The sequence below is a fragment of the Mustela nigripes genome, chromosome 9, assembly GCF_022355385.1.
Source record: "Mustela nigripes isolate SB6536 chromosome 9, MUSNIG.SB6536, whole genome shotgun sequence".
In the NCBI taxonomy this organism is placed as follows: Eukaryota; Metazoa; Chordata; class Mammalia; order Carnivora; family Mustelidae; genus Mustela; species Mustela nigripes.
Genome location: NC_081565.1, coordinates 62936072 through 63008160, shown reverse-complemented (window position 1 = coordinate 63008160; position 72089 = coordinate 62936072). Strand labels below are relative to the sequence as shown.

The 72089-nt window shown below is 40.6% G+C and overlaps 2 protein-coding genes across 6 annotated transcripts in view; both read right to left on the bottom strand.

Annotated features, from left to right (window-relative positions):
- CDC14B (cell division cycle 14B) overlaps window positions 1-12224 on the bottom strand; it is a 101046-nt gene extending 88822 nt beyond the window's left edge. For all 5 annotated transcript variants that reach the window (XM_059411705.1, XM_059411703.1, XM_059411709.1 and 2 more), the window contains exon 1: window positions 12002-12224. In XM_059411705.1, coding sequence (XP_059267688.1) covers window positions 12002-12161 — 160 coding nt within the window. In that variant the 5' untranslated portion in view covers window positions 12162-12224. The remainder of the gene's footprint in view (window positions 1-12001) is intronic.
- Window positions 12225-32737: 20513 nt separating this feature from the next.
- PRXL2C (peroxiredoxin like 2C) lies at window positions 32738-45476 on the bottom strand. Its single transcript, XM_059411702.1, has 6 exons — window positions 45143-45476; window positions 44642-44710; window positions 43489-43542; window positions 43212-43317; window positions 39638-39769; window positions 32738-37360 (listed from the first exon to the last, which is right to left on the bottom strand). Exons 1-6 carry the CDS (start codon window positions 45350-45352, stop codon window positions 37233-37235), a joined length of 699 nt encoding a protein of 232 aa, XP_059267685.1. The 5' UTR covers window positions 45353-45476; the 3' UTR covers window positions 32738-37232.
- Between the last annotated feature and the right edge of the window lie 26613 nt (window positions 45477-72089).

Below are 72089 nucleotides of genomic sequence, written 5' to 3'. Positions count from 1 at the left end.
TCTCCATGGAGATCCAGTCCTGGCATCCTACATTGGCAATGGCTCAGCTCCTCCAGCTTGTTCACATTCACTGAATTCAGGACTGTCTCTGGCTGTAATTCTTCTAGGTGCTAATCACACAGTTGTTAGTCAAACATCCAAGCTATGGTGTTTATAAAGCCTTTCGTAAAAATGACAGAACTCCCAATCATCCCTAACTGTATGCTAATCTTTACCTAGTTTCTTTACACATTTCCCTCCAATGGTCTCTATACTTAGTCCAGCTCTCCCACTGCTTCTAACAAACCCACCCTGTCCCATGCATACATTTTCTCAACATCTGCTAGGTATACCCTAACAGGACACAACAGAGTGAGAGCCATGCACTCCACTCAGGATAACAGGTGAGCACTAACTAGCTGAGAACTTACAATAGCACTAAGAGCACACACAAAAATTTAACAATAGCCTAGCTGACTCTGGAGACATACTGAAGAGCTCCACTTAGACCCTTCTCCCACCAACACTTTCCAATTGTACCAGCATCTCCTGCAGGGCTTTCTCCTGACTATAGGGCCCATTTTGGCCATCCTCACAGCACCTCAAAATTATCACTCAGCCCCCACTCTAAGTTACTGGTTAAAAAATATCCCAATCCCCTCAATCCTCGTATGTTCTATACTGCTGTCAGATTTCCCCTATGGGATCAAACTCTAATTAGTACAGAAGTATTCTTTCCCACTCATAACCCTCTCACTTCCCCACTCCCTCTGGAGAGTTTTCTGGGATCATATCCCAAAGGAATTACTGTGTTGGAATCCTTGACTCAGTCTGTGCTGGGGAAGCCAAAACAAGACATTGACCACTTTTATGCATGCCTATTTATTCTTAGTAAAATTATTTTGAAGACAATATAATCACAACAAGTAGCACTGCATAGGGTTACGTTAAATGGGGTGTGTAATGGGTACATAAAAAATTGACATTATTTAAAAATTGCTTTTTGGCATAACCAACAAAACTTATTAATCCTATTCATAAATCTCTATAATTAGAATAACATTTCTTTTCTGGCCATTTTAAAATAAAGCCCTTAATCCAAAGTTTTGATTTGAAGAAAAAAAAATGTTTATTGCTTAGCCTTCAAAAACATCTCACATACTTTTGGAAATTCCCAAAAGTATCATATTACCAAAAAAAAAAAAGACTCCTCTTCACGCATTGCTGGTAGGAATGTAAATTGGTGAAGCCACTGTGGAAAATAGTATGGAGGTTCCTGAAAAAAATTAAAAATAGAACTACTGTATGATCCAACAATTCCACTACTGGGTATTTACCCAAAGAAAATGAAAATACTAACATAGGGTGCACCCCTATATTTATTGCAACATTATTTATAATACCAAAGATATGGAAGCAACCTGAGTACCCATCATCCATAGACAAAGAAATAAGGAAGATGTGGTGTGTGTATGTGTGTGTAAAGATATATACATATATATACAATAGACTATTACACAGCCAGAAAAAAAGAGATGGGGCCCCTGCCATTTGGTAGAACATGGATGGACCCAGAGAGTAGTATGCTAAGTGAAAAAAGTCAGACTGAGAAAGGCAGAAAAATTCAAAAAGAAAAAGAAAAAAAATTATTTGCTGTTGTACCTAGAAATGGCTGTCTTCTGAATCCACACATTTAACTCCCCAAAATTTGTTTGATCAAAATAAGGCTCTAATAGATAAAGATGATTTAAGGTTTACGATCCTTTTCCTGCTCTCCTGAGTAAGAGAGATTACATTAAAGTACTTCTTCATTTTGGAGCAGAGCTGTTGTTTAATTTAGGTTAAGTACCACATTTGATGCTTGTTACTGGCAGAATGGGAGAGCACTGTGAGATAGGTCAAGGGGGTAGAAGAGGGTGTTTCCCCTCACACTGGAGTGGAGTCTATCCCCAATCCCAGCAGTCACCAACCCCTGACAACTGCCACCACAGTAGGGACAATGATGCTGTTAGCAGGAAGAAAGCAGAGTGGTGTTACAGTGATCAAGAAAAGTTCCTGCTGGTCCTGGGGGGAGGAGGTGGAGGAAGGAGGGGGGAAGTGAGCTACAGGGCATTCAAGCCTCTTTTCTCATTCATTCAGAGACATCCATCTTTGATCCTTGTGACATTCACTGATAAACCCCTCTATATGGCAGATTTAAGAGATACATCACCCCGTTCTATCTTCTCCTATCACTTCCCAGAGATCTGAGTCAAGTGTGAAATCTCTGCTATAGCCCAGAAGCAGCCACTTCTATGGTGTAGCCACCATAAAATGCACTCACACATATCCTGAGTGAATTTGCGCTTTGAGCCCTTTCAGTCACAAAAGTTTAAAATTAGAGTGTATTAATAGTGAAGTTAAAATCCTAAACTCAATTGTGTTTGCTAGTTAAATCCTAAGCTTTTATTTGACAATTTATTGTCAAAAGGAACTAAATGCATGTTAAGATGATTCAGTTTCATGTATAAGGTTCTTCCAACAAGCTACCTAATGACAGTATTACAATAAAAAAATTCAAGAGCAGACTGAGAACAGCTCCCCAAAATGTAAAACCATAACGTTAATTCTGTTATATATTCACGTCAAAGTAATTCTTCCTCAGCACCTATAAAAGAATGTGAAAATTAGAATGTTTTTCAGTTCTCAGTTCAAGTCACACAAACCAAATCTAGTTCTTAAAATATTTGGCAATCTTCGTCCTTAGTGCCTTCAATTCAAGAAGCAACACCCAGCTTAAAAGGTGCTCTGTAATTAATTCCTACCAATAAATAATGTATTTTTAAAAAACAAACAAGGTATCTCATTTTAAAATTACATTGTCTGGGATGCTCTTGAGATTCAAATTAGAGATACAGAATTAATTGGAATGGAGACCTTTTACTTAGGCTGTGTTTTAGTAGAAATAAGGTTCTTAGTAGAAATAAGGTTTTCAGTATATTAACAATATGTATATCAACAATATACATTTATATATTTACAGTATTCATAGATATAGTGCACTCACATATGGATATGACTAGTTATATACCACAACTAAGCTTTTTCCTCTTGTCTCTTTTAAGGTTTAAAACACACACGTACTCCCACATCCCCCACACTCCCAAGAGAAAAACACCTTAAGACAGATCGTTTTCACCACACACTGGAAAAAATAATTCACTTTGTGTAGGAATTATGGAGTGACATTTGCATCACAAATGTCAAACTGACACTGTGTAAATGAAGAGAGCAAAACTACATAATGACTGATTCCTTCATCACCTGTCGTCACTGAGATGCTGACTTAATAGTCTATGCCTTCTCATTCTTTCAGGCATGTTGCGATCAATCTTCACATCTCTGCCCTTCCTCAATAACACCTGGCCCAATGCCTTGCTCAAGGTAGTTGCTCAATAAATATTTGTTAAATGGATATACTAATTAATTTCATAGCACAATTCGTACAACTATAAATGAGTATAAATGAGCAAAATGCAGAGAATGATTCAGCTGCGATGGTCCTAAAATGGAGGGCTTTGCAGAATTCAGAATCTGTAATAATATTATAGCATTATGGATTGGGTATAAAAAGATCAATGTCATAAACTGCAGTGCCAAGAAAGTAATTTTACTTTCAAATTAGAACTTTAAGGAACAACAAATACCATCGACACTGGGAACAAGATGTTTTTCTTTTGTGAAAAGTACACTGGCAACCGAATTTTAATAGTACGAAAGTGAACTACCTGAGAAATGAAGTCAATATGTGATATTACACAATTAGAATAAATTTACCCAGCCTAGCTTCCTCAGCTTTTCAGACTCCAAGACAATGGGACCAAATCTTTCAACTGGTGAATAAAGCCCTCTAAGGGAACTATTCTCTAGAAGGTAAATAATACTAAGAATTAAAGGAGCTGAATAAAAGACCAAGAGAATAAAGGCAGAAATTTTTTAAAGTTAGAATTATTATAAATACGGTTCTTCTGATAACTGGCTTTATCTGAAGCACCTGAAAATGAAATGGAATCAGAATACTTTTAATTTTTTAATAGAATTATGAAAGAGCTTCCCCATTCCCAAAGTTTAAGTTGGCATTTCATGAGACTTCCCTCTTGCCAAAAACAATAAATAAGATATAAGCCTGTCCATTAAACAAAGAAATGCCTTGAAAGAACTAAGTGACCTCGCAAAAGAAAAAACAAATCAAGAATAGCTGTTTAGGGGCGCCTGGGTGGCTCAGTGGGTTGAGCCGCTGCCTTCGGCTCAGGTCATGATCTCGGGGTGCTGGGATAGAGTCCCACATCGGGCTCTCTGCTCAGCAGGGAGCCTGCTTCCCTCTCTCTCTCTCTCCGCCTGCCTCTCTGTCTACTTGTGATTTCTGTCAAATAGATAAATAAAATCTTTAAAAAAAAAAAAAAGAATAGCTGTTTAGTTATAACAACTTATTCTAAGCATCCTTTCAGCAAGTCTACAAAAGTAAGATTCAATTATAATAGAAAAAGTTCAGTATTACCAAAAATATCCACCATCAAAAACATAGCATTAATAATTAACCCAGTAAAATATCAAACTGTCAGCATTACCTATACACAGAAACCAACAAAACTTTTCATATAAAGACAAATTTCAACTTAAGTCATAAACATACGAAGGATACTCTACAGTTATAGAAAACTGAATCTGCTACCCAAGACTAAATTTAAGACAAGCAAACAGGAAGGGACGGAACCAAGAATGACAACTAACAGATTAAATCTACAATTTAAAAATCATCAGAAAGCACTGCAAAGTAGAGTCAATGATCTGAATACCTTTGTTGGAGCAGTATCCATGTAAAGCTATAGAAAAAAGAGAAAGAGAGAGAAGGGCGTAAAACTTTCATATAAACTAGAGAATCCAGATGAGACGCACACATTCCAGTTAAATATCCTTGCATTTAGGAAATTAAAATCAATTTTATTTTAGAAAATGTTTTCTAATGTAATCCCTGTCTAATATGGTAGTCAGCACTTCTAGAAATTAAGTGACTAACCTCAGAAGCTAAAAATCAAATAATATAAAGAAATGATACTTGAAGATTGGTTAGCTCCTGCCAAACAGTTTCCGTGTCTCTGGATCAATCTGACCACTTTTTTGCCCACAACCCCTGTGCCTACTTACCTCACTCATAAAGGTGCCTGTCTTAAGTGAGGAATGGCTTTGAAATGTTTGAAACCAGTCTATCCATGTTTTTTATTCAACTGACAGATAATTATATAAAAGTAATTTTAATGTGAAAGATTTAAAGGACTAAGATTAAAAATACTATGTAGCTAGTATGGAAAGGAAAATAAAATACTGGCTACTGAAATTATTTTGTTCTCAGTGTAATTAAAGGAAAAGATTTAAACAAGTAATTTCTTATTTATGTCTAACTCCCACCCTTTCCAAATACATTGGGTCTCCATGCCACAAATTAAGCATGGAAAGGCCCATTGAAAGGCAAATAAGAACCAAAAAAATGTCCTATTGCCTATAATACACACCACCAGTATCAAATCTTTTGGATCTGTGAAATACTCTTTTAAAACAATATTCTAGGGCATAGTCATGCTTTAAACTAACCACTCTGAAGAGTTTATATTCTACCAGTAAAGAATTTAATATATTTGTTTTATTTTCCATAATCTACCTGAGGCTTTCCCATGAGGCCTTTTCTTCTTTACAAAGACACACCCCCCCATAAGCTTAGCTACAATTTAATATAAGGCTATATACAAACTCTTCAGTGTAGTAAAAATACATAACAGCCTCAAAAAGGAAGAAACAGCTCATTTATTCTTCCTCTTACAGGGAATCTTTAAAGAGAAACGGCAACATTTTTCCCAAGGCAGAAAAGATTGTCAAGGCAGTGCTAAATCTCTTCCAGAGCTTTGACAAATACTGAACCAGCCTCACCGGGAGTGCTTCTGCCCTCAAGATTACTCTTAGAAGCAGAGAAAGGAACACACTTGCATTTTCACTATGCTGATTCACTGAACCTTTTGTACACATACACTTATGGGGGAAATGTTTGCTTCAGAGCTGGAAACCTTCCCAACCATGGTGACTGTCTCAGTCTGCCCGTGGTATCCTGGGCCACTGCACACACACTTTTAATACTAGAGACCATTTATGGAGCCCCGCTGTCCAAGAGGCACCAAGCCAAGCACTTCACACACATCTGCTTCAGTTCTTCCAACAACACTGTGCACTTTTAACTTTCAAACAGATGAGAGAAAAGAGGCTCCAAAAGGTTATTAATAATCCAGCCGTGTTCGCTCCCCACAAAGGCTGGCACTAGCTGTCCTTGGTATCCTCATGCCTAACCAGTAGAATTAACTCTTCAAATACCCTATGAAAAGTTTTACATCCCCAAGGATTTCAACCACGATATGGCTCAGCCCTCTCTAAGCTAGTTATTTCTCAGACCCTCCAAGTTTAATCTAGTTTACCCACAGACCTTCCAAGTTTCATTTTCTCAATCAGCACAGAAAACAAACTCCATGAGACCAGGGATTATCTCCAGCAGTGACCTATTTTTATCACTTGAAGAGGGGGGAAAAAAAAAAAAAAAAAGCCTGGCAGAGTAGGTATTCATTACAATTTGGTTGAATGAATGAACTATCTAGAAAATCTGGGCTGTGATGACAGCCAATTTGGACAACAGCATGAATGGAGGACTTGAATTATGCAGTTTGCTCATATTTCCAAATTGACTAGGTAATTATCTAAATTCAACTTTACAGATACAACTTACAGAGTATCTACTAGGATATCACCTATTAGTCTATGTAAACACGGGACTAAACAGTACATGGCCAATGAATCATTTATGTACAACTCTGCTGAGATAGCTTTATCTGTTGGAAAGAATAAAAGACAAGTAAGGACAGCTTTGCCAAAAAGAAGGTACATCAATTTGGCCAAAGTTACTTATCTCTTGTGTTAAGTTCTGAGGGAAAAGTGGATGGTTGTGGTATTTCAAGGTGATCTCTTGAAATTCTTTCAAATAACAAAATACCTGTCCTGTCAATTCAGAGATCCCCAAAGACTATCTCACAAACTTCCAGGAAATGTTACTGGTACATACGCCATCCTTCCATTCTAAAAATCCGCAGTGTGGTTCCATTCCAGCTCTCCCCCACAGGAATTGGGGAAATTCATTCCCATTATTCAAAGGCACAGAGAAATTACAGTGTGCACTGACTGGCAACTCCTAACATTAGTACCATCTTTGTCACCCAGTTACTCCACTTTCCCTTCATCTCTGTGCCCAACCATTCTGTCCATTGAAACAGTAACAACACAACTATGTTAAGTTTTTGTGTATGGTACCCCAGTGCCTAAGGATTTAGACCTAAAACAGGTAAGTAACATGACACCATCAGAAGTAAAAGATGTTGAAGAATTAAACACATAAATCAAGAAAATAAATTAGAACTAAGTCATAAGCAAGAAGGAAAATGAACACTACATACTTCGATGAGCTTCAATTATTAAAACTCTAATCTACTACGTGAAAGTCTTGAAGAAAAATGAATTTCCTCCTTGAATTAGTGGCCCAGGTAACTGTATTCCTTTTTTTATCAAGAAAAATATACTTTGATCACAGCAAACAATGAATATGCAGCACTATTCTACATAGTAAGATTCAATTAAATACTTCTTGAGTTAATGAATAAGTTTTCCCTGTCTAATAATATCTAGTGTGAATTTTTTAAATCCTAAAAAGAAAATAAGGCAGGGTAGAGGCAGTGCTCTATCTGTTTAATTTGATGAGTATCTGATATACCATTAATTGGTGTTTTTAAATGACAATCCTGACCTCAACTAGAGCTTCTCCAATAAAATTATTTACAGTTATAATAGACAGTCTTAAAGAGATAGACTTTCATGACAGACACTGCAAAAAAAATTTTTTAACCACTAAAAATCTTTTTTTTAGCCAATAGTTAATACCAATTACTTTCATTAGTCGTTAAGTTTAAAAAAACATAAAGAAGTAAAATAAATTTAAGCTCTGTACCAACTATTAAATCCATCAATTATCAAGCATAGGGATAATACAGTAATTTCATAATCTTTAATATTTTTTCCTATATTAATGAAGAGGAAAGGAGAATGTACACTGTCATTTATGGCCCTATTTAAGGAATAAGAATAAAAAGATTCGGACTTCTAACTGCAAGGAGTTTCACAGGAAAATCAAAAATCTATGTCCAACATTTTTCCTTTGGTACTTCTCCCATCTTGGGAGAGATCTAATTCCAAAGCCAATCAGAAGAGAAACCCTCTTCTTTTCCTTTCTTCCCCAGCTTCCCTGACTGATCACAACTCATTCTGAGTATACCTTTACTCAGTATCTCTTTCACATTAACGTATACAGGTTACAGTTTTATTATCTTTTTTTAACACAATACACTGGAACTGCAGCAGGAATACAGCTTATGTAAAAATCCACGTCATTGCACAGGGCAAGAGCTGAGTGAATGGCCATTGAGAGGTGGATGGGGTCCACATGGGAATAAACATCGGTCAGCTCCTAGTAAATGGCCAGTGTAGCCAGATGGTTGGCTGCACACTAAAAAAAATTGTGACCACACAGCAAAGGACTACAGAGAACAAAAATAGGCATTAAGCATCCTGTATTAAATATACACACTTGGGTGCCTGGATGGCTCAGTCAGTTAAGATACTGACTCTTGATTGCAGCTGGGGTGGAGCCCCAATGGGTTCTGTGCTTGCTGGGGAATCTGCTTGACATCTCTCTCCCTCTCCCTCTGCCCACCCTTGCAGGCACTAGAACTCTCTCTTAATCTCTCTCTCTAAAATCAATCAATCAATCTTTAAATACATGAAATACACTGCAATCTACGGGAATGGAATTTAACTTAACAGATGAAATAGTTGTAATAAAAATAATTAGGGATTAAAGTAAAAAAAAAATTAATGTATTTAAGGACAGAGTGGGCAAAAGTGATAATGTGCATTAATTTTTACAAACCAGCCCCAGTGGGAAAGAATCTTCACAATCCTGTAACAAGTTTTGGTGAGGATGTGGAATAAATTTCTGGTGGGAAGTGCTGCTGGTACAGCAGCTTTGGAAAAGTCCGGCAGGTTAAACATGGCATTACCATGCAACCCTGCAATTCTACTCCTAGGTGTATATATGCAAAGTAACCGAAAACAACTCCATGCAAAAACTGGTACATCAATGTTCACAGCAGCATTATTCATAATCACCAAAAAAGTCCACCCATGAGTGGATAAACCTATATATATTTTGACCTGGCCTCTTCACTTCTACTTTACTCTGCAGATACAATCATACATGTATGTAGATATATACAATGATGCTACTGCTGCCATTTGCAGGGACTGAAAACCCCCCACATAACCATTTATTTATTGCCATTACATAAATCACGATTCAGCCATACAATGCAATACCATATAGCCATTAAAAGGGGACTCTCCCTCCTGGTATGGCACAATTTATAGAAACTTAAGTATGCACAGAAAAAAAGAAAGCAAATATTACTGAAGAGACAAACTACATATATCTCCTTTCCTAATGCTCAACTTGAAAAATATTAAGAAGAAAAACAAGTTGGGGAGAACGGGACCAGGTTGCCACTTGCTGAGGATGAGGTTTCAAGCCTTCCCTCCAAGCCCAATAAAAAGTAATCTGTACCCTGTATCCAAAGTTACTTTATTTTTTTTTCACTCCATTACCTCGAAGTTAATTTGTCTTATTTATCACCCTGAAACAGACTGATTCAGTATCATTTTTCTAAGAAGCCAAGACTGTCACTAAGGGATACCTGGAAAAATTCCAGGCAAAGTTGATTCCCTTACTTCCCCTCTTACAATGAGACTGGACCCTTCCATTATCTGGGCTTGTAATCTAAATAACAGCATTTTTTATTTTATATAATGCACCAACTCCTTTCTCAATATTCGGCTTAGCAATATTTTCTGAAATTAAATCACTCTTGTGATTCAGGAAAGCCCTCCATGAAGGAGGAAGAAGATCTAGCCCAATGACTTGACTTTACAAAACTTCCTTTTTGATGGAGACAACCTAAATGCTTATCCATAGGGAGCTGTCTAAACAAATTATAAAACATAATGTATTTAGGGTGCTCCTGGCTGGCTCAGTCTGTAGAGCATGCGATTCTTGATCTCGGGGTTGTGAGTCCCAGCCTCAGGCTGACTATAGAAATTACTTAAAAATAAACAAATACAGTGAAATATTAGACATATTTTAAATCCACATGTACTTTATAGTTTTATTTTCTAAAACCCTATCTACTTTGGCCTAGCAGTAATTAAAACCGAATGAAGCAGTTTTGCATGTACTAACCGTTCTAAGAGATAATGCTGCGAAGAATAAACAATGTGCAAAACAACATGTAAGCTACCAGGCTTGCGTATGATACAGAATACACAAGTTTATACACATACAGTCTCTTTCTGGAAGGATTCATAGGAAACTTCAGTTGCCTCTAGGGAAGGCCACCAAGTGGCTGCGACCAACTTTTCACTATAAACTCCTGGCACCTTTGTAACGAACCGTGCGTTACTTTTCTGAAACTAAAAGCTATGAAGCAAAATGCCTTTTAAGAGGTATAAAGAACGAAGGCATAAGGAATGTGTAGTGCCATCACCCATCCCGAGCCCTCCCGAGGCTATCTCCCTGGGACTGCACAGCCTGGTGGGACCCGGTCTCGGCCTCAGAGAGCGCGCTACGAGGGACCCGGGCAGGTGCCAGCCGGCCACCCGCGTAAGGCAACCTCCTCCTCCCGCCACAGTTCCCAGGAGTCCATCCACCCCGCACCAAGAAACCTTCCCCTCCACTCGCAGCTTTATTAATATGGACCTTAAGTTTCCAACCGTCCATCAACCTAGAAAACAATTTCTACTAAATTTGTGTTTGCCTGGACACTTCCCAAATTAATATTCTGACCACTCCAGCTCACCTGGCTTATCAATGGCTAAGGGCGGGAAACTGTTTATAAAAATCCCACACGCCAAGGCTCACACATGCCGCGCCACAGAAAGCGGACTGCGAATTCCCTCCAAACCGTAGACAGCGATGCTGTTTACAAAGCGTTTCCACATACATCACCACGTTCGTGCCTTCACGGGCTTTAGTGTCAATCCTGGCAAATCCAACAGCTGCCAAATTGGATTTGTTAGTCTTCAAGAACTGTAGAGTCAGCACTAATTAATAAAACCGCTCTCAAAGGGCTTCTTTTCTACCTGCTCCGGGGGGCTGCGATTTCTCAGAAGTGACACCTCTGGGCATTCGGCACGCAGAGCGGCTCCCAAGCCACCACACCAGTGTGACACATTCCTTGTGGAAGCGAGGGAGAGGAGCTAGCCCTACTAGGTCCGGGTGTGCTCGCGCGCGCGCTGGGGAGGGGGCGAGCACGGAGCGGACTCGCGCGAGGACGTGGGAACGCCGCACGAGGCGGGACTCCATTTCCTCCACAGCGGCCGAGGTTGGGCGAACGCCCAGCCAACGGGGCAGCTGCTCCCGTGCCGGCGCGTTCCGCGCGCTCGAGAAATCCTCCGAGGTGATTCAGAGGTTCAGACTCCTGTGAGGGCCAACCGAGCTTGCAGCCCCGAGAGGCGCTATCAACCCGAACTCAGAAAAAGCCCGAGGCGCCGAGCTGACGCCAGCAATTTAGAAAGGTGACCCTCGGCCCATCTTGCCAGGGTAGGAGAGCGCAAAACGGATAAAGTTACAGCTCGCTAACACCCGCAGATGGAAAGTCGGGGTAGGGGGGCGCTCCCAGGGAGTCGGGCTGCTGAAGGGGGTGTGGCCGGTGGGGCTTTTTTGGGAGTGGGGGTGGAGGCGTGTCAGCCGGGCCCAGGGAGGCGCCTCCACTGCCTGGGAGGGTAGGCTAGGACCCCCGCGCGGGCTGCCGCGTGTCTGCAGCGCCCGCCACGCGCTCGCTCGCCGGCTCACCGGTGATGTCTAGGTACAGGTCGTCCTGGTGGTCCAGGCGGTGCAGTTCCTGCGACGTGGAGCTGCGGCTCTTCTTCACTCCTTGCGAGGACGCCGAGCAGCGCCGCGAGCAGGGGGGCGCGGCGGCCCAACTCGGCCGCCGCTCGCTCTTCCGCTTCATGGAGGCGGCCGCGGCCCGTCAGGGGGCCACGACCATGGCCCCGAGCGTCCGCTCGCCCGCCGAGGCCCCCGCCGGCCCCGCGCGCGGGCGCTCCGGGCGGCGGGCGCGGAACGGCGCTGCGGGGACGGCGGGCGCGGGTCGAGCCGGGCGGGAGGCGGCGGCGCTGGAGTCGGAGGAGGGGCCGGGCCCACCGCGCCTGCCCCGCTCCCTCCTGCGGCCGCCAAGGGACCCGCGCCGCAGCCCAGGCTACAGCGCCTCCTGCCGCCGCCGGCGCCCCCCAGCCCGCCCCCAGGTGCCCGCAGCCCGCTGGGGCGCCCGAGGCGACGGTGCTGCCGCCGGCGGCTGGGGCTGCCCGGGGTAACCGCGCGCGCCCACCGTAGCCGCGGACGCTGCTGCCGAAGCGCCGAAACACAGTCGGCCGCGGCTCCCGGGGACCCCAGGAGGGCTGTTCCGTGGAGCTTCATTCACAAAAAAGGGCCCACAACCCTCCTCGGGGCCCGCAGAATGGGGCTTTTCATTGGTCAGTGATGTGTGACGTCACGGAGACGGGGCCTTTTTACAGGCAGGTACGCGGTGACGCCATAAAGAAAAGTCTGAGTGGTTCCGCCAATCAAATATAAAAGTGTGCTCGCGACCCTCCGCCAGCCCCCAACTTTTGTTTTTTCTGTGTTCCTCTGGTGCCGAGACCCCAGGTCCCAACTTCCTTTAGTGAGTCGCCGAAGCTGTACACAGCCCCACCCTAGTAACTTGACTCCAGTTCTTTGGCATGTGTATTTTTAAAAGTATTTCAGGGTTTTCCTTGTAATCACGCCAAGTGAGAAGGATTCTTGCCCCGCTGCTGGCTTGGAAAAGAGTATGAGCTGATTAAATTGTTTTCTGCTCTGTAGACTTAAGGGAAAGGTGATACCACAACCGACCCACGATCCAAATCACCTACACTATTTACCGACCTATGGTATGCCCAGCATTCAAAAAGACTAAGCCAGGGCTGCTTAGGGGGTCGATAAACCTACGATGGAAACATGATATACCGTACGGTTTGTCTCGTATTTCCTCTTAGAATCCAGTACCCGCATTTAACTCAGTAATTTTATACACCAGTTGCTGAGTTTTTCTTATCTAAGGTGTCTACAGATCCAATTACCGAAGTATTGAAGCAAGTGACGAATTTAATTCTTGAACTTTCATCCTGCAAACTGGGGTCATATATTTTTCTTCTGGGTTAAAATAATGACTGATATTTCTGGAACTTAACCAAAACTCTCATTTTGGAGGGACTTTAAACAAATTTGCACAGTAGCATCTAAAAAGGTGAATAGACTGGAGGGCAATCTTTAGATTTCATAGCCCCGAACTTTACGTCTTGCAAGCCGTTCCTAATTTTTCACCAGCATTTTAACGTTTTATCCTGCGGTTCCGCAATCACTGCCAGCCTCTAGAAGAGAAAGAGGAGTTTGAGTCAGTCCCCCTAGAAGCGTCTCAGAAATGCAAATTTTGATGGAGTACTTCTCGGGTGGGGGGCTATTTGACTTCTATTGTTGAAGGCCTTTACCCTTTAGCGCTGCTAATTAAGGAGGAAAGGGGGCTGGGGAAAGAAGGTTCTGCATCACTGACTCAGCTGAACAGCCTGGAACTACAGATCAGCCACTTAGACCAGAAGCTTAGTAATCATGTTCTTTCATCCCCTGTTGCCCCTAAGGAAATCAGTGAAGGCCTTAAATTTAAAATGGTCTACCTGTTTGTCTTCTGGGGCAGCGATGAAGGGAAAGAATTGGGAGCTTGTGGAATGCTATGCAAATGAGTCGAAATTCAACAGAAACTTAGCCTCCCAGGTCCTCTGCTTTGACCGGAAATAGGAGGCCTTTCTGGCCTTAGGGGCTCAGCAGTAGGAAGGCCACCTTTTCCCATACTATCTGGGATTTTGCAGAAGTCTTTTGTTTTGTTTTGTTTACTGAGGTAAAATTGATATATAATGTTATATTAAGTTAAGGTGTAAACATAATGCTTTGATTTGATTTGCAAAATGATCACCACAGCAAGTCTAGTTAACATTGAGTAGGTCTTGTTTTGAATAGATAATCCATGAGAATTTTCTTGATCCCTAGCATGAAAGAAATTCAAATACCCCATGATATTCTATTTATTTGAGGGTGACTTATCTAAATGTCAAACTAAGATTGAAGTGCCAGTAAGTTCACTTACAGCAGTTCATTTTCTCCTTCAAACTTAAGTGTTAAGGCTGGAAATTCTAACAAAATGTCTATGATTCCAATAAAAGAAAATATAATAAATACAAATAATTATGCTGTGTGAGTATTTTCATGTTTTAGAAACAGAATTTTATGGTTTTGTTACTATAACATCATTAAGAGAGAAAATATATAATTACAGTTGGTAATTTTGCCAGAATGTCTTACATTCTTGGGAATAGGAAGTCCATACTCAAGTACACACATCAAAATTTCAAACCTTATTTGTATTTTGTTTTTAGGTCATGTTTAGGTAGTGGTAGAAAAGTGGTATTTCTTACTGATATTTGTGAATTCACTTGAGCAATTTGAGTCTTCCTGATGTTGAATAAGCCAATCTCTAGGCTCAGAAATTGGCCACAGGAAATGTAGTTTAGTTCATTTGGTTGATTGGTTAGTTCGTTGTTCACTGTTAGTCAATGGATCATAAAATTTTAGAGCTAGAAGGCACTTTTGGTCCAGGCTTCCCTTTCACGGTGAGGTTATGGGGATCCACAGAAGTGACAAGGACAGGGCTGGAGTGAGAACCTAAACACTGTCTTCAAGATTCCAGCTTGTCTTTCCCCAGCCTGTCTGAGCTTAGAGAACAGATGCATCTGGTTGTGATCTTCAGCATTACGGGCAACATGGTAAAAAACAAAACAAGGAGGGAAGGGATTCTCTATATTCCTTTCTCCCAGGTAAATTCACCCTGAAAAGAATTCAGTTGTGGAACATTTACTTTTCTTTCTTTCTTTTTTTTTGGAGGGGGGGGGCATTTTCTGATATGTATATTTAAAGATAAGTCATACTCTGAAAGTTTGAAATCTTAACCTAAAATGAGAAGAAACTGGTTCATAGATACATTATGTTAAAATTTCAAGGCTTCTCCGGGTACCTGGGTAGCTCAGATGGTTAAGCCTCTGCCTTCAGCTCAGGTCATGATCTCCAGGTCCTGGGACTAAGCCCAGCTTCAGGCTTCCAGCTCAGTGAGGAGTCTGCTTCTCCTCCTTCCCTCTGCTTGCTGCTCTCTCTCTATCTCTCTCTCAAATGAATAAATTTTTTAAAAAATCTTTAAAAATTTCTAATGATGAGGGCACTTGGCTGGCTCAGCAGGTAGAACATGTAACTCTTGATCTCAGGGTTTTAAATTTGACCCCATGTTGGGTGTAGAGATTACTTAAAAATAAAAATCTTTAAAACAATTTTTTTAATGATACTAAATTTCAATTTCAAATGATAAGTAAATTATAGCTTAATGATAGGAAGATAAATAATTTAAATAAGGTCAAATTTCCATAAACCTAGAGGGTTTAGGTAGCTGGTATGTGGGAAAAAGGACACACACTAAAATCTTCACTAGCATTTTTTTTTAAAGTTGGTTTGGGGGCACATGGCTGGCTTAGTCTGTAGAGCATGCAATTCTTGATCTCAGGGTTGTTAAGCTCGAGCCCCAAGTTGAGTGTAGAGATTACTTAAAAATAAAATTTAAAAGAAGAGTTGGTTTTATTTTATTGGATATTCTGGTAATCTCAGCATTAATCTGAAATCCCCCATGTTCCTGACCCTGAGACTGAAAATCTCTTAGAATTGTAAAAAGGGGAGAAAATGGATTATTTATTAAGCTATCACCACATGTTGTACACAGGTGATAGGGGCTTCACACAAATGCCCTGTTAAATATTATCATTTTTATTTTGTAGATGAGGAATCCCTCATTTGTCAGGTCAAGCCAGTTATCCTAGGTCCTACAGTGAATTTGGTTTGAAAATCCGTGGCTCTTTCCTGGGGTCAGCACCATTCTTCACAGGTTAAGGATAGGGTTTGAAGGGACCTTTCCTTGTAGGTCCATTTTTGAAATAACCTGTATAGTTGTGTAAATGTCATACAGTTTGATGATTTTTTTTTTTTTTTTGGACCTCAGATCACATGTTAACGTAGTTTTTTTTGTTGTTTTGTTTTGTTTTGTTTTTGTCAGAGAAAGGGAGAGAGAGAGAGAGAGAGAGAGAGAGAGAGCACGAGAAGGGAGAGGGGCAAGCAGAGAGAGAAGCAGGCTCCCTGCAAGGCAAGGAACCTGAAACGGACTCAATCCCAGAACCCTGGGATCATGACCCCAGCCAAAGGTAGATGCTTAACCAACAAAGCCACCCGGGTGTCCCATAACACTGCAGATTTTTAAAACAATATTCCTGATATTAATTTGGGATTTGAAGTTAGGTACACTTCCTCCCACACAACAACAATAATTATAATAATGGACTGCTGGGATGGAAGGTGCTAGAAAATGGTGAGGATTCTGGTTATACTGAGTCTTGAGATTAGAGAATGACTAAGAATGCTTTCACCCCAAAACCTACGCCTGTGCCTGGGGCACCGAGTGAGCAGGGCCTAGCTCATTCTCACTTCACCTTTTGAAAAATGCTAACACACATCTGACTTATTGTCAGATGTTCATTGTATCAGTACAGTAGAGTTTAGTAACCTGGGAGAAATGGAAAAGCATGCATGAGGATCAGCAGGCTATCCTTGGCTAAATGTTTCTACCAAGACTGAATGAATATACATGCTCATCCTCCTCATCAGTAGCTTCTTAAATGTAGGTATAATTTTGTGATAGTGGCTTTTTAACTCAAATATTATTGAGTAGGAGATTTTTCTTTTTCTTTGTTTTTATCCCAAATGACTAAATAATGCATGAATGTGTCTGTATTTTTTAGAAATATAAATAAAAATCAAATATATTTGATATTTACTTATATATGTGTGTAAATATTTAATATATACTACATATGTGTGTGTGTGTATACCAAAAAAGCTCTCCTTCACCCCCATACTCCAATCCTATCCTCATAAATAACCACCTTTAACAGTCTGTATTCAGGGGTGCCTGGGTGGCTCAGTTGGTTAAGTGTCTGCCTTTGGCTCAGGTCATGATCCCAGGATCCTTGGATTGAGCCCTGTGTTCCTTGGGCTCCCTGCTCAGTGGGGAGTCCGTTTCTCCCTCTTCCTCACTTTCTACCCCTTTCCCTGCTCATGCTCTGTCTCTTGCTTTCTCTCTCATATAAATCAAATAAAAATAAACAGTCTGTATTTAGATTTAAAATTTTTTAAATAAATTGTTTCATAGTATGCATATTGTTCTGTGAAGTGAGGTTTTTTGGGGGGGGTTGTTTGTTTTACCTAATACTGGATCCTGAACATTTTCCTTGGCAGTCTTTATAGCCAACTTCATTCACTCTAATGGGTGCATGGATTTCTCTTTTATGTTTTCCATAATTTATTTTCCTATGGATAGACATTCAGGTTGTATTCGGTGGGGGCACTATTACAAACAGTCCTGCATTGAATATCCTAACATATGTATATCCAGAGAAGGTGGAATTGCTGGATTGAAGAGTATCTGTTTTTTAAATTTTGCTGGACACCAATAATATTTTAGAGTACCTGTTTTTGTACACCCCGTGATCACTAGATATAACCAATATTTTAAGTTTGAGAAGAAAAAGTAATAGCTTATTGTAATTTTCATTGTATTTCTCTGATCACTAGTAAAGCTGAGCATGTTACTATATTTATGTTACTACTAAAGTTTTATGTGTTTTAATGTCTGATCAATTCAACCAGTCCTTTTTTAAGATTTTTTTTTCAAGATTTTATTTATTTATTTATTTATTTATTTTAAGATTTTATTTATTTATTTATTTGACAGAGAGAAATCACAAGTAGATGGAGAGGCAGACAGAGAGAGACAGAGGGAAGCAGGCTCCCCACTGAGCAGAGAGCCCGATGCGGGACTCGATCCCAGCACCCTGAGATCATGACCTGAGCCGAAGGCAGCGGCTTAAACCACTGAGCCACCCAGGCGCCCCAGATTTTATTTTTAAGTAATGTCTCCACCCACTGTGGGGCTTGAGCTAATAACCAAGAGATCAAGAGTCACAGACTCCCCTGACTGGTAAGGGAAAAGTCTATCTTGGAATTTATTTAAGTCCTTTCTTACTTCAATAAGTAAACCATCATAGGCTTATTATGAGCATGATTTTTTGTATTGTTCTTTGATCCTACCACTGTTACTAGAAGACAGTATGGCCTAAATTCATAGGAATGCAAACAATTTTCACTAAACATAGACTTCTGAGCTTCTTTTGTTCACAAGGGAGATAGTATTTTAAATTACTGTCCAGACTAATTTCAGTTCCTCCTCTTTGCTTCTTACAAGGCCCAGAGGCCTACTGGGGCAAAAGAAATTATACCTATTACTGGCTGACCAAAGCAGAATCTACTACATCTGGGACACTTTCATTTACACCAAGGCCCAACAGAACTTTGGAACTAAACTAAACTAACTCTTTTCTTTATCTTAGTCTGGAGTTTGGGGCAGTGCAGTCTCTCGTTACCTCATTTTGTAAGCTCTAGGGCACCATAAGGATTGTGATTTCAGCTACAGTAATTTCCTGCTATATTTACTTAGAGTTGGCTTTTAAAAAATTGAGATATAATTAACATGCAGTAGAAGCTAAGATTTGGATGTTAGTTCAGTGGGTTTTAAAACTATTTGCACCTGTGTAACCACCACCCAAAATAAGATACAGAATCAGTGGTCCTTACAGAAATACCATCCATGCAAACGTAAGCATGAATCCTATGCCAAACCCATGCCCAGACCAACCCCCTTGCCATTCCAATCCATCTGCCACCCTTCCTTGGCCCCTGCTTGATGCCATCCATCTCACCCCTGACACCCCTTTGGCACCATACCTCAGCTTCAGAACATTCCCTCCCACTCACTCTGACTGAATGGGACAGGCTACCTGGCTGGGGTCTTGGTCCTCTTCCTCAGATGGCACTGAGCTACAAATTTGTTGCAGACCCAAGTTGGTGGGTCTAAAGCAAATTGTCCCTGCATTTTGGCCCTAGCTGCCAGCCCCACTCCACCAGACCTCCTCCCATGGGGCTTGAGAGTGGTAGAACTGAGCGGGCTGTGGGTAGTAATCAACAGAGATAATCAGGTAATGTGAAGTAGCTAATAGCCTCCTTCACCTTCACTACACACATTTGTCTTTCCAATTGCTGCAGGACAAGAAAGACATCCCTTGTCTGACTCTGCCCTTATCCACACAGTTAGAAGTAAATTAAAGGCATCAATTTCAAGTCACTTCTGTAGCTGCAGAAGTGTAAAAGCAATTTATTCTTTATCTCCTGTTGTGTCTGGGAGAATATTTCCTGAAAAGAATTTAGATGAGAACTAGCCAGCAATTCCAATATATTGAGTGGTTTTTCTGTCTTTTTGTTACAAATTTTCTTGTCTATGAAGAGATCCTAGCCCAGTCTTGTTTTTCCCTCTCACCCACTATTTTCCATAGGAATAGGGAGGACAGTAAAGATTAAAATGCACATTCTTATTTGGTGGGAGGATTTTACTATCTTTTTTTTTCCCCTTCTTCAATAATATCAGGGCACAAATGGACAAATTAAGTTGGATTCTCCATCAATTTCATTTTTTAAGATTTATTTATTTATTTGAGAGTGGGGGGAGGGAGAGTTTCAGGCCGACTCCCTGCAACACAGGGCTTGATCTGACCCTGAGATCAGGACCCTGAGATCATGACCTGAGCTGAAACCAAGAGTCCTGTGCTTAACTGACTGTACCACCTACGCGGCCCTAATTTCATTTTTAAACGCAGATTCAACTGAGCAGTCAACTGTTTTATCCAAAGTTAGGGGCTATACAAAAGACAAAAACAGAAAGCTGAAATGACCCATAATATAGGCAGTCAGCTTCTAGAAATCGTCCATAAAAGTGAATTATCATTTAATAATATTTATGGAAAGAAAAGCAATTATGTTTTCACGTTTAACGTAGTAATGTAATCCTTTTAGCTTATGTACTACTAAATATTATATAAAAAAGAACATGTTTCTGACTTCAATCTAGCTGCCAAAATGACAGTACAATATGTTTATAAGTGAAGAGTTTGCAGATCAAACTTGTGCTTTGGCCAGCATGTCCATTTCCTGGCCCATGCTCGATGCTGTTCCATAGTAAACTTTCAAAATGGCAAATCTAATCATATCATTTTATCAACTAAAATGTTCTAACAACTCCCTGCCCCATTTAGAGAGTCTTGAATTTATCTTCTGGACCATCCTACACATTTCTATGAGAGTCATTGTTATTATTATTTTAGTTCAGTTTGAAAATTTCAAAACTATAAGTTAATTTAGTGGGGAAATCTTAATATCTGAACCATTTGAAAAAATGTTCCAGACATCATAACTGCTCCCCTAAGAAGGGGGACATTTTCCTACATAACCATAATGTTATTGTCAAATTCAGGAAATTTAACATTCCTACAGTACAGTTATCAAATATTTCATGGTCTGTCTTCACAATTCACCAATTATCCTAATAATGTCCTTTTGAGCATTTTTCTCCCTGACCCAGGAAGCAGTCCTTTTTCTAACAATTAGCCCAAGGATGTTCATTTTTGCAGTTTCCAGCCCTGATGGTGTGTTCTTGATATGTCAGGTTAGGAGATCCAAGATGAAGTTTGCCTTTTTCTGGATAATTATGAACTTTGATCACCGGGTTCATTAAGTTGTTACCTGCCAGTTTTTTCCACTAAAAAGGTGTAACTTTTCCTCTTGCAATTAATAATTTGTGGGGAGATACTTTAAGACCACAAACTTCCACCCAGTGGTTTAGTATACATTGATGATTCTGAATCAGTTGTTACTATAATGGTACAGACTGGCGACTTTCTAATTATGTTCTACATTTATTAATTGGCATTCTTTGGGAAGAGGAGTGCTTTTTTATTTATATGTATGTACAATGTATGTATACGTATGGATGGATGGGTGATTATTAATTATTCATATCCTGTTTTCTATAATGGGTTATAATCCCATAGTGTCATTATATATTTTGATGCCCAAATTGTCCCAGATTTGACTAGTGGATGGCACTTCATATTAGTTTCTTTGTCCTGTTGACATGCCCCATCAATTTTTTAATGTGTTCTTACTTTCTGGCCCAAGATGTTCCAGGTTTAACTTGTCCTTTCCTTGACTCCACCCTGGAGTCAGTTATTCCTTTAGGAAGGTCTGGTTCTCTCCACTGGGATCATGGTATTTAGAAAGCATTCAAGGTCTCTGAGACCTGACTCTGGCCTCATCAAGGCAGCAATTCCTTCCCTGCATTGTCTGCACAGCCACATACCTTTCCAGAGTCCCCAAAGGGCTGTGCTCCTCTCTAATCTTGCACTTTCTGTGTCCTCTTTCTGGAGGCTCTTGCCACCACTTTTCTTATACTTTTCTTACTCTTTTTCACAACTGTTCAAGTATTAACTGCTGTGTGATGTTCTCTGACCACCTCAGAATCCCACCTGACCTGTGCTGCTGGCAGCACGTACTCTGTAACTCCCTCTCACATGATAAGGAAAATAGCATCTCGTTTTTGTTTTGTTTCTAAGTATCTTTTCTTTTCTTTTTAAATAATCTCTATACCCAACATGGAGGCTCAAACTCAGAACCCTGAGATCAAGAGTCACATGCGCTGCCCATCTCATTGTTCTGATTTACATTTGCCTGATTACTGGTGTGAGCCTATTTGCTTTCTGTGTGGGAAATAGAAAATAATACTGTTCAAGAGGACAGGAGAACTGGCATTATAAAGCAATGAGGTTGATAGTCTTTGCTGAACTGGGTTTTTAGTTGAGTCTTCTGTAAGTATCTGTAATGTAGAGAAGGTTGTAATGCAATGACAATTTGATTATTACTTATAAAAATAACTATTTATTAAGTAGATAATACATCCACCTGGCTCAAAATTCAGTATTTTTGTATCCAGGTATAGTCTCATGTCTGTTATTATATACCCTATGAGTGGTTCACTTTTATATCTTAAAACAAAATAACATAAACAAACTTACATAATGAATTTTATAATTTTTACTGTAGCATATAGATTCTAAATAAATATATAGAATAATATCTCAGTGGGGTGCCTGGCTGGCTCAGTTGGCATCTGCCTTTGGCTCAGGTCATGATCCTGGAGACCAGGGATTCAGCCCCCTACCATCAAGGCTCCCTGCTCACTGAGGAGTCTGCTTCCTCTGCCCTTCTCCCTGTTCCTTCTCTCTGTCTCTCTCGCTCACTCTCTCTCAAATAAATAAATAAAATCTTTTTTAAAAAAATAATTTATCAATATTAGTAAATGAATATGTTTTCTTTCCACAAAGTAGCGGAAAGATGCTTAAATTATTTCTCTTTGGTCAAAGGTCTCTTTGCCAGAATGGTTCTAATACTATATTTTATTTTCCTAATTATACAACATACATGGATCATGGTTTCCAGTATTTTTTTTATTAAGGTATAACTGACATAACATTATATTAGTTTCAGGTATATAATATAATGATTTGATATTTGTATATATTGCAAAATGATCATCATAATCAGTCCAGTTAACACTATCACCATACATAGTTATAAAATTTGATTTTCTTGTGATGAGAATTTTCAAGATCCACTCTCAGCTCTTGTCAAATATACAGTAAGGTGGGGTGCCTCGGTGGCTCAGTTGGTTAAGTACCAACTCCTGATTGCAGCTTGGGTCACAATCTCAGGTTGTTAGGTGGAGAATCAAGCTCCACATGGATCCCCACATCCAGCCCTTCACTGGGCTCTGCCCTGGGTGTGGAGCCTGTGGCTCTCTCTCTCCTTCTCCTTCTGCCCCTCCCCCCCTCTCTTAAAAAAATGCAGTAAGGTATTATTTAAAGATTTTCTTTATTAATTATTTTAGAGCAAGAGAATTGGGGAAGAGGGGGCTAAGGAGGGGAGTGGAAGGAAAGACAGAGTGGCAGGGAGGGAGAGGGACAAGGAGGCTTTACACTGAGCATGGAACTGGCACAGGGCTCAATCCCCTGATGGAGATCATAACCTGAGCCTAAATCAAGAGTCCGGCACTCAAGAGCCTGAGCCACCCAGGTACTCCACAGTAAAGTATTATTAACTACAGTCATCTATGCATGATATTCCTATGACTTATTTTAAAACTGGAAATTGTACTTTTTGACCCATTTCACCCATTTTGCCTACCCATGCCACAGGCAACCAACTGTCTGCTCTCTGTATTCATGAACTTGGTTTTTGTTTTGTTTTTTTGTTTTTTTAATATTTTATTTATTTGAGAGAGACAGAGATAGTGAGAAGGAGCAAGAGTGGGAAGGAGGGGGAGAAGCAGACTCCCCACTGAGCAGGGAGCCCAGGGTGGGGCTCCATCCCAGGACCCCAGGACCCCAGGACCATGAACTGAGCTGAAGGCAGACATTTAACTGGACTGAGTTCAGGGGCCCTGAACTTGGTTTTGTTTTAAAATTTTACATATAAATGAGAGAATGAAGTATTTATCTCTTTTTATCTAACCTATTTCAGTTAGTATAATGCCCTCAAGTTCCATCCTTGTAAACAGCAAATAGCAAGATTTCATTCTTTCTTTGGCTAAGTAATATTCCATTGAGTATGTGCACGTATATGTGTGTGTGTATACACACACACACACACACACACACACACACACACGATGCATTTTCTTTATCCATTCATCCTTTGATGGACACTTTAGGTTGCTTCTAAGTCTTGACCATTGTAAATCATGCTACAATGTATACGAAAGTACAGATATCTTTTTGAGTTTGTGTTTTCATTTTTTTTTTAATAAATAATCTGAAGTATAATTGCTGGATCTTAATGTAGCTCTCCTTTCAGTTTTTTGAAGAATCTCCATACTCTTTTCCATAGTGCCTGCACCAATTACATTCTCACCAAGTACTTGAGAGATCCCTCTTCTCCACATCCTTGCCAACACTGTTACTTCTTGTTTTTGTTTTTTTTTATTTTAGCCATTCTGATAGGTGTGAGGTGATATCTCATTGTGGTTTTGATTTCCATTTTCCTGATGATAGGTGGTATTGATCATCTCTTCATGTACCCATTGTCCATCTGTTTGTCTTTGGAAAAATATATTCTGCAATATACTTTTTTAAAAATTTTTTTAAAGTGGTTTTTTTTTTTTTTTTAATTTGGCAGAGAAAGAGATCACAAGTAGGCAGAGAGGTAGGCAGAAAGAGAGTGGGGGAAGCAGGCCCCCTGCCGAGCAGAGAGCCCAGATGTGGGGCTCTATCCCAGGACCCTAAGATCATGACCTGAGCTGAAGGCAGAGGCTTAACTCACTGAGCCACCCAGATGCCCCTATTATTATTATTATTTCAGTTTTGTTTTTATGTAATCTCTATATCCAACATGGTATTCAGGCATACAGGCTTGAGATCAAGAGTCACATGGTCTACCAACGAGCCAGCCAGGCACCCCTCCAATACATTTTTTTGTTTTTGTTGTTTTGTTTTAGTATTAGTTTCAGGGGTAGAATTTAGTGATTTATCACTTATGTATAATACCCTGTGCTCAATAATAACAAGTGCTCTACTTACTTAATCCCCATCACCCATTTACCCCATACTCCACCCACCTCCCCTCTAGCAACCCTGTTTTTTTCCCCAGTTAAGAGTCTCTTACAGGGTGCCTGGGTGGCTCAGGTGGTTAAGCCGCTGCCTTCAGCTCAGGTCGTGATCTCAGGGTCCTGGGATCGAGTCCCGCATCCGGCTCTCTGCAGGGAGCCTGCTTCCTCCTCTCTCTCTCTGCCTCCTCTCTCTCTCTGCCTGCCTCTCTGCCTACTTGTGATCTCTCTCTGTCAAATAAATAATAAAATCTTAAAAAAAAAAGAGTTTCTTACAGTTTGCCTTCCTCTCTGTTTTTATTTATTTTATTTTTCCTTCCCTTCCCCTATGTTCATTTGTTCTGTTCTTAAATTCCACATATGAGTGAGATCATAAGGTATTTGTCTGTCTCTGATTTATTTCACTGAGCATTATACTCTCTAGCTCCATTCATGTTGTTGCAGATGGCAAGATTTCATACTTTTTGATGGCTGAATAATATTCCATTGTATATAGATATCACATCTTCTTTATCCATTCATCAGTCAATGGACATTTGGGCTCTTTTGGCTATTGTGGATAGTCCTGCTATAAACATTGGGATGCATGTGCCCCTTCAAATCACTATTTTTATATCCTTTGGATAAATAGTAGAGCAATTGCTGGGTCATAGGGTAGCCCTCTTTTTAATGTTTTGAGGAACCTCCATACTGTTTTCCAGAGTGGCTGCACCAGTTTACATTCCCACCAACACTGTTAGAGGTAGTAATTCTCCATATCCTCACCAACATCTATTGTTCCTGAGTCATTAATCTTCCAATGCATTTTTTAAAAAATATTTTATTTATTTATTTGACAGACAGAGATCACAGGTAGGCAGAAAGGCAGGCAGAGAGAGAGGAGGAAGCAGGCTCCCTGTTGAGCAAAGAGCCCGATGAAGGGCTCAATCCCAGGACCCTGAGATCATGACCTGAACCAAAGGCAGAGGCTTTAACCCACTGAGCCACCCAGGCGCCCCCCCTCCAGTGCATTTTTGAAAGGATTTCTTTGCTTTGTTTTCCTTTTGTGTGGCATACAGCTCTAATTGACAGGAGGCCCTCATACTGTTGTTCATACAGATATGAACAACAAAATATCAAAATATGAGCTTTCAGTCTAGAAAAATGGAGAGAAAAGTATACTGGTTTAAGCAGAAAGAATGACGAATGTTGTGCTTATGAGAGATTTTTGCATGTTTTTGGAATTATGAAGCTATTCTTTGTTTACATCAAGTTAGTAAATACATTCACATGTGGCATTTTAAGTCTTTAGGAGTCAAAGTCTGGAAATGTCAGTGATTACAGGCTGCTCTCAGAGTAAAGTTAAATAATAGAGCTGGAGTGATTTTCTTTTTCTTTTTTTTTTTTTTTTGGAGTGATTTCTAAAGAAATCTTAAAAATTCTCTGAGTGCTTACCTGTTTTTAAAAAGGGTATAGAAGATTGGCATAATATTAAAAATAATTTTTTAGAAACAAGTTTTACTTCCATAAGAGCTTTGATCAAATACCTCATCATGATGAATAAGGCTAATTACACTGTGGTTCTTGTGAGCTGCTTTTAAAAATTCATGTGCCAACCTCTGAGCACTCCAATCTCCTGCCTTCCCCTCCAAGACCTTCAAGTCACTGGGAGGTTTTCTGCACCCTGTTTATCATTTACTACCCTATTTTATTAGTTGCCCTGATACTCTTCCCGCCTTCCCTAGATATATTCTGAATGATTAAAGGCAAAGATTCTGCCATATCTGTCCTTTAAATTTCCCATAATACCTAATGTGATTGGCCCTGGAAAACATCTTCTCCCTAACTATCAGACCATATCACCTGTAAAGCAGTACTGCAGCCCAGATCCCAACAAGAAAGACATCCCTGTGTTGACGTTCTAGGAGGGAACTGAATGTACAGCTTAGTAAACCTACATGTTTTAAAGGTGTAAAAATTGCTTTTCCACTTTCCATGTATAAATGTAAAACCGTCAGGGTGCCTGGGTGGTTCCGTCAGTTAAGCGTCTGCCTTCAGCTCAGGTCGCAATCCCGGAGTCCTGGGATCAAGCCCAGAGGTGGGTTCCCTGCTCAACAGAGAGCCTGCTTCTCCCTCTCCCTCTGCCTTACCCTTCTGACCCCCCTCCCCGGCTTGTGCTCCCTCTCTCTCTCTCTCGTTCTCGCTCTCACTGTCTCTCAAATAAATCTTAAGAAAAAAAAAAAGTAACATTGTGGACTGCCTTCTTTTTCAACATTTGTGCTGTAAAGGCAATTATTGGACAATAAAGGTACAACCTGATTAATACATCTACAAAACAGGCTATGATATATTCATATCTGTGTGTATGTGTATGTATATATATATATTCATGTGTGTGTATGTGTGTATATACACACACAGGTATATATATATATGCATATACACACACACATATACACAGAGACATATATATTCAATTTCAATGTACTGTACACCATTTAAGACTACAAAAGGTACTGGGGCTCCTGGCTGGCTCAGTCAGTTAAGCATCTGCCTTTGGCTCAGGTCTTGATCCTGGGGTCATGAGATTGAGCCCCATGTCGGGTTCCCTACTCAATGGAGAGCCTGCTTCTTCCTCTCCCTCTACCCCTGCCCCCTGCCACTCATGCTCTCTCTCCTTCTCAAATACATACATACATACATACATACATACATACAAAAGGTACAAAGAATGATACAACAGATAGCCCTGTACCCAACTACCTCACTTTAGAAATGAAATTTTGCCAACCCAGCCAAACCCCATTTCTGTGCCCACTAATCACCTCCCCCTTCATTCCCTTGAAGATGTTCATTTTCCTTAATTAGCTGTTTACCACTGCCTTGCATTTCTTTAAAACTGTAAGACATATGTAGGTATCTTTAAATAATATATACTTTTTAAAACTTTATGCCACAATTAATTCATCTATTCTCCTGGTAATAGGCATTTAGGATGTCTCCAGATTATAGTGATGACAAACAATGTCGTTGTGGATATTTTTGTGCATTTCATCTACTTTATATAAGACTGACTCTAGAGCTATACACGTTTTCTATTTTACTAGATATTGTTAAATTGCTCTGCAAATTTTTTCTCTAGTTTATGTTCTGTGAGTGTGTGAGAATACCCATGACTCTATCCTCAACACTTGTCATCATACTTTTTATTTTTTGCCAAACTCCCGAGTATAAAATAGTTTATCACTGTGATTTTAATTTGCAAGTCTTTTAATTACTAGTGAAGTTGGACATTTTTCCTGTTTATTAGGCACCTCTGAGATTTTTCCCTATGAATTTATAGTTGTGTACCAAAGAATGTGGTCTTCCCTCAAAAGAGGTCTGGCCTTTGCCCTTAGCTTCTTAGAGATAATCCCTAAACTCTTGGAATGTCACTCCTGATAGGAGTGGACTTGCCTGAGGTCATGCCAGACAGACTAATGATACTGTGATTGAAAAATAGTCGTTTACAAAATTACATTCATGTATTTGTCTTTTCTTGTGAATAATTAACTATACCGCACCACTTACTAATTAATACTCTGTCCTTTCTCCATTTAATCTGCAGCATATGTTAAGTGTGTCTATATGTGTTTGTCCGTTTCTGAGCTTTCTACTCTATTCCATGCCTCTCGATATATACATATGCCCTGCCAATTTCACACCATCTTCATTGTTATGGCTTTAGCCTGCATTTTGATTTCTCATAGAACATGTCACCTCTTGCCTCTTGTTCTTCAGGAATGTCTTAGCTTTTGCTCTTTTTTTTTTTTTTTAAGATTTTATTTATTTGACAGAGACAGAGAGATCACAAGCAGGCAGAGAAGCAGGCAGAGAGAAAGTGGGGGAGGAAGCAGTCCCCCTGCTGAGCAGAGAGCCTGATATAGGGCTTGATCCCAGGACCCCGAGATCATGACCTGAGCTGAACACAGATGCGTAACTGACTGAGCCATCCAGGCACGCCAGTTTTATTATTTTTGATTGAAATTATTATTTTTTAACAGTTTTTAAATTTTTTTATAATCATATATTATTAGCCCCAGGAGTACAGGTCTGTGAATCACCAGGTTTACAGGTTTACACACTTCACAGCACTCATCATAGCATATACCCTCCCCATGTCCATAACCCAACCACCCTCTCCCTACGCCCTTCCCCCGCCAACCCTCAGTTTGTTTTGTGAGATTAAGAGTCTCTTATGGTTTGTCTCCCTCCCAATCCCATTCTTGTTTCATTTATTCTTTTATTACCCCCCAGCCCCCCAACATTGCATCTCCACTTTCTCATATCCGGGAGATCATATAACAGTTGTCTTTCTTCGATTGACTTATTTTGCTAAGCGAAATACCCTCTAGTTCCATCCACGTTGTCGCAAATGGCACGATTTTATTTCTTTTGATGGCTGCATAGTATTCCATTGTGTGTGTGTGTGTGTGTGTGTGTGTGTATACACCACATATTCTTTATCCATTCATCTGATGATGGACATCTAGGTTCTTTCCATAATTTGGCTATTGTGGACATTGCTGCTATAAACCTGTGCCCCTTCGGATCACTATGTTTGTATCTTTAGGGTAAATACCCTGTAGTGCTATTTCTGGGTCATAGGGTAGCTCTATTTTCAACTTTTTGAGGAACTTCTACGCTGTTTTCCAGAGTGGTTGCACCAGCTTGCATTCCCACCAATAATATAGGAGGGTTCGCCTTTCTTCACATCCTTGCCAGCATCTGTCATTCCCTGACTTGTTATTTTAGCCATTCTTTTTTTTTTTTTTAAGATTTTATTTATTTATTTGTCATAGAGAGAGAAGTGAGAGCAAACACAGGCAGACAGAGTGGCCGACAGAGGCAGAGGGAGAAGCAGGCTCCCCGCCAAGCAAGGAGCCCGATGCGGGACTCGATCCCAGGACGCTGGGATCATGACCTGAGCCAAAGGCTCAACCAACTGAGCCACCCAGGCGTCCCTATTTTAGCCATTCTGACTGATGTGAGGTGGTATCTCATTGTGGTTTTGATTTGTATTTCCCTGATGCTGAGTCATGTGGAGCACTTTTTCATGTGTCTGTTAGGCTTCTGGATGTCTTCTTTGCAGAAATGTCTGTTCATGTCCTCTGCCCATTTCTTGATTGGATTATTTGTTGAGTGTGAGTTTGATAAACTCTTTATAGATTTTGGATACTAGCCCTTTATCTAATATGTCGTTTGCAAATATCTTCTCCCATTCTGTCAGTTGTCTTTTGGTTTTGTTAACTGTTTCCTTTGCTGTGCAAAAGCTTTTCATCTTGATGAAGTCCCAGTAGTTCATTTTTGCTCTTGTTTCCCTTGCCTTTGGTGATGTTCCTAGGAAGAAGTTGCTGTGGCTGAGGTGGAAGAGGTTGCTGCCTGTGTTCTCAAGGATTTTGATGGATTCCTTTCTCACACTGAGGTCCTTCATTCATTTTGAGTCTATTTTCTTGTGTGGTATAAGGAAATGGTCCAGTTTCATTCTTTTGCATGTGACTGTCCAACTTTCCCAACACCATTTGTTGAAGAGGTTGTCTTTTTTCCATTGGACATTCTTTCCTGCTTTGTTGAAGATTAGTTGACCATAGAGTTGAGGGTCTATTTCTGGGCTCTCTATTCTGTTCCATTGATCTATGGATTTGTTTTTGTGTCCGTACCATACTGTCTTGATGATGACAGCTTCGTAATAGTGCTTGAAATCTGGAATTGTGATGCCACCAACTTTGGCTTTCTTTTTCAATATTCCCCTGGCTTTCAAGGTCTTTTCTGGTTCCATATAAATTTTAGGATTATTTGTTCCATTTCTTTGAAAAAAATGGATGGTATTTTGATAGGAATTGCATTAAATGTGTAGATTGCTTTAGGTAGCATAGACATTTTCACAATATTTGTTCTTTCAATCCAGGAGCATGTAACATTTTTCCATTTCTTTGTGTCTTCCTCAATTTCTTTCGTAAGTATGTCATAGTTTTTGAGTATAGACTTTTTTTGCCTCTTTGGTTAGGTTTATTCCTAGGTATCTTATGGTTTTGGTTGCAATTGTAAATGGGACTGACTCCTTAATTTCTCTTTCTTCTGTCTTGTTGTTGGTGTAAAGAAATGCAACTGCTTTCTGTGCATTGATTTTATATCCTGACACTTTTCTGAATTCCTCTACAAGTTCTAGCAGATTTGGAGTGGTCTTTGGGTTTTCCACATAAAGTATCATAGCATCTGCAAGAAGTGATAGTTTGACTTCTTCTATGCTGATTTAGATGCCTTTAATTTCTTTTCATTGTCTGATTGCTGAGGCTAGGACTTCTAGTACTATGTTGAATGGCAGTGGTGATAACGGACATCCCCGCCGTGTTCCTGACCTTAGCGGAAAAGCTCAGTTTTCTCCATCGAGAATGATATTTGTGGTGGGTTTTTCTTTTTTTCTTTTTTAACTATTTCTTTTTTTTTTTTAAGATTTTATTTATTTATTTGACAGAGAGATAACAAGTAGGCACAGAGGCCACAAGTAGGCAGAGAGGCAGGCAGAGAGAGGGGGAAGCAGTCTCCCCACTGAGCAGAGAGTCCAATGCGGGGCTCGATCCCAGGACCCTGAGATCGACCTGAGCCGAAGGCAGAGAATTTAACTCAATGAGCCACCCAGGCACCCCTGCGGTGGGTTTTTCATAGATGGCTTTGAAGCTATTGAGGTATGTGCCCTCTATCCCTACACTTTTAAAAGTTTTGATCAAGAAGGGATGCTGTACTTTGTCAAATGCTTTTTCAGCATCTATTGAGAGTATCATACAGTTCTTGTTCTTTATTTTATTAATGTATTGTATCACATTGATTCGCAGATGTTGAACCAACCTTGCAGTCCTGGAATAAATCCCACTTGGTTGTGGTGAATAATCCTTTTAACATATTGTTGGATCCTATTGGCTAGTATTTTGGTGAGAATTTTCGCATCTACGTTCATCAAGGATATTGGTCTGTAATTCTCTTTTTTGATGGGATCCTTGTCTGGTTTGGGGATCAAGGTGATGCTACCTTCATAAAATGAGTTTGGAAGTTTTCCTTCCTTTTGTATTTTTTGTAACAGTTTCAGGAGAATAGGAATTAATTCTTCTTTAAATGTTTGGTAGAATTCCCCTGGGAAGCCTTCTGGCCCTGGGCTCTTGTTTGTTTGGAGATTTTTGATGACTGTTTCAATCTCCTTACTGGTTATGGGTCTGTTCAGGTTTTCTTTTTCTTCCTGGTTCAGTTGTGGTAGTTTATATTAATTGAAATTATTTTTAATTTACTTTAAATTAAATTACCTTTAACCTTCTCTAACATTGCATTTTGTAGTTAATTGACTTGGAATTGTGGACCTCTTCATTTGATTTTTCTCTGTAGTCCACATTTTATTTAAAGATTTTATTTATTTGACACAGAGAGATACAGCGAGAGAGGGGACACAAGCAAGGGGAGCAGGAGAGGGACAAGCAGGCTTCCAGCTGAGTAGGGAGCCCCATGCGGGACTCAATCCCAGGACCACAGGATTATGACCTGAGCTGAAGGCAGACGCTTAACAACTGAGCCACCCAGGCACCCCATAGTCCACATTTCAAATGGAGAATGTTGTGTCTCTTCAGGTACTGAGGTACTTGTTAAACTTGGGAAAAATTTTGTTAGATGGAGGATACTTTTGGGGTGCCTGGGCGGCTCAGCTGGTTAAGTGTCTGACTCTTGGATTTGGCTCAGGTCTCAATCTCAGGGTTGTGAGATTAAGCCCTACATGGGGCTCCACACTGGGCATGGAGCTTACTTTAAAAAAATTATTACTCCACATCAACTGCTCATAGATTTTTTTTCCTTTGGTTATTGTGTATACATGCTTAAAAATTGATAAATTTTATCAAAACTACAGTAAGATATCACTTCACACCCATTAGAATGGCCATTATTTTAAAAAAGGTAATAATAATACAGGTACCTGGCTGGCTCAGTTAAGCATACAACTCTTTGATCTCCAGATTGTGAGTATGAGCCCCAGGTTGGATGTAGAGATTTCTTAAACAAATAAACATCTAAAAAAATAGAAATAAGTTGGTGAGAATATAGAGAAATTGGAACCCTTGTACACGGCTGGCAGGACATAAAATGATGCAGCTGCTCTGGGAAACAGTCTGGTGGTTCCTTAAACACGGAATGTCGCTATTATCCCAGCAGTTCCACTTCTGGGTATATACACAAAAGAACTGAAGGCAGGGAATCAAACAGATACATGTACACCAAAGTTGACAGTAACATTATTCACAGTAGCCCAAAGGTAGAAATAATCTCAATGTCCATTGAGGGATGAATGGATAAATAAAATATATATACGTACAATGGAATATAATTTAGCCTTAAAAAGGAATGAAATTTTGGTACATAATACAACACAGATGAACCTTGAGGACTTCATTCTAAGTGAAATCACACAGATACAAACAGATAAATATTATATGACTGCACTTACATGAGGTTCCTAGAGTCATCAAGTTTATAGAGGCAGAAAGTTAGAACAGCAATTGCCATGATAGGTATTATTTAATGGGTACAGTAAGACATAATGATAAAATTCTGGAGATGAATAGTGATGATGGTTGCATAATACTATGAATATACTTAATGTCACTGAACTGTACACTTAAAAATGGTTAAAATGGTAAATTTTTGTAATGTGTATTTTACCACAATAAAAAATGTTTTAAAAAATGTGTTAAATTTTGGGGCACCTGGGTGGCTCAGTGGGTTAAGCCGCTGCCTTCGGCGGCTCAGGTCATGATCTCAGGGTCCTGGGATCGAGTCCCCCATCGGGCTCTCTGCTCAGCAGGGAGCCTGCTTCCCTCTCTCTCTCTCTCTCTGCCTGCCTCTCTGCTTACTTGTGATCTCTCTCTGTCAAATAAGAAAAGAAAATTTAAAAAAAATGTGTTAAATTTTAACAATTATAGTATCTATTTTGACTGACAGCTTGGACGCAATTATACATTATATGTATACACAACAAATTCCAAGAATGCTCTATAGGTTTCTTATTTTAGTATGGACATTATTTTTATACAATAGGTAATCATTCAAATTTATATAATACAGATATAAAACTGGCATCTTGTACCTATTTTCAAAGTTTTCTGCTAACAGAGCCAGCGTATAAATAGCTGCCACTCCACTTTTTATATGGGTACAAGACAACTTGGAACTGAAAATGAACAAAATTAATTTAAAAGAACTGTTTTTTTTTTTTTTAAGATTTTATTTATTTGACAGAGAGATCACAAGTAGTCAGAGAGGCAGGCAGAGAGTAAGAGGAGGAAGCAGGTTCCCTGCCGAGCAGAGAGCCCGATGTGGGACTCCATGTGGGGTTCGATCCCAGGACCCTGAGACCATGACCTGAGCTGAAGGCAGAGGCTTTAACCCACTGAGCCACCCAGGTGCCCCAAAAGAAGTCTGTTCTAAATGAAACCTAGGGGTGCCTGTCTGGCTCAGTCAGTAGAGCATGTGACTCTTGATCTCAGGGTCATGAGTTCAAGCCCCATGTTGGGCATGGAGGCTATTTAAATAAACTAAAACTAATTTTTCACAGAATGATATGTAAATATACCTTCTGCAACTGCACATCTTTAATTATTTTCTGGAACACTTTAAAAAAAATAGTTTCTTCAGAGTAGATGATACTGCTTCTTTAGGAAGTTTGTCCCTCAGTTTCACATGGTCCATGTTATCACTCTGGCCCCAGTGGTAGATGGTAATATAAATAAAAATTTTATGCAGATTACTAGCTTATCATCAATCTTTTTGAAAAACAAAAATATTTACTTTTTAAATTAAATATGCACTTTCATTTTATTAAAATTTTTGTTGCCTCTGATTCATTGTAGAAGTCTTACACTACTTCCTCACTGGGCTCCTTGGTCTATGGATGGATCTGACTGCGGTGCTGCTGTAGCTCTTAGAAGCTCCAGGAAGTCTCAAGTTGCAGGCATAGGTCACAGGCCATACTTTATGCGGTGGTCTTAGTTTTAACCCTCTACTGCAGGAGGCTTTTCAGTTGGCCAAGGAACATTCCTGGGATGAGCACAAACCACAGAGCAGGCCACAGCTTCAGGGCATGGTCATCAGCATTGTTTTTACTTCTTTTGGCTCTGGTCATTTCCTCACTTTTTTATTAAAAGTTCAGCTTAAAAAAAAAAAGTTTCTTCTCTGTGAAATGGGCATGATGACCATGTCAGTTCTATAGAGCTAATGAATGTTAAGAACTTGGAATACTACCTGGCAAATAATCAGCACCATGGAAGTCATAGATAGAATTCTTCTAATAGTATTTCTATGTATTTATTGTAGGAAGGTTTTTCAAAAATTTGAGTCTAGTACATTATTTGGTACAGCACATGTTTATATATTTCACAGTACCTAGGACAAATAATTTTTGTATCAGGGTGCCTGGGTAGCTCAGTCAGGCAGGCATCCAACTCTAGATTGCTGCTTAGGTCACCATCTCGTGGTTGTGGGACTAAGTCCCTCATCTGGCTCTGTGCTCAGAGCAGAATCGACTTATCTCTCTCCCTCTGCCCCTCTCCCCTGCCAAAAATAAATAATAAATTTTTAAAAAATCTTAAAAAAAAAAAGATTTTTTGCATTAAATATGTTTGTTTGGGTTGGTGATTTACCACTGCACTGTTCGTATCTCCCTGTATCTCCCTGAGGCCACATAAAGAACATTTATGGATCTTAGGAAAATGTGCTATACATTTATAAGCACATAAAGTTTTGTGTAAGCTATGATTCAGCAGTTTTAAGCCTAAAATCAGCAAATGGGATCTGGGTCACCAGTCCTTCCTTACTATAAAAAACAGCACAAAATTGTTTAATTTTAAATGTCATGAGACATTTCATTTTTATTGATTAAAAACATGATTTTTTACAAACATACACTAAATTTTTGGATACTTGAAATGTATTTGTGTGTGACCTCATATGCCTGACATAAAAGCTTCTAAGTTAAAAGCAGCACATACTTGCTAATAATTACCAAGATTTTGATCTTACTGTACTTTTCAAAAGAATTTTTTCCCAACTAAACCTATAAAAGATGACGACAATACACTAAACAAAAGCAATCTGGCAGCCAAACCAGTGTACATTTAAGCTATAAAGCTTTTTTAGTTTAAACAATTCTTAGAATTCTTTCAAAAAGCATACTGATGGGGCGCCTGGGTGGCTCAGTGGGTTAAGCCGCTGCCTTTGGCTCAGGTCATGATCTCAGGGTCTTGGGATCGAGCCCCGCATCGGGCTCTCTGCTCAGCGGGGTGCCTGCTTCCCCCCCTCTCTCTCTGCCTGCCTCTCCATCTACTTGTGATTTCTCTCTGTCGAATAAATAAATAAAATCTTTAAAAAAAAAAAAAGCATACTGAAGCATATCTTAAATACATAAGAAATTTTTTTCTCCTTTTACTCCTCCCCTCAAAAATCCTAGTGAAATGGGTGTGCAAGGTGCTCTGAACATAGGATATGCAGAAGGCTTGGTCTGCTATATTTCCTTTGAGTAAAGCAATAAGGATAGAAACATGTGGATGGCGGCCCATATAAATGCAGCTTTGTGGAACTTGTTATGTAGGAATATATTCTTCATATAATTTTTAAAGAACTTTTCCTGGCAAACAAAAATGAATCATGCTCATTATAGAATAGTTCAGAGATAAAAGTATGGAAAAGACAATAAAGACACCTGTAATCCTACCACACAGAGGTACCTCCTGGCAATATTCTGGCGTGTTTCTCTTTTTTCCTAAGCATACAAAAATATAAACATATAAAAATGATTATATTCACAGACTGTACCCCTGGAGCTAATAATACATTATATGTTAATTTTTTAAAAAGATTATATTATTTATAGAATTTGATATCCTGCTTTTTTCACTGGATAAAATGGTGGTGAGTTGCTTACCTTTCCATTTATATGTTCTTCAAAGAATTTATTATTTTAATGGCCAACAGAAACTTTCATTTAATGGATATACCATAATGTAAAATAAAGAATAGTATTTCTAATTTTATAGCTTTTAAAGTTTTATATAAACAAACTTTAATTTTACATAAAATTTTAAAAGCTACAGAATTATAAATATGTATCACGTTTTTGACAACTGATGCCTCCTAGCACAAAATAACTGGTATAAAGTCTCTTCGTGTTTTCATAACTCCTCAAAGGCTGGGAAAAGCCAAAAAGCTAGACATTGCACAAGAATACCATACTCTGAACATTTCAGGTCATATTCCAAGGGTCCACAGTCTATACCATCACACATGGATAACCGAAGGTCTGCTTGTAAAGTCCACGTGCCGAACTCCTACAAGCTGTAAAAGAGAGTTGATGGGTTTGTGATCCAATCTATTTTTATCACGGTGTATAAAATGGATGTTGTTACCTAGGAGAGAATAAAAGGCAATTGTTGGCATACAGTATTATTCATCAGATTTATTGCTTATTAGAACCAGGAACCTTTTCAACTTTTAATTAGTCTAAAGGGAAAAATTAATTGCCTGGAGTTCATAATATTCTCTATATAATGCCCTAATAATTTTTAATTGAAGTAATAAAGCATGACAAGAATTATGGTTAAATAAAAGTGATACTTAATGTTTTATGAGATCCAAGGGGAAAGATTCTTAAATTATAACCTCTGTTAGGTTTTATTAGATGTAATTAAATAAAATGTCCTGTCAAACAGACAGGCAGAATACGAAACTAGCATAAATATCAAAGCTGGAACATCACATCTGTTTCTTAAATGTAATAATGGTATAAATCACTTGCTTCAAAAAAAAAAAAATTCACTGCCAAACACTGATTTAATAGCCTATCTGCATTATAACCATAGACCAAAAGAGGCTGAAAAATCAGGGCATTGATACAGTTAGTTACAATACACTTAGACATTCACAATCCTTTTATCCACTCAAATTGAAAGGTCATAATTTATAGGTCTTTTTTACTTTGATTCAAGACCAGAATTTTAACTTAAAACATAAGATTAAATATTAGAAGAGGCATGTTTTTGGGTGCTGGGTGGCTCTGCCTTTGGCTCAGGTCATGATCCCAGGGTCCTGGGGGATTGAGCACCACATCTCAGGGAGCCTGCTTCTCCCTCTGCCTGCCGCTCACCCTGCTTGTGCTCTGTCAAATAAATAAATAAAATCTTAATTTAAAAAAAAAGCACATTTTCTGCATTGTACTTACATGCTGTCTACAGTAATCACTATAGATTTAATATCATAAATTGGCTTATTATCAAATAAGGCGACATGAAATATAGGTTTAACCATGAAAGGTTTCTGTAAATAAGTATACCCAGCTCTCTCCTTAGAGAAGCTACATTTTCTCCAGCAGGTAGTATAAAATATTCTCCTTCTTGAGTATGTTCTCAACTTGGGACACAAATGATGCTCTCTGTGTGCTTGTCACTCTTACACACCTGAACATGTAGTCAAATGATCCTGAGACATGGAGATTAGGGACTCAAAACCCTCTGAAGATGGAAACAAGCCATCCAAAACTATGGCTCAAGGTCATTCAGGGCTAATCTAGAGGACTCATTCTCATAGAACAGGGCTTGTCTTTTTTTTTTCTAGTTTAACTGGTGTAAATTCACAAGGGAAAGAGATTAAATTACAGGTTTTAGCTAGCTAAAGAGCTCCAGCTGCAGAAAGCTAAAAAGCCACAATGCTTAGTCAAAAGCCTCCTTCTAAAGACCTTAAGACATGTGGAGTTCATTAAAGTAAATGTTAATTTTATAACTCTTAGGAGCTATGCTCGCTTATGCAGACAATTTTAAAGAGGAAGAACAACCAAGAAAATCAATTTACAACTTAGTGATTTATACTGTTATATGTGAGTGCCTGTCCCTGACTGTGACACTTGACCATGGTAGAGATCCAACACTCAACCATTTAGCAGTGTGGAGCTAAAGAAATTTCAGGTGGTCCAAACTGATCAATAAATCTATTAAAACTACGTTGCTTAGAGTAATTGTTACTGAATGAGTTTTCTCTGCCGCTGACTTGCTTTCTGACACTGAGTAAGTCTTCTAGTCTTGTTAGATATAAGTGACTAGACGATTCTTCTGTTGAGGAAAAGAAAAAAAGGAAATAAAAGGGGTGATGGTTTGTTCTATGTAGAAATGTTTACTTCTGTGAACTTTTTTAAAAAAAGATTTATTTTAGAAAGACAGCATGTGAGTGTGGGGGTGGGGGTGGTAAGGGAAAGAAAGAGAGAAGATCTCAAGCAAACTCCCTGCTGAGTGCAGCCCACAGGGCTCAATCCCAGGACCCTGAGATCATGACCTGCACTGAAATCAAGTATCTGGCGTACAAGCAGCTGACCCACGCAGGCGCCCCTCTTCCATGAACTTTTCAAAGAGTTTTACTGACAGATACACTTCACCCAACCACCACTGACTTTCCCATCCCAAATACCTGAAATCACTCAGGCACAGAGTAATGGGCACATTATATCCAGTAAATAGGCACCAAAATACACAGAAGCCTTAGCAAACAAAGGTAACCCCTATAAGCATAGAATTGCGACTGTTACAATGCCGAATTGCGATTTTTACATGGAATCTGTTAAAGGAAGAAACTGTGTGGCCTCCTAACTTCTAAAAGGCACAAAAAGTGTGCCACTGGACCCGGGCTTTGATGTTTACCTGGACCTAAGATGAGGGTTCCACCCTGCTGAGCAGGGTCTCCTTGAAAATCAAAGAGAGGGCCAGTCACTGCTCTCCACAGACTCCGAATGCTTCCTGAGAGTATATTCGATTTTATGTGGGGGCTGTTTCCTGAAATATTGAGAACTGTCTTTAGATGTTATCATTTTATACTCAATTAGATATCAGAAGATAATGTAGTGCTTCTATAAAACATTCTTTTTTTTTTTTAAGTCGACAGAGAACATACACTGGTTTTGGTTGTATAATGTGGTGATGCCCAGCTCTGTACTTGGGCTAGGCTCACTACAAGCATAGCTGCCACCTGTCACCATACGATGTTCTTACAATAACACGGACCACATTCCCTATACTGTACCTGTCATCTCTATGACCTAATCATTCCATAACTGGAAGCCTGTACCTCCCACTCCCCTTTACCCATTTTTGCCCATTCCCCTTGAAAGTTTCTTTCTTGTGTTCTCCTGTGTTAACTTGTCTTCTTTTCTCCCTTCAAAGAGAGGTTTCTCAGCCTTTCACAACTGACATTTTGGACCACATAAGTCTTCAGCCAGTGCACTGCAGGGTGGTGAGCAGCATCACCGTCCTACATATCCACCAGATACCACAATAGCTTCACCAAGTTGTCACAAACCAAAAAGGTCTCCAGATAACACCAAATGTACCCCACTGGAGAACCATTACTTTAAAGTGATGATATACCCCAATCACCTGCCACAGAAAAATGTCCGCTACAGACTTCTCAAACTGACAGTGTTTTCCCCCACCTTTTTCTTTTTTAAAGATCTTATTTATTTATTCATGAGAGAGAGAGAGAGAGAGAGGCAGAAGCTGAGGGACAAGCAGTCTCCCTGCGGAGCAAGAAGCCCAATGTGGGACTCAATCCCAGGACTCTGGGATCATGACCTTAGCTGAAGGGAGAGGCCCACTGAGCCACCCATGTGCCCCACCTTTTTTTTTTCTTTTTAATATTTTTAAGTCCTCCCCATAACCAACATGGGACTCGAACTCACAACCCCAAGATCAAAAGTCACATGCTGTACTGAGTTAGCCAGGTGCTCTTAATGCTTTCCCTTTTAATACATCATTTATCCCGTTTAATTTCTCACCTACTAATAGGTAACTATTAGTTTCAACTATTTCAAGAGCCACTGCAGCACAGGACTAATATATGCTCATCAAAACCCATTTCCTCTTTCTGGGCCTACAGCTAACCTATATTTCCAGTCCTCCCGGCAGTTTGTTATGGTCATGTGACTATGTTCTAACACATGAGTAAAACGATACAGGCCACTTCAGGCCCGCTCCTTATGACCTCCATGTTCCTTCTACATTCTTGGAAGCCCTGGGCTGAAAATGACAGAGCAATAAGATGAAAGGGGCCTGGGTCCTTTCCCCTGTGTCCCTGCCTGGACTGCTACTCGGAGGAAAGACATCTGAATAGATACACCCATCTTGAACAGAAAAAAAACTAACCTCTACTGTGCTGTGCCACTGAGACTTTGGGAGTTGTCTGTGACAATGGCTACTCCAGCTGCCTGTCCATCTTCCTTGACTGTCAGTTTTTCCCCCTTCTTTCCCACAGTGACTAATACTTCACTTCCGCTCCCTCTGAGCAAAGGGACCCACTCTCTTTACCCTTCTTGTAACTTATCTTTCTCCTATCCCTGCCTTTTATGTCTTGCTTTTGGCTTTTTGTTTTGATGATTATGGGGCCTTTAACCTGCCTGAATCCTTAGTATTTCCAGATAACTGGAAATTTCCCTTCTTCTCTTCTATTTTTCTCATGTTTCTACATGATGGACATTTATCTGACCAAGGAACAAATAAACAGGCCTGTTACCTTAGAGACATAAGTAAAAAACTAAATTTTACTGTTTTCTAAGATTCTGTGTCTAAAATAAATATTCAGAAACCCAAGTTATCTCTTCATATCCAAAGAAGAGATTTAATATTTCTAAATATTTTAATATTTAATATTTCTAAAATTTTAGAAATTTAATTGGAGATTCCATGACCTAGAATTTAACAATCATGCTTCAAACATAATCTAATTTTGCCCATTTGAATTTAGTTCTTATGTCTATAACTCCTGTTTTTCAGTATTCTATAAACACATTACTCCCTGGCATTTATGGGCTTTATTTTCTTATTCTTTGTTTTTATAAAATGTCCACTAATTTAAAATCATTATATTTTTTAGAGTCTTAATTTTCAAGTGGGGCTATTCTGAGACTGATTCTGAAATTTCTGCTCTTTCAGAGAGAAACTTGTATTATTTTATGTATTTCTTTAAAAATTATTTATTTATTTATTTGACAGACAGAGAGATCATAAGTAGGCAGAGAGGCAGGCAGAGGGAGAGGGAGAAGCATACTCCTTGCTGAGCAGAGAGCCCCATGCGGGGCTCCATCCCAGGACCCTGAGATCATGACCTGAGCCAAAGGCAGAGTATTTAACTCACTGAGCCACCCAGGTGCCCCAGAGAGAAACTTTTAAAAGATGATTTTATGAGAGAATAATATTTTCTGGTTGGAAATACAGCCCTTGAACGCAAGTCACAGGAGTTTAAAAGATTTGACTATACCATCTCTAACAATTATAAGCATGTATTTTGTTTAGAATTCAACTGTTTTCTTTGCAATTCTGTATTTTTATTGAGCTGATGAACTGTGAAGTGTTACTAAGGTGAAACTCAACAGTTTAGATCTAAAGTGCTAAGTGATAAACAACTTGCACATGCTGGGACTGTTAGAACACAGAAACCATCTACCATTAAGTAAGGTTCACAAAGTATACATTGCAATTTCCTATACCAGGAAGAAAAAGAAAAGAGCACACTTGGTGTGTTTATGCTAGCTCATTAGTTTTAATAAAGTTTAGGCTGCTTTCCTTAAAAACATCAGTAAAGGGATCATGTCAACTTTATGTCATAAATAGCTCCTGACCCATCCCCTCCTCTCCATCTCTGCTGACATTTCTTTCTAGCCTATCACTCCAACCTACTACAGCCGTATCACTAGCTCTGGTTTGGTGAGTTCCAATTACTCATCCACACTGAACACAGGATTATCATTTCGCCACTTCAAATGCTTGTATGACATCCCCACTCCTCCAGAACAAATCCAAATTCCTTGGCATGTCACCCCAGACTGTGCCTGTATTAGCCACAACTTGTTAAAAATACAAAGGCCACTTTCCTAACTTCCATACCTTGGGGTAAGCATGGCAATATCTTCTAAAACCTTGTTCATTACACATGCATGTACTCTCAATCTTTATGAAAATGATTTTTATTTCCACAAAAATAGAATCATACCTAAAACACTGTTCTGCAACTTGCTTTTTTCACACATTTAGTATTTCACAAATAGATTTCTATGTCATTACACCCAGGAAATAAATCTTTGAGAGCTTGGTGTATCCTGGCCCACTTACCAGAATCATAAAAAGCAGCCTGATTTATGAATTTACCATTTGTTTCCCTATGCATACATACAGAAATGTGCAAATGCACCATCAGTGTTTTCTGATGAGACATGTCATGTCTTACCTGAGGAGGCAATTTCTTCACCTCTTTTCATTCCCAATTTTTTATAAATTTCTCTCTCAGGGTCAACATAGATTTCATGAGAATACCCAGTCAGTTTGCAGAAAGGCTAAAAAAAAAAAAAAAAAAGGTATTTGGAATTTGTTTAAGTAAAAATGAGAGAAAAGTAATTATAACCTACCTTTATTTTAGCAAACTTAACCTACACTTAGTGGTTCAAATAAAATAATTTTTATGTCTGAAATAGATATGTTAGTTTCTCAATTTCTGATATATTTACCTCGATATGATGATAGGATGACTGTCCAATCACTATTAGAGTGACATCTGCTTCCTTCAGGAGAGGAAAGGGACAATTACATATTACCAGAAATTATACATGTTTTATAAAACCTCCCCCTGTCCAACTCTTTTGCTCCATTCTAATGCCACCTACAGGCTTATAGAAGAATGGAATAAACAGCAAAATTGTGTGAGTCAAAGCAAAGCAATATATGCTAAAATGTTCAGTTAATTCAGTCAATCTCTTGCTAAGAACTTCAAAATAATATACTCAACAATTCTCAAAAAAATCTATGCTCCCTCCAAAGGCGTACACTAAACAAGAATAAAAATTATTTAAGTAGGGCTAATCAGACAGTTTTATTTTTTTACATCCCTATTCATAACACCTGATGAAAACAGATCTTAGCTTTATAAAGGTTGTCCAATTCCTTCACTGAAAAGCTCACCTGGGGACAAATGTGACAATGATAATATGTATATGGTTGTCACAGGAACGTGGGAGGCACATCCTAACAAATACAAATTTCAACCCTTAAGCTATATTTGTATTTTCCTATACATGTCCTATAATGTACTATTTGGAGTGTTCTTACTTAAAAAATAAGGGGGGGCGCCTGGGTGGCTCAGTGGGTTGGGCCTCTACCTTCGGCTGGGGTCATGATCCCAGGGGCCTCTGGGATCCCGTGTGGGGCTCTCTGCTCAGCAGGGAGCCTGCTTCTCCTCATCTCTCTCTCTGTCTGTCTCTCTGCCTATTTGTGATCTCTCTCTCTGTCAAATAAATAAATAAAATCTTTTAAAAATAATAAAAAAAAATAAGGGAAATAAAATAATTTCTAGCGTTTGTGCTTCTGGTCATTATCAACATTTGCCAACAGGTTACTTACAACGTTATTATTACAGTTAGTATATTTATAAGCAGGCAGTAGTGAATAAAGCAGGACAGAAATAGATCTCTAACGTCTCTCTCCTTTTTTGAAAGTGTTGGAGAGATGTTTGGGAAGGTGATAATCTGGGCTTGCAAGGGGGTCTGTTCTGGAGAGGTGTTGTCCTATGCACCTCACCCCACCCCGCTTCTTAGAAATCACAGGTGACTTTGACAAGGTCGCCCTGAAGCAGGGTACGCTGCTGTTCAGTCTCAGGAAACTTACCTGTAAAAAACTCTTGGGGATTTTGGCCAGATCTTCTACGTATTCCTTGCAAATGTAACACAGGAAATGCTGAAATCCCAAAACGGCAAAAAGGACAAGTTAGCAACTAATATCTCAGGATTCAGAAAAGACCAAGTACTTCGTTACGCGTGACGCTAATTAACGCTACTCACAGCGGGTAGAAAAAGGGCAAAGGGCGCCCAAGAGGCGTTAATATTGGGCCGCACCCACTTCCCTAGGCCTTCTCCTTAGCTGGGAAAAGGGACTTGGCTTGGCGGGCTGGTTTTCCATTCTAATAAAGGCAGCGAGAGAAGCAGTTCGCATTCCGGAAACCTCTAGTGGACGGCAACGGGAAGGGCCACGGCCCAGCGGTACCGCGCTCTCGGGCCTTGAACCTCTCGAAGGACCCGATGTCCCCCCCAGCCGAAGCTGTAGAAGCAACCTCCATCCCAGCCTGCGGGCCAAGTCCCTACTCCGGGCCGCCCCGTTGTCTGCGCTCACCCTCACGAAGACTACGACAGCCCGACGCTCCCGAAACAGCGCGCCGAAAGGCACCTGCCTCCCGGAGGAGTCCAGCACGGGCAGCTCGGCCACCGCTGCGGCCAGGGGCTGCCCGCGCTCTGGGCCGCTCGGGACTGTGGCTGGGGCGGTGCGACCGCTGACCTGCCGCGTGACTGCGGCGAGGGCAGGGTCGACCTCTGCACCCTGCATCTGCCCGCCGGGGTTCGAGCCCACCGTCCCCAAAGCGGACAGCACAGGTTCGGGGAGCCGGGTCGCGGCCAAGCGGGGCTCAGGGCGGAGCAATCCCGGAGGAGCACTGGGAGCAGGGTGGGGCGGAGCGGAGGGCGGAGCGGGCGGGATGCAGGGGGCGGGGCTACGTAGGGTCTCTAGGGGCCCCGTGGAGCTTCCCCGCGGAGGGGGGGCGGTGCAACCTGGGAGGGGCGGGGCGGAGCGGAGCCTGTCCTGGGAGGGGGGGACAGAGCGCAGGGCGGAGTCGAGGGGCGTTGCCTCGCTGGGTTTGATGCAGCTGGGGCGCGGGGTCCTGGGCGCTGGCAGTCGGGACAGTGAGGGGACAGGACGGGATACGTCCAGCTGCGCAGAGGTTGGGTGTGCTCAGAACAACCAAATCAGTGAGCAACAGTGCTGCTGCCCCTCGGAACAATTTGTTACTTAAACTGTAACCCCTGGAGGATTTTACTAGTTGCCAAGCACATTTAGACATGGCCTTAAAAAAATACTGATACTGACAACAGGTCTTTGGGGAGAAGGACGATGTACAACCGTGAAGCTGGGCAGCTGGGGATGCCTGGCTCGCTCAGGGCAGAAGGCCGTCCCTTCCCTGAAGCAGGGCAGCCGGGAACGCCTGGCCCGCCCAGGGCAGAACGCGGCCTGCTTCAGGGAAGCCGAGCACCGGGGAACGCCCGGTCAGCTCTGGGTGCAACGAAAACCGCCTGCTTCCCTTTTTCCGTGTCGCTCCTTTCTCTTCTCAGAAGTGCTCCTTGTTAGTTAGATGAGTCCTTTGAATGTGCTTGGTTAACTATAAACTTTACCCTCCTCCTTGCTTGCCTGCAAGACGTGACTAACGTTTGACCTTCATCAATCCTTCTATTGGCTATTGTTTTTTATCTAATAAAAGTGAGACTGTGGAGTTGCTCGTGGCAGCAGTCCTTTTCGACTGTTGGCCCCTGCTCCCAGTCTTTTGCAGCTGACTTGTTTGTGCCTAATTCTTCTCTCGTCGCCGACTGGAAGCGGCACAACAGATTTGTTGTATTTTCTTCTATTCCGTTTTTCACCCATCTCCTCCTTAGGTCTGGTGTTTTGTTTTGTTTGAGGTAAAGTTGATGTACATCTTACATGTGGAATTAACTTTTATTTATTCATTTATTTTTAAGACTTTTTTTTTGGGGGGGGGGCTCTGGGTGGCACATTCTGCTAATCAAGTTGGACTCTTGATTTTTTCCTTGTGGTCCTGATCTCTGGGTGGTGAGCTTGAGCCCCTCCTCAGCAATCCATGAGCACAGTCTACTTCAGATTTTCACACCCCCACCCTCTTCCTCTCCCACTGGCCGAGTGTTCTTTGTCTCTCAAAGAAGTAAATAAAAGTTTAATTTTAAAAAGGCTTTTTGGGGGACAGACACCAGGGTGGCTTAGTCCTTAAACGACTGTCTTTGGCTCAGATCATAATCTCAGGGTCCGGGGATTGGCACCCTAGTAGCAGACATTTTTTTTTTTTAAGATTTTATTTATTTGACAGAGAGAGATCACAAGTAGGCAGAGAGGCAAGCAGAGAGAGAGAGAGGGAGGAGGAAGCAGGCTCCTTGCCTAGCAGAGAGCCCGATGTGGGACTCGATCCCAGGACCCTGAGATCATGACCTGAGCTGAAGGCAGAGGTTTAACCCACTGAGCCACCCAGGCAGCCGGCAGACTTTTTTTTTTTAAGTAGTCTCCACCCCCAGCATCATGCAGGGCTTGAACTCACTGTAAAGATCTATTTAGCCAGAGCGACTCCATCTTGGTTAAAAGCCATTTTGTTGTTTGAGCAGTAAAACTTAAACTGACCCTGCCCCCCTCCCCCCAGAGAAACTTACTTAGAAGGTCTGGGAAACCAGTAAAATATGGTCAGCCAGTTCCTAATAACAGAGCCCAGAATACAAGGATGAGTTGGGCCAGGTGGAGACATCCAAATCAGTAAGAAACACACATACTTTTTCCCTAACCACCAAAGAATGTAAACCCCGCCATTTGGGCGCCAACCTTGAGCACTAATTCTGACCAGAGTAATAGTTTGGGTCAAAAGCTACTATAGGGTAAATTGTAATTCAATTGGCCACCTGCGTGTGACCTAACATGACTACAATCTCATTGGCCACCTATGTGTGGCCAGACTTTTACTCTATAGAAGGTAGTCTGTAAGATGGGGAGGGGTCGCCCTCTTCGGAGGCGGCCCTGACCGGTCAGTCAGTCAATTCTTGAGCCTGTAAGCTGGAGGTGGTCACTCTCTTTGGAGATGGCCCTGGCCGGTCAGTCTGATTTCTAATACTTGGCATAAAATAAAGCTTTAAATAACTTTCACTTTGTCTCAGTCTTGTTTCATTTAATAACAGACCTAACACTCAGCAAACCCAGACATGAGCTGAAATCAGGAGTCAGAGGCTTAATTGAGCCACCCAGGCGCTCCAAGTTAAATTTTATTTTGAAAATAAATCTTTAACTTTTCAATTTAAAAATGTCTAACATTTTATCATGGACACTTTCCTTTTTTAAAAAAAAAATTCTCTCCTTCTTGGGGCACCTGGGTAGCTCAGTGGGTTAAAGTCTCTGCCTTCAGCTCAGGTCATGACCCCAGGGTCCTGGGATCAAGTGCCCCATCGGGCTCTCTTCTCAGCAGGGAGCCTGCTTCCTCCTCTCTCTCTCTCTGCCTGCCTCTCTGCCTCCTTGTGATCTCTGTCTGTCAAATAAATAAATAAACATTTAAAAAAAATTTCTGTCCTTCTCAATTGGGAAATGATCAAAACATAAATTATTACATAATTTGATATGCAATTATTAAACATAAAAAGCAAAATTATCTTTAACACTCATTTCTTAATAATATGACTGGGCTTTTTTCCCCAATTCTTATATCTGTGAATAACTATTACTCATTTTGCCAATAGAATTCTGCTTAGTATGAACAATGCCACTGTAAGATTTAAAATACATGTCTCTTGACTTATGTTTATGCATTGCTGTTGAGTATATGCCCAAGAGAATAATGAATGGGTCACTGGATGTGCATTTTTTTTTACCTTGATTAAGCAAGGAGTTTTTATTTTTCATTTTATTTTTTAGTTGTTTATTTTAATTCCAGTAGTTAGATTAGTTTCAGGTGTACATATCATGGGGCATTTTATTTATTTATTTATTTTTATTTTTTAAAGATTTTATTTATTTATTTGTCAGAGAGAGAGCGAGTGAGAGAGAGCACAGGCAGACAGAGCACAGTGGAAGGCAAAGTCAGAGGGAGAAGCAGGCTCCCTGCGGAGCAAGGAGCCCGATGTGGGACTCGATCCCAGGATGCTGGGATCATGACCTGAGCCGAAGGCAGCTGCTTAACCAACTGAGCCACCCAGGCGTCCCTCATGGGACATTTTAAAACATCCCCCCAAATAGAAAGAATTGTACAGTGAGCACTCCGATATTGACCATTTAGTTTCTACTGATAATTTTTACTCTGTCATTTTTCGATGCATTTCTCCACAGTTGAGTGAGTTTTTCCTGATTGTCCACCTCTGTTATTCACATCCCAAGAAAATAGGGAACATTTCATCACTAAAGAAATCTCCTTTAGTTCCACTCTGTGAGTGTTCGAGAGACAGAGAGAGAGAGAGAGACAGTGATTTAAGTATTTTTGTATTAAGCCTTAGAACAAGGTAGGAATGCAGCAGTTTGTGAAGTATCACAGACAACAAGAAGCTAAGATGCATAATTTCAACCTCTTTGGGCAAGACAATGAAATATTTTATTATTAATTTTTGTTTTTGAGTGTTGCATTGGCACACAATATTACATTCTTTTTAGGTATACAACATAGTGATTCAACACATTTAAACATGCTGTGTTCACAGGTGTAGCTACCATCTGCCACCTTACTACACTATTATAATATCATTGACTGTATTCCTTATGCTGTGCCTTTTATTTCTGTGACTTATTCATTTCATAGCTGGAGACCTGTATCTCCCACTCCCCTTTACCCATTTTGCTTATCTACTCCCTACCCCCTCTGGAAACCATGAGTTTGTTCTCTGTGTTTACAGGTCTGGTTCCGCTTTTTTATTTGCCTAATTGTTTTACTTTTTTTAGATTCCACATATGAATAAAATCATATGAAATTTGTCTTAGTCTGACTTGTTTCATTTAGCATAATACTCTTTATGTGTTGTCATAAATGGCAAGATCTCCTTTTTTATGGCTGCATAATATTCGTGTGTGTGTGTGTGTGTGTGTGTGTGTATATGTACCTCATCTTTCCTCCTCCATTTGCCTATTGATGAACTCAGGTTGCTTCGAACCTCAGTTCCACTTCTATTTTTTTAAAGATTTATTTATTTATATTAGAAGGGGGGAGGGGCAGAGAGAGAGAGAGAGAGAGAGAATCTCAAGCAGACTCTCTGCTGAGCATGGACCACCCTGTGCCCCAATGCGGGGCTCAGTCTCATAAACCTGAGATCATGGCCTGTGATGAAGTCAAGAGTTGGATGCTTAACAGTTTCATTTTTCAAGAGTCAGTATAATAAAGCTATTATAGGGGCACCTGGGTGGCTCAGTCAGTTGACCTTATGACCTTTGATCTCAGCTCAGTTCTTTTTTTTTTTTTTTTAAGATTTTATTTTTTTATTTGACAGACAGAAATCACAAGTAGGCAGAGAGGCAGGCAGAGAGAGAGGAGGAAGCAGGCTTCCCACTGAGCAGAGAGCCTGATGCAGGGCTCGATCCCAGGACCCTGGGATCATGACCTGAGCTGAAGGCAGAGGCTTTAACCCACTGAGCCACCCAGGTGCCCCCTCAGCTCAGTTCTTGATTGCAGGGTTGTGAGGCCAAGCCCCATGTCGGGGTCCATGTTGGGTGTGGAGCCTACTTAAAATATATAAACAAACCTATTTTAGAAATGTACTAAAGTGTTTCAAGAGTCACACCCCCCCCCAATTTTTAAAAATATTTTATTTATTCATTTCAGAGAGAGAGAGAAACCAAGAGAGAGAGCACGAGCAGGGTAAAGGGGGCAGGGGGTAGAGAGAGAAGCAGACTTTCCACTGAGCACAGAGCTTGATGCCACCCAATCCTAGGACTCTGGGATCATGACCTGAGTTGAAGGCAGATGCTTAACGAACTGAGCCTCCTAGGTGCCCCTCCCCATATTTTTTTTTTTTTTAAGATTTTATTTATTTATTTGACAGATAGAGATCACAAGTAGGCAGAGAGGCAGGCAGAGAGAAAGAGAGAAGCAGGCTCCCTGCTGAGCAGAGAGCCAGATGAAGGGTTCAATCCTAGGACCCTAAGACCATGACCTGAGCCAAAGGCAGATGCTTACCCCACTGAGGCACCCAGGCGCCCCTCCCCCAGATGTTCTTTTTTTCTTTTTTTTTAAAGATATTATTTATTTATTTGACAGACACAGCAAGAGAGGGAACACAAGCAGGGGGCGTGGGAGGAGAAGCAGGGTTCCCATAGAGCAGGGAGCCTGATGTGGGACTCAATTCCAGGCCTCTGGGATCATGACTTGAGCCAAAGGCAGACTCTTAATGACTGAGCCACCCAGGCGCCCCCCCGCCCCCCGATGTTTTTTAACCAAGCTATTTGCCAGACTCCTTAAGAGGGATAAATTATCTGTGTGTGTAGGTGGCCTGGGAGGGACAATGGAGTTTTGTAGAAGTCTCTACAAAGGACACCTCATTTTAAAATGAAGTCCAGAAGCCCAAAAGGGAAAGCTTTCCTGCTGGTACCATTCCTTGAAGCCTGTATAACCTGCAGGAAGAAGGATGATAAAAATTATCTTGACAGGAGAGGACACTTTTCACAGAGGAGTTTACCTCCAGCTTTTAAGACAAAGGAAGATCCCTCTCTGCCCTTGCAATGTGCTAACCATGGCTTGCAGCCAATGACAAGCCCCAAATGCTTCTCCAGTGAACTTTTGTTCAAAACAACCTCCCCAATTTTCCCTAAAACCTAATAAAAGCTGAACTTCTCTTTGTTTCTTTAGACTTGCCTGTGGTTTGCCATAATTTGTACCAAATTGCAATTCCTCTGCTATTGCCAAGTAAACTCGTTTTGCTGGTAAAATAACTGGTGGTTTTAGTTTTGAGGTTGATGCCAGGTAGTCTTTTAGGCATGCTTCCATCTTAATTTCTCCTAAGGCAGGCTGCAGGCAGACATGGGGGAAATCAGGAATTTCTGCAGCCTCTGGCTCTGGACTTGGAGGTTAATCCTGTACTAGGTTTTTCTTGGGTGGTGACCAGGGGTCCAGAACTCTTAGGGCAGGGCCCTGTAACAGTCTTCATCTTTATAAGTTCACCCGCCTTTGTATCTGGATTTGCAGTTCAGAAAATATGATCCTCTATTGTATTTGTCTAGTTGAAACCCTTTAGAGCCACCACATCAAGGGCAGAGTGCTGGGGAAGTACATGTGACTCACGTCTGGCACGAAATGCACAAGAAGGTATATACATTATTGGACGCATATTTAAGTGCTCTCTGTTTGAGAAGCCCTGTGGTGGGTTCAAACATTCGAAAGCAGAGATGTGTTACTAAATCAAGATATGGGTGTTGGGGTACTACAGTGAGTGCCCTTATGGAATAGCTACAGTAGGATATTTTAAATATTTGAGGGAACAGGTCATCTGTCTGACATCTTATCGGTAAGCAGCGATAATTCAAGATTTGACATTTCTTTCTCCTACATATCATTGCCAAGCTGGGTTTTCAACAGTTGCAATAAAAAGCTAGAACCACACAAAAATCACTGTGGGACAGGAAATGAGGGGTGCTGTCCAACCTGATTTCAAGGCTTGAGAAGTTGTGTCGTGCCCAGCAGGCACACACGTCCTAGAGTGAAATAAAAATATGACATTTTCTTTTAATTTATAGGTATATCTTCAGAAAACTATGACGTTGTTCAGATATAAATACTCATGGACCTAACTTCTAAACAAAGGGAGACAGGGATTTCTTTGGGCCTAAAGGTGCTGTGAATGGAGAATGTTAGGGAAGCTCTAAGTGAGCTAGTACGCTTCTTTCCTTGTGCACCCCTTTGCTGTCTTCCCAGACTGGTAGGAAGCCTGCCACATGCTGGGCCTCTGTGAAGATTGGGGAATACATGGGCGAGGAATGGTGGTGCTAGGACAGTGCTCACCAGCCAGCCTGGATCCTGTATGAATGGGAGCAGGGCAGTAGGAGTGCTTCACCGGACAGTGGCGGCCCACTGGTTGAAACAGGCAGGACAGAGCTCAGAAGACACGTCCGACAGCAGGCTGGCCAGTCCACAGAAACCCATCAACCTAACACCCACCCAGTTCTATTCCCATTCAGATTATTCCAGAGACAAGCCTCACTCGACTGTAGAATTTCAGATTCCTTGGCTTTGTTTCTAACCACTGACTCTGACCACAGTTTTCCCAGTGGTCTCCCAACAGCTAGTCAAAACTCTCTAGAACTTCGTGGTTGAACCCAGGAGTCTGTTAATAATTCATTAGCTACTATTCTAGCCCAGCTGGAGAGCACCGTCCTGCTACCTTCTGGTTCTTTGGTACACTGCACACTTTATTTTTAAGCATTTGTTACAATTATGATTAAATAATTATTTGTCTCTTGTCCATTTTTTAAAAGATTTTATTTATTTATTTGTCAAAGAGAGAGAGCATGAGTGCCCAAGTAGGGGGAGTAGTAGGCAGAGAGAGAAGCAGGCTCCCCGCTGAGCAAGGAGTCCCATGTGTGACTTGATCCCAGGAGCCTGGGATCATGACCTGAGCCAAAGCAGATGCTTAACTGCTTATGCCACCCAGGCGCCCCTCTTGTCCATTTCTTTCCTTTTTTTTTTTTTTTTTTTAAAGATTTTATTTATTTATTTGCTAGAGAAAGAGAGACAAAGATCACAGATAGGCAGAGAGGCAGGCAGAGAGAGGGGGAAGCAGGCTCCCTACTGAGCAGAGAGCCTGATGTAGGCCTCTATCCCAGGACCCTGAGATCATGACCTGAGGGGAAGGCAGAGGCTTAACCCACTGAATCACCCAGGCGCCCTCTTGTCCATTTCTTACGAAGACTATTAACTCCCTGACAACAAAGTCCATGTCTACCCTGTTCTGTGTATCTCCAAAAGCTATCGCAGAGCCTGATATGTAGTGTTGGGTCGGCAGCTCTGGGAATACAGGAGAAACAACAGAAATGACCACTGTGCCTCCATCTTCCAGCACCGCCCCCACTTTCCTAACCCTTGACTCTCCCACCATAAGGATATGCCCAGGTCACCGCTCCACAAGTAACCCGATACCTATGCAAGAAACCGGAACATCAGGACTCCCCCAACCCTGTAATCCCCCAGTACCATACCTTATATGGCTGTGAACCCATTCCCTATGTTAACCCAGATAAAAGACCCACTCGACCCCCTCCCAGCTCCACTAACCCGACTCTCCTCTCTGGAGTCATGGAACCTCGCCTGAGGGAGCCTTTAATAAATCTTGCCTTGTGCCTACCTCGCTTGGTGTCGTGTTTATCTCTCCTATAAAACCTTACACATAGAAAGTATCCAATAAATATTCATGAATAGGTGAACTCCTTTTTGCTTGCCCTTAAGCTTTCCCCTTGTACTTAACTTCTCCCTATACCTATTCTCTTCCTTCCCTAGCCTCCCTTCTCTCTTCTCCCCAAACACAGCTGGCTGAGTTCTATAACCGTACCTCGGTCTGAAAATAGCGCATTACTGGTTTATTCATCTCTGCTGCTGTCACTAATGCACCTTGGTTTCCAGAAACAAGGAATGTAGCTCCCAAGAGGTTAATTCGTTAAGAAGCAACTTAGGCAGGGGCGTCTGGCTGGCTCAGTTGGAAGAGCCTGCAACTCTTGATTTTGGGGTCGTTGGTTTGAGCCCTATGTTGGGTGTAGAAATTACCAAAACAACAACAACAACGCACACACGAAAAACTTTAAAAAAGTAAAAAGAGGGACACCTGGGTGTCTCAGCCAGTTAAGCATCTGCCTTTGGCTCAAGTCATGATCCCAGCACCCTGGGATCACGTCCCGCATCGGGCTCCTTGGTCAGCAGGGAGCCTGCTTCTCCCTCTGTCTATTGCTCCCCCTGTTTGTTCTCCCTCTCTCTCTCTCTCTGACAAATGAATAAATAAAATCTTGAGAGAAAGAAAGAAAGAAAGAAAGGAAGGAAGAAAGAAAGAAAGAAGAGAAAAGTAATTTAGGCTGATGGGACAAGTTGGTGCCAATATACTCCAATTAGCCTTTTGAAGAGGACCTTGCCCAGAGAAAGGCAAAGGTAAAGGGCTTTATTTTGCTTCCTTTGTCTATATGCCTTTAAGAAAGAGGAAAGTACAATAAAAAGCTATCTCTGAGGGGCACCTGGGTGGCTCACTTGGCTAAACAGTTGCCTTTGGCTCAGGTCTTGACCTCAGGGTCCTGGGATAGAGTCCCATATCAGGCTCCTTGCTCAGTGGGTGGTCTGCTTCTCCCTCTGCCTCTGCTGCTCCCCCATTTGTGCTCTCTTTCTCTCTCTCGTATTCTCCCTCTCAAATAAATGAATAAAATCTTTAAAAAAATAATAAAATAAATAAAAAATAAAAAAGAATTTCTGGGAAGTTATAGATGTCAGGAAGGAAAGGAAAAAAACTGAAATAATAAATCTCTGGATAAACAAAAACTGAGGGACATTTGTAAATACCTGACCAATATGCTTCAAAGGTGTTAAGTCATAAAAGCCAAAGATCAAGGAACCATCATAGATGAGAGATTAGGAATCAGGACAGCTAAAGACAACATGATATCTTGAAATGGATCCTAGAACAGAAAGAGGATATTAGTAGAAAAACAGAAAATCCAAATAAACTCTGTAGTTTAATGAGTTGCATTTTACCAATGTTAATATTTTAGTTTCAATAAATTTATCATAGTCATGTAAGATGTTAACAGAGGTAAGTGAGTAAAGGGTTAATAGGAACTCTGTACTGTTTTTGCAATTCATCTGTATATCTAAAATTAGATCAAAACAAGTTTTTTTAAAAATTTATTTATTTGGGAGAGGCAGGCAGAGGGAGAAGCAGGCGCTCCGCTGAAGGGAGCCCAATGTGGGACATGATCCCAGGACCCTGAAATCATGATCTGAGCCGAAGGCCGACACTTAACTGACCGAGCCACCCAGGCGTCCCAAACAAAAAGTTTTAAAAAATATTCTAGAGTCTAAGTGATCAGGAAAAACGTATGGACACAGCCACAGATGATCACCGCAGAATATGTCTTATTCTGGTTCGGATGTTTCATGTGGTTACTCTCAAATGTATTTCTTTTTTTCAAAGTATTAACTGCAAAGTAGTTTCCTTTAACATTTTAAGGATACAAACTGTGTTTCTTTTTTTCCTTTATGATTTTATTTATTTATTTAAGAGAGAGAGAACACATGCACAAGTGGGGGACAGAGGGAGAAGGAAAAGCAGGCTCCCTGCTGAGCAGAGAGCCCAACGCAGGATCAGATCTGAAGGTAGCTGCTTAACTGACTGAGCCACCCAGGTGCCCCCAAACTGTATTTCATATAAGGTTCTTACTCCCTATGCTCAGGATATAACAGGCAGAACTAATCACACAGTCAACAAATATTTACTTCTCTGTGTCAGGCACTGTTAGAAACTAGAAAGATTAAGATAAATAAGACAAATCTTAAGGCAATGAGCTAATAGTCTAGGTGGGAAGATAAACTCAAAATAGTTATGATGAAGAGCAATAAATAATTTGGCAGAAATATGAATAAGTATAGTGAGAACTTACCATTTACAGTGTTTTTGGTTTCAAGTAACGGAAAACCTTGATTCAAACAACAAAAGCAAAAATCAGTAAGTGGGACTCCATCAAACTTAAAAGCAACAGAAACAACAAAATGAAAAGGCAATCTATAGAATGGGAGAAAATATTTGCAAACTATATGTTGGATAATGGGTAAATATCCAAAATATATAAGGACTCAGAACTCATGAGCAAATGACAATCCAATTAAAATAATAGGCAGAGGAACTAAATAGACAGTTTTCCAAAGAAGACATCCAAATGGCCACCAAAAAAAGATGCTCAACATCACTAATCATCAGAGAAATGCAAATCAAAGCCTATCATCTCACATCCATTAGAATGGATATCATCAAGAAAACAAGAAATAACAACTGTTGGTGAGGAACACCTGATGACTGTTGGTGGTAATGTAAATTAGCACAGCCACTCTAAAAAGTGTTATGGAGGTTCCTTAAAAAAATTAAAAATAGAATTACCATAAGATCCAGCAATTCCACTTCTGGTATATGACTAAAGAAAATGAAAACAGGATATTTCATGTTTATTGTAGCATTATTTACAATTGCCAAGACATGGAAACAACCTAAATGTCCACCAATGGATGAATGGATAAAAATATTATATATATTTAAATATATATTATATATATATAATATTTTAATATATATAATATTTTTATGTATATATTATATATATATATATACACACACACACAGTGAGGTATTATTCAGCCTTGAGAAAGAAGGAAATGCTGCCATTGTGACAACATGGATGGACCTTGAGAATATTATGCTAAGTGAGGTAAGTCAGATAGAGAAAGACAAATTTTATATCATATCACTTATAAATGGAACCTAAAAAATACTACACTTGTAGAAACAGAGAGTAAAATGGTGGTCACTGTCATCTGTAGGTCCCTCCCTGCTTCTGCACCAACCTCAGTTCTAGAATCTAGCAAAGAAAGAATTCGAAGTCAAACTCTCAAGTAAGGAAGAGTTTAATAGAGTTTAAGAGAAAGAACACTCTTGGGGCACATGAGTGTCTCAGTTGGTTGAGCATCTGACTCTTGGTGTTGGCACAATCATGAGATCCAGGCCCACATCAGGCTCTGTGGTTAGCGTGGGGTCTGCTTGAGAGTCTCTCCCTCTCCTTCTACCCTTCTCCCCACTCTTGTGCATGATCTTTCTCTCTGTAAAATAAATAAACCTTAAACAAAAGATATATATTTTTTAAAGATTTTATTTATTTATTTGACAGAGAGAAATCACAAGTAGTCGGAGAGGCAGGCAGAGAGGGAAGCAGGCTCCCTGCTGAGCAGAGAGCCCGATGTGGGACTCGATCCCAGGACCCTGAGATCATGACCTGAGCCGAAGGCAGCGGCTTAACCCACTGAGCCACCCAGGCGCTCCAAACAAAAGATATTTAAAGAGAAAGAATACTCTCAAGATGGGAGAGCAGGCAGGCCAGAGGTGGCAACTCCACTGGGAGTCAAGGCTGTCTTGTTTTTTTATATTTGCATGAGTTATAGGTCATAGCTGGGTGGTCTCTGAAGGACATTGCCTCCAGTTATCTGAGGGCCTGCTACTAATGGTTGGGAGGGGAGCTTTTGGCCCTCCAATGGTCCTCATTGGAACTGTCATGGCAGCCCTCTCCCAAAGAGGTGGGAGGGTCAAAATTGCAATGTAAATGTATTGTAATGAAGCTATAGTTTACTGTAGGGCAGCTGTTACAGGGAAGAATGCACACTTATCTTCCAGAGTCTATCCTGGCTGTTTGGAACTTAATTTCTGCCCTTTTCATTTGTTCAAAAGCAATTGTTCCCTGCTTTTACTGAGCTAAATGCCTATTCCATCAGTTACCAAGGCCTGGAGAATGGAGATAGGAAAGACTGTTTAAGAGTATAATCCTGATAAATAAGTCTTAGAGGTCTAATGCACCTTATAGTGATTATAGATAACAATATTGTATTATAAACACCAAACTTGCTAAGAGACTAGGTCTTACTTATTCCAATCATCACAAAGAAGAAGTGATCATTATGTGAGGTGATAGATGTACTAGCTATCATTACATTGGCGATCATCATGCCATAATAAATCTATCAATCAACATGCTGTATACCTTCAATTCACACATTGTTATATGTGAAATATATTTAACTTAAAAAACCCATACTTTTTAGACAACTGGAAACCATACACTGGGTTTCAGGTGGTATCATTGAATTATTGTAAACGTTAGATGTGATAATGTCAATGTTGTTTTGTGTTTTGAAAGGTCTTTTTCTGTTGGAGATCATATTGTTCAGAGATAAAACAATATAATGGTGTAATTTGCTATTTGCTTCAAATTATTCTAGGCCCCCACCAAAAGAAAAAAAGAAAGAGAAGATGAAACATGACCAGCTAGACCCCAAGACTGACCTCTACTGCCCACTTGCTGGTACTCAACACCCTTGTCCTGCATTTTTCCTTAAGCTCTCTTCTTTACAGTTTATCCCTTAGCTCAGGGAAATGGAAATGGAAACTGCCCCTTGAGCTGTAGCAACTGCCCTGGCAAGACCTCCAGGCAGCCCAGACCACCCAGATCAGTTTGAGCTTAACCCCTCACTCGTGCTTGTGTAGATGGACAATGGAGTGACCTCTGGAATGACTGACAAGTACATTTACCTCATTGTAATACTAAAATCTCCACCCAAGGAGGAGCACAAGACTCATTTACATAACATATAATGTGTGTATAGGCATGTTTCCCTGTTTCCTCAAGGCACATGTGTGACCTTATGCCCACCTCTGTATATGATGACAAGGTTTTCCTATCGAAGTATTCATCCTAACCTTAAATAAAAGGAATGCATCCACCCTTGCCTGGGGAGTCATGGCTTTGGAAGCCAGTCCCTGTGATCTCCTCATTTGCTGCAAATGAAGTTTTCTTTGAGCGAGAACTTAGCCTGGTGCAGTTTCTGACTTACCAAAGAGTGAATGAATTCGTGTCGGTTTAGTTACACAGTGATAATTTTTGAAGGTGCATGAGGACTAAATGTGGATTCATTATACTATTCTTTCTTTTATTTTGTATACTTGGGCACCTGGGTGGCTCAGTTGGTTAAGCTCGACTCTTAATTTCGGCTCTGGTCACGATTTCAGGGTTGTGAGATCGAGCCCACAGACAGGCTCCACATTCCCTGGAGAGTCTGCTTCTCTCCCTTTCCCTCTACCCTCTTTGAGCATGTTCTCTCTGAAATAAATAAACCTTTAAAAAAATAATAGTTTAAAATGTTGCTGCATAGTTTGTCTTCAGTCTTAAAAAAATATAGTTAACTGGTTTCCTAAAGATGTAGGTGGTTTTCCCTTCCTTCCTTCCTTCCTTCCTTCTTTCCTTTTTTTCTTTGTCCCTCTTTTCTTTCTCTCTCTCTCTCTCTTTTGGCTATTAGAAATAACATTTGAGGGGTGCCTGGATGGCTCAGTAGGTTAAACATCTGTCTTCAGCTCAGGTCATGATCCCAGGGTTCTAGGATAGAGCCCCAGATCTCTTCCCAGTTACGTGCCCACGGTGTGCATTGCTTCAGCAATCTTGCAGTCATGCCCTGACCTAGCAATAACCTTCCTGCACTGTGCCTGATGTGGAAACTGCCCCAAGGCCCTTCTGCCTCCGCCAGTGTCCCCATTCCTCACCTGCACCACAGACAGCTCCTGTCTTTCCTGTCTCCATTCTTTCTGCAGACCTGCACATGGGCCCCGGCAGCCCTGGCCACCCCTGCACACTCATGTCTCAGATTGTCACCTGTGTCCCACCTGTTCTCTGAAGGGTTGCTTCCTGCTTGCCCCTCGGCTGCAGACCTTAGGCATTGACTGGCCTAGGGGAGCTAGACAACTTCTTTCCCTGTTATCCAGCGTGCTAGATATCCCTGCTATCTCTAACATCCTCTGACATCCAGCCTAGGCTGGACTGCATCTTCTTCAAGGAGGTCTGAGCCCTGGATTTGGGGAAGGGGCCCATTCCAAGTGTGTCTTCCTTGGGTACTATCGTTCAGTCACGTTTTCCTTATATTTTCTAGTCACACGTTCATCAGAGCTGAATAATTTTTTATAGTAAACTTCCACTGTTTAATGTACATTGTGGTTTCAATCTCCTTATTGGGCCCAGACTAACACAATGCCTTAGAGACTATGATCAAGGAAGTGTAAATATGAACTATTGTCATTTCTGTCTTGTTATTTAAGAATGGTCTGCTAGTATTTGGTGGTATAACTAAGAAAAATGCTCTTCATGTGTCCATGGTTTTAAATAGAACCAAAAAACACGAATTGGAAAACCCACACACACGGAAACGGTGCTGCATGTGGATAGGGTTACCAGAATGAACCATTTTGTTGCCCTAGAAAAGCCTCCTGTCCCAAAATATCCTCTGACAAATCCAAGTGTAGATTCAATTACCCAGAATAAAGCTCCAAGGGGGATGACACAAAGGATGTGTAAATTATTTTTTAATTCCTTAATTTTTCTCCTTACTTAAAATTGTAAATACACTGAATGCAAGGTTTAAAACATTTTTAAGTATAGAGTTCAATGGCATTAAGTATGTTTGCATTGTTGTGCAACCATCACCACCATTCAAGAATTTCTCATCTTCCCAAACTGAAACTCTGTACCAGAAACTCCCCATTCTCCCCTCACCAGCCCCTTGACAACCACCATTCTACATTCTGTATGAGTCCGACTACTCTAGGTTTCTCATGTAAGTGGAATCATACAGTATTTGTCCTTTTGTGACTGGCTTATTTCATTTAGCAAAATTTCTTCAAGGTTTATCCATGTCATAGCATATGATGGGATTTCTTTCTTTTTTAAGTTTAAGTGATATTCCATTGTATGTATATATCACATTTTATTTATCCAGTTATCTGTTGATAAACATTAGGTGCTTTCACTTTTTGGCTATTGTGAATAATGCTGGTATGAATGATTCATTAACTTTTAAAATGTATTAATCAATATATTGTATATATTAAGAATTTGAGATTTATTTTAATAAACAGACACATGATTATGAGGGTGGCAAGTATGAAATCTTAAAGATAGGCCAGCAGACTGAAAACTCAGTTAAGAGTTAATATTGCAGACTTGAAATTGAATTTTGCAGGATAGGAGGCTGGAAACGCAAGCAGAGTGTCTATCTTGTAGTCTTGAGGAGAAGTGCTTCTTCTTCAAATAACCTATCTTTGCTCTTAAGGCCTTCAACTGATTGAATGAGGCCCATCTACATTATGAACAGTTTCTGGTTTACTCAAATTGTGCTAATTTCAGTGTTAATCATATCTAAAAAATACCTTTTAAAACAACACTGAGATGAGTATTTGACTACATGGCTGGGTATCATAGCCTAGCCAAACTCACACACAAAATCAACTATCACAGTTTATCTCTTGTCGACTTGGCACCTGTACACCTCCCCTGGAACCATATTTAATCTCCAAATAAAGACACTAACAAAGTCAAACTTCTGCCAAACATGATACAACTATTCTATCTACAGCTGAAAACAAACTAACCCTTTCCCCAGAAAAGAATGCAACATCCTTGGGTGATATTCACTCTCTTCTTATATCTGTGCCTTCAACACTGTTATGTAAAATTAATGCTAAGGGGATTAGACAGGGAAGAAAACAAAGAGATATACACATACATATATGTATACACATACACATTTACTCTTATATACATACACACAGACATTGATAACAGAATAAAGAAGATACAGTTATAACAACTACCATCCTCATTTCTACAAGCTGTCACTGTTTGTAGCTGGCCTTTACAAATACCTCCTTTCACTACACATTTCATATTCCTTTTACTCTCAGCCGCTTGTCATAGCTCTTTATCAGGTGGGATAAATGAAACCTTAATTTCTAAAGGGTCTGGGCCATTAGTGGCTTATCTGAATTGGGATGTTATAGTTTTCCATTGACACAGTCACAGGGCATGGTAAAACTTAGACACACTGTGATATTGTGAAATAAATAAATAATAATGTTTTGGTTTTTATTTTTGGTTCCTGGCATAGAGATGCTAAAACCCTTGTAATTTCCTGCATGATAAGAGAGGAGCATCTTTTTTTTGTTGTTCATAATAAGCCCCTTTGAAACAGTTTGTAATACAGCATAACATGAGCATATTCAGTTTATGCTAAAGAAGTGACTCCTGGAGGATAGGGGCTGGTAACCAGAGGAACCAACCCTGTGATTAGGGGGTTGGAAGTTTTGGCCCCAACCCTCTACCTCTGGAAAGGGGGAGGGTTTTGAGATTGAGATAATCACCAGTGCCCAATGACTTCATAATGCTTATGTAGTGGAAACTCCAAAAACCCCTATACAACAGGGCTTGGAGAGCTTCTGGGTAAATGAATGCATTGAGGTACTGGGAGGGTGATACTTTTGGGGATGGCAGGTAGTGCACTACCCACGCCCATACCATACCTTGCCCTATGCATCTCTTCCCTTTGACTATTCCTGAGTTGTTTCCTTTATAAAAAATCAGCAGTAGTAAGTGAACTGTTTTCCTAAGTTCTGTGAGCTGTTCTAGCAAATTATCAAAACTGAGGAGGAGGGTGTTTTGGGAATCCTTGACTTATATTCAATTGGTCAAAAGAACAGGAAAGCATCTGAATGTGTGTGGGGGATGGTCTTGTGTGACTGAGTTTAATCTGTGGGGTCTGCACTAACTGTGGGTAGTTAGTGTCAGAATTGTTTTGTGTGGAAAATCCATGCATTTGGTGTTAGAAGTGTGAATAGAGAAAAAAATAATTTTCTTTTTAGATGCCCTAAGAAATCTCCTATATTCCACATATATTCTGCCTCCATGTGGAAAAGCAGTACAATTTCTTCTTGATAATCAGAACTAATCAGTCCAACCAAAACAATAACTCCCTTCTTTACCTGTTGTTTCAGAGGCATCAGGAGCCTAAAATAACCATCTGGCACTCTTAAATTCCCATTCAGTGGAATTACTGTTGTGTCTCCTGGTGGAAGTATTCTTCCTTTTAGACTAGCAGACCATAAGGTCATGGGGATGGAGCAAAAATTATGCTAGTGGGCCTGCAAGGGGTAATAGTGAGTTAGTACCACTCCTGTTTCTACCCCTGGATGATGGGTGATGGCTATGGAAGAAACAGCACATGTTGGATGCTGATTTAGGACATATACAGTCTCCTGGAAAACCCTGCCCCAGCTCTGCGAAGTATTGCCCTCTAACTTGCATTGTAATTAGATTTCCTTTCCTCCTCCCCCTCTGCTTTCTTCCTCTTCTCCTCCTCCTTCCTTTTCTTCTTCTTCTTCTTCTTGTAATTAGATTTTCAAAAGGTCATTCTACTATTCTGTGAAACCAGCGGCTTTAAAGGTAGGGTGGAACAAGGCAAGTCCATGAGCATCAGCCCATTAGCACACTTCATTTTCTGTAAACTACGCTCCCTGATCAGAAACAATACTGTGTGGAATACCATATGGTAAATAAAGTAGTCTGTAAGTCCGTGGATGATAATTTTGGCAGAAGCACTGCATGCAAGGAAAGGAAATCTATATCCAGAATAGGAGTTTATTTTAGTTAGAACAAAGTGCTTTTGTTTCCACAATAGAAGTGGTGCAATGTAATCAACCTGCCACTATGAAGCTAGCTGATCAAAGTGGAAAGTGGTGACATATTGGGGGCTCAGCATTGGTGTCTGCTGCTGGCAAATTGGGCACTCCAGTGGTGGCTGTAAGCAGGTCAGCCTTGGTGACTATTGCTGAGCTCATGCATGATCTTCCACTCTGTCACCATAGCCACTTTTTTCATGAGCTCATTGAGCAATAACAGGTGTGGCTGGGAAAAGAGGCAGAGTGGTCCACAAAAGAGGTCATTATATTTGCTTGAATGTTAAAATTGTCCTCTGTTGAGGACACCCTTTGGTGAGCATTTGCATGGGACACAAATATCTTTGTTAATCATCCAGAGAGGTGAGTCCACTTACTCTTCCTTAGATTTTTTTTTTTTTTTTTTTTTTTTTAAGAAAGAGAGAGGGTAGCAGGGAGAGGCAGAGAGAGAGGGAGAGAGAGAGGAGAGAGAGTCTTAAGCAGGCTCCATGCCCAGCGTGGAGCCTGATATGGGGCTCAATCTCATGATCCTGAGATCAAGACCTGAGCCAAAATTGGAAGCTTAACCAACCAAGCCACCCAGGTGTCACTTAGACCTTCTTGACACCATTTATCTTCCTTCCTTCCTTCCTTCCTACCTTCCTTCCTTCCTTCCTTCCTTCCCTTGCCTTCCCTTCCCTTCCTTCTTTTCTTTCTTTCTTTGACAGAGAGAGAGATCACAAATAGGCAGAGAGGCAGGCAGAGAAAGAGGGGGAAACAGGCTCCCGAGCAGAGAGCCTGATGTGGGGCTCCATCATTACCTGAGCCAAAGGCAGAGGCTTAACCCACCTAGCCACCCAGGCACCCCTGACACCAATTTTCTAATCATGTGCCTTCCAAGACTGGCCATCTAGTCAAACCATTGGCCAGAGTTCATGAATTGCATAATTCATGCATAATTCATTCATATAATTGCACATCTTGTCATTTTTCCTTACAAGCAAATGAACAACCTGATGCTCAAAGTTCTGCCCCTGGAGGATTTCCCTTCAGCAGTGTCTTTCAGGAATATTCCAGAAAGGGGCTGTGTCCACTTGCAGCTGTCCACTCCTTGGGTGATGCCTACACACTGGGCAAAACCAACCATAAACCAGGCCTGAGTTTTCTTTTCCTTTGTCAACTGATTGTAGGGAACTCCCCATGAGTCCATTAGCGCAGGTTGGGAGATAGAAGAAGACTATCTAACAGGAATGGGGTCCATGGACATTTGGGCTACTTCTTTTTGTAACTTTTGTACCTTCAGAGCCTGGGCAAGCCCAGTCTCATATATGCTGCTTCCATTTGCTGTTGGAGTGTCCAATTTTATGGCTTTGTGGGTCAGATAATATCAAGTTCATGATGGGCAGCTCAGGTGCATGGTAACTTGGTGGTCTCTGATTAAGTGTTCAGTCTCCACTAACGCATGGTACCAAAAGGCCAAACGCTGTTTCTCAAAATGAAAAATTATCCACAGTGGAGGGTATGGCTTTGTTTCAAAGTCCTAAGGTTCTGCACTGTGATTGCCTATAAAGAACTGCTAAGGGCTCCCAACAGCATCTCTACTAGCCACCACCACTTCAAGCACCATTGGATCTCCTGGATCATATGGCTAAGTGGCAGAGCAACTTACATAGCAGCCTGGGTCTATTGCAAAGCCTTCTCTTGTCTAGTCCCCACTCAAAACAGTAGATTTCAAGTTACTTGGTAAATGGGTCCAGAAAAGCACACTCAAATGATGAACATGTTTTGTCTGAAATCCAAAGAGTCCCACAGGTGTTGTTCCTCTTTTTAGGTTGTAAGAGAGGCCAGATGCAACAATTTATTCTCCATTTTGGAAGAGATATCATGACGTGCCCCACATCACTGACCCCCTAGAACTTCAAGGAGGTAGAACGTCTGTAAATTTTGGATTTTTTGCGCCCCGCACTGACATGCAAATGTCCTACCAAGAAGTCTAGGATAGTTACCACTTCTCACTCCCTGGGTCCAACCAGCCTTATGTCAGTGTGATGGACCACTGGGATGTCTTATGGCAAGGCAAGGCAATCATGACCCATGAGGACTACCATGACACAGGGCTGGATAATGATCAGATCCCTGAGGTAAGACATTGAAGCATTGAAGTTAAATTGTTGGCTTTGCCAAATGAAAGCAAACTGCTTCTGGTGGTCTTTTCTAATAGGTACTGAGAAAAAAGGCATTTACCAGATCAACAGCTGCATAACAGGTAACAGGGGTATACTTATTAATTTGCTGAAGCCATGAAATCATAACTCATACAGCAGTTGCATCTGGAGTCACTTTTGGTTAAGTTCGTGATAATTCACTGTCATTCTTCATGATCCATATATTTTCTGCATAGGCCAAATATGTGAGTCAAATGAGAAAGTGGTAAGAATCGCCATCCTTGCATGCTCCACGTCCGTGATGTTGGCATTAATCTCTGTGATAACCTTCAGAAAAGCAGCATTGCTTTGGGTTTTCGTTTTGCTAAGTAGAGACAGTTCTTGTGGTTTCCACTTGCCTTTCCCACCATAATGGACCTCATTCCACAGGTCTGGGAACCAAAGTGGGAATTCTGCCAGTCCCTAAGTGTGTCTGTTCCAATTAGAAATTCTGGACATGGGAAAATAACCACAACATGGTTTTGATGACCCACACAGTTAGACAAACCTGAACTAAAACATCATTAATCATCTCCCACAAGAAACAGCAGGTATTGAGGAGGATGTGGAGAAGAAGGAATCCTTTTGGGGCACCTGGGTGGCTCACTCGGTTATGCATCTGCCTTTGGTTCAGGTCACGATCCCAGGGTTCTGGGATCAAGCTCCCTGCTCAATTGGGAATCTGCTTTCCCTTCTCCCTCTCCTTCTGCCCCTTTCCCCTGCTTGTGCTCTCTCTCTCTCATAAGTAAATACATACATACATACATACATACATACACTTAAAAGAAAAAAAAAGGAACCCAAATGAAAGCAAACTGCTTCTGCCTTGCAATGTTGCTGGAAATGCAAACCAGTACAGCCACTGTGGAAAATAGTATGGAGGTTCCACAAAATGTTAAAAATAGAACTACCCCAAGATCCAGCAATTGAACTCCTGGATATTTACCCAAAGAATACAATACCCTATTCAATAGAATACAATACACTAATTCAAAGGGATAAATGCATCCTTATATTTATAGCAGCATTATTTATGATGGTCAAGATATGGAAGCAGCCCAAGTGTCCATTGGTTAATGAATAGGTAAAGAAGATGTGGTAGGTATATTTATACCATGGAATATTATTCAATCATAAAAAGAATGAAATCTTGCCACTTTTAACAACATGGACGGAGCTAGGGAGTATAATGCTAAGTAAAATAAGCTGATCAGAGAAGACAAATACCATATGATTTCACTTATATCTGGAGTTTTAGAAACAAAACAAACAAGCAAAGAGAGATAGACAAACCAAGAGACAGACCCTTAACTATAAAGAACAAACTGATCATTACCAGGGGAGGTGGTTGGGTAGATGGATGAAATATGTGATGGGGAAGGGGAGCATCTGGGTGGCTCAGTCATTAAGGGGCTGCCTTCCGCTCAGGTCATGATCCCAGGAGTCCTGCATCAAGCTGCCTGCTCAGCGGGAATCCTGCTTTTCCCCTCTTCTACCCCCTGCTGTCTCTCTGTCTAATAAATAAATAAAATCTTAAAAAAAAAAAAAGAAAGTAATATATAGGGCACCTGGGTGACTCTGTGGGTTAAAGCCTCTGCTTTTGGCTCAGGTCATGATCCTAGGGTCCTGGGATGGAGCCCTGCAGGGAGCAGCAGGGAGCCTGCTTCCCCCTCTCTCTGTCTGCCTGTTTTTCTGCCTACTTGTGATCTCTGTCTTTCAAATAAATAAATTTTTAAAAGTCTTAAAAAAAAAGCAATATGTGATGGGGGTTAAGGACTGCTGTTGTCGTGATGAGCACCAGGTGCTGTATGGAGATGTTGAATCACTATATCGTACATCTGAAACTAATATACCACTGTATGTTAACTAACTGGTATTAAAATAAAAACTTTAAAAAATCACCTGACCTCCAGGTAGTAGACCACAGAGACATTTTGGGTCCCTTGGAATCATTTTAAGTTTAGAGCTGGTATCCAATAATCCACAAAAAGTCTGATTATTTCCTTTCTCCCAGTGCAGTCACTCTGAAGACAGGCCACTGGCCTCTTTGGGAAAAGCCAGAAAAGAGATGAACAGTATAAATTTTTATCAGTATACTAAGGTCCTTCCTGAAGGGAACCTGGCCTCTTTTTCATTCAAGGGGCTCTGAGTAAACTGGCTCAAGTCTGGGGAATTGGTTGAAGAACCACAACTACTCACATTAGGCTGTTTTTTCGTTTGACCTGGAACACTTTCACTTATACAGCCTAAGTAAGAGTTTAATAGATTGCCCATCTATTTCATGTATAGTGACACCATGGTCAACTCGTTAATGCCATTAAGTCTCTGCAGATCAGAGTCTCTGAGGATCAGGGTATTTCAATTGCTACTTTGACTCTGTTGTCCATTACAGCAACCATGCCTACCTTGCCTTTGGTGATTCAGTGCCACCATTTGATCCTTGCCCCCTCGGAATCCAATAGTCCAATTGTTTTTGGGTTTCCCAAATTAGTGTTAGCAGTTCCTTACTGTAATTTCTAACCTACAGAGAAGAGCTGGAGCTCCTTCTCATAAATTTTATTTCTCATAGTGAAAAATGTATCTTCTGTATGATCCCAAGTTAGGTGAGCTGGATTTAAATAATAAATGTACTCTAACACCCCAATTGCCTTAGGCTTTGGATTTCTTTCTCTAAGTATACCAAGGAAGTTCTGGTATTTTTATCTCATTTAGCATTTTTGGTCCAAACAACCAAATTACTATTGGAGGTATTTTTTGTCATATTTTTGGTCCAAACAACCAAACATACTATTAGAGGTATTTTGAACCCCTTAAGAGCAATATTAAATCTGGGATCTTTTCTTAGTGGGCCCATATCAATCAATTTAGCTGATCCAATCTTCCACCATTATCTCATACTCTTGATATCTCTTAAGATTCTCTGGATTTCCGGCTGTATACATTGGAAAAATAATGTAATTCTTTTGGAGGTAACACATCTCCTCATGAGTCACACTTCATAGCTCACCTTTAGGGGCTTGGTGGAACTTGAGTCTAGAAGCAAAGACAGGTGGTCCTGAGGAGAATCAGCATTGTCTTGCAAGGCAACTACCTCAAAGAAAGCCATTACGAGTTCCTCAGGCAAAGCAGTATTAATCTCAGATATGGATGGAATGGTGCTTCCACTGGCAAAAAGACTCATCAAAATTTAGGGGTTATGTTCCATCTTATCAGGATCTTCCCATATGTCTCCATTCCAATTTTCAGGATCCCATTCCTTTCCTACCAATGCTTCATTTTAACAGTAGACACCTTGCGAGATTGGGAATTCTATTTGTGTTGTATTTCAGGACGAAACTCTAGTTTTGTTTTGCAGCCATCTTAGCTCTGCAGCTACAGGGGAAAACTTCAGTAATTTGTTCAGCATCAAGCTGAGATTTCAAATCCCTGAGCTCTTCCTTTTCCTTCCTCACTCTGTCCAGTGCAATTAGGAGTAACCAGGCAGTCTCATTATACTTGTTAGTTTGACAAAATGTTCTAAGGTATCAAATACATGGTCACCCAGGACCATGCCTCTTATCAATATTGATTAGGGCTATTCAGTTGTAATATTTATCTCTATCATCACTTCATGCTATGAACTATCAGTGTTCTCTTTCCTACTGAAAATAATTATTAGTGCCTTTAAATGTAACCAGATTAGAGAACCAATTCCAGAAACCCCAGAGCCAATTCAAGAAACTCAGCGTTGAGACTGTGTTCCTTTAGAAGCATTCTCAGTACCAAAATTTGTATAGTCAGTGTTCTCTAGAAAATTTAAACCAATAGGATATGGGGGTTGGCAAATTTGAAATGTATTGGGCATGCCAGAAGGCTGGAAATTCAGGGATAATTTGGTGTTGCAGTTTGAGTCCGAGATATGCCGGCTGAAAACTCAAACAGGGATTCTAGGTTGCAATCTTGAAACAGAATAGCTTCTTCTTCAAGAAACCTGACATTGTTCTTAAGAGCCTCAATTGATTTTATGAGGCATATCACACTATGGAGGGTAATTTGCTTTATTCCAAGTGTACTGATATAGATAGATAGATAGAGATATGCATATAGGCACAGATATGGGTACGGAGGAAGAAAACTGGAAGCATATATAACTGTTAATGGTGGTTATCCTTGATGTAGAAAGGAGAATTGGAGTTATGAGATTTTGCTGTGTTCCTGTGTACGTTTATGTATTGCATGGCTACAAGAGTATGTCCATGTAATACTTATAAACTGGGTGGGGGGAGGGTGCAGAGAGGAGAGAGTAGTACTAGACTAGATGTTCTATAAAATGCCAGTTGTAGGAAACCTGAACTCATGGACTGGTCTCCCAGTCTTCCCACTCCTTTTTTCCACTCTCGGTCTAGTTGGTCTCTTAAACAAGGCAGATGTGAATGCATACCTTTGAGAAGACACATTCTGCTCTGTTGCCTGAGTTGTATAGAAGTTCAGTAAGCTGAGAAAGAGAACAACACATGCAGACAGAGTGCATGGAGGATAAAGATTTCCTGGCACAAATGAATCTTTGGTTTCAGGTCCATTACTAAGTTTGGGCTGTCTTTCAGCCCCTAGGTTCTGTGAGTTACCTTTGAATCCTGATAACAAATATCTATGTGACTTAAGCTTGTTTCTATGCTGTTTTTCTACTTATAACAAAAACCATTTTAACTAACTGTAGAAATTATACTGATTCTATGGTTGATGGTGATTTTGGTTGCCAAGAATTAATTCTCAAGAAGATAGTAGTTCATGTATGTTCTCTGTAATCCCGGCACCTAGAACTGAATTTTTCTTTTTGTAGATACCTGACATTTGCTAGGACAAAGTGAAGTTACAACTCACTATCCCTTTTGCTTGTTGTTGAAAACAGAATGGAAATAGCTCAAAAGTAAAAACCTAAGTTTTGGTGAATTTATCTGAGGGTGAATTTATTTGAATTATTCTGTCAGATTAGGAAACATGAATTAAAATTTTTATGTTCCACATATCTGATTGGTTCATAAAACAAGAAGATAAAGTAAATGTGCTAAAAAATTAACTTTGATCTACTAGAACTGGCAAATATTTTGTAGAGAATTTTATTGGATTAAGTCACAAGAGGAGTATGCCTAGGTGGCACTGTTTGCTTATATATGTTATAAACAGAAAGAATTCAGGATCAATTTGCATTTCATTTTTGGTAGAAGGATATTCAAAAGTGGACTCTTGAGGTGATGTACTTCCTTAGTTCTGTTAATTATTCCCATCTTGGAAAATGTACACTGTTGTCTAAATCTCCACTCAGACCTGGTAGCAAAATGATTTTTTTTAAAAGTAATCTCTATACCGAATGTGGGGCTCAAACTCTTGATCACAGGGTGATCAAGAGGTGATCACAGGGTGATCAAGAGTTGCATGCTCTACCTACTAAGGCTGCCAAGCAGTCCAATCTGTTACTGGTTTTCCCCCATATTTGAGAGTGCCTAACAGTCTGTGGACATTCCTGGACATCATGATTTGGACACTTTCATGTATGCCTCATCCACTCCAGGCCAGATTCTAGTTTTAAACCTTACTGATAGACTTGCACACCTCTTGGAAACCATATTTGCTCAGAATAGTGTGGCTCACCATGTTGAACCACCAGTGGTTCTTCTCATATACTATGGGAGATGCTGCTGGGGAGGCATGCTTGGGGTTGACTTCCCAGGATGGGTACGATCCTGACTGGAAACCCTCCTAACAACGAGAGGTATGAAGTTAGAAATAGGAAGTGCTGGGCCCCAGGGACAGTATATGAGAGTTGGCCTCTGCCTACTTATTACATTCTATGACTGTGGGGTTGTTTCCTGGAATTTTGGAGACTATGGAGACTTTGGAAATCACAGAAGAGTTATGAGGATTTTGGTATGTTCTTGTGTATATTTATGTATTTCATGGCCACAAGAGTAATACGTCTAAAAGAGAGAGAGAGAGAGGAGAGTACTAGATTAGATGTTCTAAAAAATGCCAGTTGTAGGGAGATCTTGTCAGGTATGGCTGAGCCTTCTGGAAGGGTGACTGCTAGTATTATTTTTACTGAGAGTGAACCAGAGTCTT

Excerpts from the sequence above, each read along its gene's own strand:
- PRXL2C (XM_059411702.1), bottom strand. The coding sequence starts at position 45,352 with ATGCAGGGTGCAGAGGTCGACCCTGCCCTCGCCGCAGTCACGCGGCAG. Across the intron at positions 43,318-43,488 it reads CATCCTATCATCATATCGAG|CCTTTCTGCAAACTGACTGG; the intron begins GTAAATATATCA and ends TTTTTTTTTTAG. Across the intron at positions 37,361-39,637 it reads AACCCTCATCTTAGGTCCAG|GTAACAACATCCATTTTATA; the intron begins GTAAACATCAAA and ends ATTCTCTCCTAG.